We start from the raw sequence: 72,089 nt of genomic DNA on the forward strand, positions 1-72,089 counted from the left end.
CTTCCTAACAGTTCGTTCAGTGGGGCGCGTCTCCCCACATCCCAGGTTGTGCATTCTCTCATGCTTCCCACGCGCCTGACATGGCTTCCCACGTTTGCATTGTCCTGCGCCGGTTGTTCATCTTGAGGCCACACCCACGTTGTCAGTAATGCCTCAGTTTCCGTGTAGCTCTATATAAGGCCCCTTCCCCTCTCATTTTTGCCATTCCTGCCTCTCGCTTCTCGTTTTCCCCATTGTTGTCGCTCCCTTCTCCAAGTTCTTCTTCGCCGCAACCTTTTCCATTCCTCGAGCATTCCATTTCCTTTGTTTCCACAATTGTCTTCAGCCGTTCCAATGGCCCTGAAAGATTCTTCAAGTGCCAAAACCCTATACTTCACCGGGAAGAGTTGGGAATCATCGGTCTTCCCCAAAGTACAACATCCCTACTTCGGCAGTTCTGGAGGTCTCAGGGCATCAAGTGCCTATGGTGGATTTTGACAGGATGGCTGCCCGTGTGGTGCTCTACCCCTTTATGTTCGCAAACGGGCTTCGCCTCCCATTTTACCCCCTTGTTCACGACGTTCTCAACTTTTTGGGGTTGGCCCCCGCACAACTCCATCCGAATGCCTGGTAGCTCTTGGTGGCTAGTTGCATAATTTATCAAAGGGTGCTCAATGCTGATTTTGGAGAGTACCCTGCCTTGACGGCTCGGGAGTCCTTGTTGGTGTGATGTGTGCTATGCCTCAACTGGAGCTTGTGCAGCTTCAGAGCGCTCATGGCCTGGAGGCGCATCGCCAGCCTTGAGTCGTGCCATGTGGACAACCCCGCAGTGCGTCTAGGGACTCGCCTTTGCTGGACACGAGGCTCGGCAAATATAGGGACTTGTAAACGAGTGACCATGTGAGCAGAGCTCGGGATGCTTTGGGCTTGGCCTTAACCCTGTGGCGAGTCTACAGACTCGACGTTGCTGGACACGAGGATCGGCAAGTCTAGGGACTTGTATCTGAGTGGCCATGTGGGTAGAGCTAGGGATGCTCTAGCACGATTTGAACCCCGCGGTGAGTCTAAGGACTCGACTCTACTGGACATGAGGCTCGACAAGTCTAAGGATTTGTATCCAAGAGGCCATGTGGGCAACCTCGCGGTGAGTCTAGGGACTCGGCTTTGCTAAACACCAGGCTCAGCAAATCTAAGGACTTGTATCCGAGAGGCCATGTGGGCAGCCTTGAGGCCAGTCTAGGGACACGACTTTGCTGGACACAAGGGTTGGCAAGTCTAAAGACTTGTATCCGAGAGGCCATGTGGGCAGAATTCGGGATGCTCTGGGCCTAGCCTTAACCCCATAGCGAGTCTAGGGACTCGACTTTGCTGGACACTAGGCTAGCCAACTCTAGGAACTTGTATCAGAGTGGCCTCGTGGGCCATCCCACAGTGAGTCTAAGGACACAACATTGCTGGACATGAGGAATGAAAAGTCTAGGGACTCGTATCCGAATGGCCATGTGGGTAGAGCTCGAGATGCTCTGGCCCGGCCTCAACCCTGCGACGAGTCTAGGGACTCGACTTTACTGGACAAGAGGCTCGAGAATTCTAGGGAATTTCATATGAGAGGCCATGTGGGCAACCCTGCAACGAGTCTAGGGACTCGGCTTTGTTGGACACGAGACTTGGCAAGTCTAAAGACTTGTATCCAAAGGCCATGTGGGCAGAGTTCAGGAGGCCATGTGGGCAGAGCTCGGGATGCTCTGGGCCTGGCCTTAACCCCACGGCGATTCTATGGACTCAGCTTTGCTAGACACAAGGCTCGACAAGTCTAGGACTTGTATTCGAGTGGCCATGTGGGCACTCCGCGGCTAGTCTAGGGACTCGGTTTTGCTGGACACGAGACTCGGTAAGTCTAGGGACTTGTATCCGAGTGGCCCCGTGGGCAACCCCGCGACGAGTCTAGGGACTCGACTTTGTTGGATACGAGGCTCTGCAAGTCTAGGGACTTGTATTCGAGTGGTCATGTGGGCAGTGTTCGGGATGCTCTGTGCCTGGCCTTAACTCTGCGGCGAGTCTTGGGACTTTACTTTGTTGGATATGAGGCTCGGCAAGTCTAGGGACTTGTATTCGAGTGGTCATATGGGTAGTGCTCGGGATGCTCTGGGCCCGTTCTTAACCCCACGGCAAGTCTTGGGACTCAGCTTTACTGGACACGAGGCTCGGCAAGTCTAAGGACTCAACATTGCTGGACATGAGGATTGAAAAGTCTAGGGACTTGTATCCGAGTGGCCATGTAGGTACAGCTCAAGATGCTCTGGCCCGACCCCAACCCCGCGGCGAGTCTAGGAACTCGACTTTACTAGACACGAGGCTCGAAAAGTCTAGGGACTTGTATCCGAGAGGCCATGTAGGCAACCCTATTGTGAGTCTCGGGACTCAACTTTGTTGGACAAGAGGTTTGGCAAGTCTAAGGACTTGTATCCAAGGGGCCATGTGGGCAGAGTTCAGGAGGCCATGTGGGCAGTGCTCAGGATGCTCTGGGCCTGGCCTTAATCCCATGGCGAGTCTAAGGACTCGACTTTGCTGAACACGAGGCTCGGCAAGTCTAGGGATTTGTACTTGAGTGGCCATGTGGGCACCCCGCAACGAGTCTAAGGACTCGATTTTGCTAGATATGAGACTCAGTAAGTCTAGAGACTTGTATCCGAGTGGCCCCATAGGCAACCCCGCTGCGAGTTTAGGGACTCGACTTTGTAGGATATAAGGCTTGGCAAGTCTAGGGACTTGTATTCGAGTGGTCAAGTGGGCAGTGCTCGGGATGCTCTAAGCCTGACCTTAACCCCACAGTGAGTCTTGGGACTCGACTTTGTTGGATACGAGGCTCGGCAAGCCTAGGGCTTATATTCGAGTGGTCATGTGGGTAGTGCTCGGGTTGCTTTGGGCCCGGCCTTTACCTCGCGACAAGTCTAGGGACTCAGCTTTACTGGACACGAGGCTCGGCAAGTCTAGGGACTTGTATCCAAGTGGCCATGTGGGCACCCCGCGACGAGTCTAGGGACTCGGCTTTGTTGGGCACGAGGCTTGGCAAATTTAGGGACTTGTATCCTAGTGGCTCTCTGGGCAACCCCATGGTGAGTCTAGGGACTCAGCTTTGTTGGTTTTTTAGTTTTGACAAGTCGGTGAGTTTGAGGCAAACATCAACACATCTTTATTTCTAAGTTTATTGCATAGATTCGTAAGTACACAGGCTCCATTCATGGATAACATTCATGATCCCTAGGCGAAAAACCTCTTTAGGTGCTCGGCGTTCCATGAATGGGAGAGTTCATGGCCTTGACTGTGTTTGAGGAGGTAGGAACCGAGTCTTTTGCTCGATGTTACTACGTACGGGCCTTCCCATCGCGGCCCCAATTTCCCTTCATCCTAGGTCTATTTTAGCACCAGGTCTCCTATTTTGAAAGAGCACAACCTCACTCGCTTGTTGAAGTACTGCTTTGTTTTACTTTTATTGCTCGCCTTTTGCACCGCAACTTCTTCCCATGTTTCTTCTAGGAGAACTAGGTTTTCCTTCAGTCTTTCGTCATTGACTCTTGGGTCGAAGTGCTAGACTCGATATGTGGGCATCCCCACTTCCGTGGGAATCACCGCTTCACTCCTATCGGTGAAGGCGAATGGAGTTTCTCCATTGGGGGTCATATGGTCGTTCGATACACCAATAGTACCCCCGGGAGCTCTTTAGCCCATCCCCCTTTTTCGGGTCCCCAATTGTTTCTTCAAGGTGGACAATAGAGTCTTGTTGGTTGCTTCGGCTTGACCGTTGGCCTGTGGGTGTCCCAAAGGGAAGTACTTGACCTTAATCCCCAACTCTGCGCACCATTCCCGATAGTGAGAGCAATCAAACTATCTCTCGTTGTCCGATACGAAGCTTTGGGGAATACCGAATCGGCATACTATTGACCTCCACAAGAACTTTGTGATTGCTTGGGTAGTGATGGTTGTCAATGCCTTTACTTCGACCCATTTCGTGAAGTAGTCGATTGTCACGACTATAAAGTTTGCCCCTCCGCTAGCTGTTAGGATTGGGTCGATCAGGTCTAGTCCCCACTGCAGGAAAGGCCATGAGGAGGTGATCGAAGTTAACTCCTCTGGCGGGCAGGACAGCACGGGCGCATGTTCTTGGCATCTCAGGCATTTCCTTGTGAAGTTCTTCTCATCATAGAGGGAATGGGGCCAATAGTATGCAGCCCGGGTCACCCTTGTGGCCAATGCTCTTCCGCCTTAGTGGTTCCCGCAGATGTCTTCGTGTATCTCAGCCAACACGTATTGAGGTTCATCTAGCGAGATACATCTTAGGAGGGCTTTGGAGAAACCCCTCTTGTATAGGACCCTTCCCAACAACGTGAACCAAGCGACTCTGTTCTTGAATTTTCGTGCCTCCTTTGAGTCACCCGGAACATCGCCATTCTGCAAAAATTTCATAATGTTTGTCGCCCATTAGGGAGGTGCCGAGGAGGAGCTCTTCCTACCCTAGGTGGCCTTCGCCAAGCGATCCACCTTCTGGTTCTCTCCACTTGGGATCTGCTATATGCATAAGTAGTGGAAAAGATCGCACCCCTCGCACACCTGCTGGAGGTACTTCTTCAACTTCTCGCCTTTTAAGGCAAATTCTTTCGTCACCTAACTAACGACTACTTGGGAATCGGCCTTCATCTCGATTATTTGGCTCCTAGTAGCCTTGCTACTGACATCCCTGCAAAATAGTGCTTGGTATTCAGCCTCGTTGTTGGTTGTTTTAAACTCGAGCTTTATCACATAGTTGTGCTCTTCCCCATGTTCGGTGACTATGTGCACCCCTATACCTCCGCTAGCCCGACAGGACGGCCTGTCCATGTAGACCTGCAGGGCTTTCCTTGGGGTGTGATTTGTATCTCCTTCAGGAAGCTTGCGAACTCGACTACAAAGTCCGCTAGCACCTTCCCTTTAATCTATGTACGAGGTAGGTATCCTATGTTGAATTCACTTAGCTCGATTGCCCATTTGGCAAGCCGGCCAAACATGTCGAGCTTCTACATAATCTTCTTGAGGGGAATGTCAGTGTGCACTTTCACCAGATGGGCTTGGAAGTACGGCCTCAACCTCTTTGCGGCTACTACCAACACGAACACCAGCATCTCCATCCTTGGGGACCTAGCCTCGACCCCACAAAACACCCGGCTCATATAATAGACTGGCCGCTATCCCTTCTTTGTATCTCGAATTAATACTGTAGACATGGTATGTGATGACACTGCCTGGTTCTCGCCTGGTTTAGTCTGGCTGAGGAGTGGCGGGTGGGCCAGGTATTCCTTCAGTTCGGTGAACGTTTTATTGTAGGCAGTGTCCCACTCCTGGGCCTTCCTTAGGACCTTGAAGAATGGGAGGCACCGGTCGGTTGACCAGTTGATAGAGCAATTTAAGGCCGCCACTTGGCCGACGAGTCTTTAGACTTCATGAAAGTTGTCTTTCTTTGGGTATGCCTCAGTACCTCGCTCGGAGACCATGAAGCTCAGAAACTTACTTGACTCCACTCCGAAGGCACACTTTAATGGGTTGAACTTCATCTGGTAGCGTCGGAGCACCACGAAGGCTTCTTGTAGGTCAGATAGATGTTGTTCGGGTTTCTTGCTCTTCACCAGCAGGTCATCTACATACACCTCTATGTTTCGGCCGATATGCTGCTTGAACATCCTGTTGACTAGCCGTTGGCCGGCGTTCTTCAGACCGAACGACATGACCTTGTAGTAGTAACATCCTATGACCGTGATGAGATCCAGATTGTCTTCGTCATCGGGGCTCATCAGGATCTGATTATAACTTGAGTACGCGTCCATGAAGCAGAGAAGTGGGTGACCGGCCATTGAGTCCACTATCAAATCAATGCGGGGAGGGGAAAGTTATCTTTTGGGCAAGCCTTGTTTAGGTCCGTGAAGTCAAGGCAAATTCTTCACTTCCCACTTGCCTTCTTGACCAGCACCACATTGGAAAGTCATTCGGGATTAGTGGGCTTCTTGGATAAACCTTGCTGTAAGGAGACGATCTACTTCCTTAGCAATAGTCACATGCTTCTCTGCACTGAAACTTTGATGTTTTTGCTTGATCTTCCTGGCTATGGGGTCCACGCAGAGGCGGTGTTAGATGATTGAGTTGTCGATCCCAGGCATCCCGTCATGACTTTAGGAAAACACGTCCTGATGCTCGAAGAATCAGTGCAGATTCGTGTAGGTGTGGGAAGCCATGACGGGCGCTTATGGCTCACGGGCCAATGCCGGCCCAGGATGTGAGGAGATTCCCCCTCCAAATCTAACTATTGGGAAGTTGGAAAAACAACGGAAGCTGAGGTGCCCTCATGCATTAATGATGGGGAGGACAGCCAAGAGGAACGTGCCCAAGGAAGGCGCGACAAGGATGTTATGAATTCCCACCACACGTGTGTGCTCGAAATTCATGGGGTACTGTGAGGGGAGTAATTCCTAAGGCCAAGCCAGGGGGAGTAGGCCTGACCCACAAGGCCTGAACAAATCTAGGGCCCGAGGACAGGGGTTGTGCCGGACCAAGCCGGCCTAAGGGGCCTAGAAGGGGATGCAGTCGGGCTGCACGTGCCAGCCAAAGGATGGAAGGCAAAATTGTCTAACATCACTATTGGCCAACATTCAGGGATAGTCCCTGCCCCTGGACCTTGACGTCTGGACAAGCCAAAGGGATGGACACACCTGATCAGGGTTATGCCGCATTTAATGGGACGAAAACGGGCACGCCATGACAGGAAGCCACTCTGCATTTAATGAATCCTGAGGCTGCGCAGGCCATGGCGTGCCTCCTGGGGTGTCAGTAGCAGTCGTGACCAAGTTTGGCAAGTTTGCTGCGCAACAGGGAGATGACAGGGACACCTATCCCCAGTAAGGAGCGACACACCCACTAGCTCCTTCTCAAGGATCTTTCTGACCAGGTATATATACCCCCTCCCTCAGCCAGGGGAGGGGTTCTAACACTTTAACACTTCAATTCATAATTCTTCCAAGGAACTCACACTGACTTTAGCATCAGAGGTGTCTCCCACCATCCCGAAGCCCTCATTTCTCCCGAGTAGCAGGTAGACGAATTGGGCCTCATGGAGTTACTCAGGCTACGAAACACGACATCAACAAGACCTATATCTCACTGTAATAGTCTCACTTACATTGTCGGATATTCGAAGAATGGACAAACCTCATTGCGGAGATTGTGGACTCCAAAGTGTTGTACGAGGAGGATAGACCTCAAGGTCGGGAATTATGTTAGTTTCATTGTTTATAGTAGTAGTACCAGACATCATACATAATATGACACTACTCGTCAATTATTGAATAAAACTTTTGTCAAAACATTAGGATGAGAGTAATGAAATGATAGTCTTTGAAAGAATTTCCACGACATTAACATATTATCCCGACAAACATTGCAGCCCCCAATATTACAATATCCTCTGGCTTCGTTTCTGCTAACAAGCCCTCTATGTACAACAAATTCATAGCATGATTCCATTTTATATTTTCATTACGAATTTTGCTACACATAAGCCGATGTATTAATATATCATTTATAGTGAAACCCATTATAATTTTAAAAAAATATAAAATACCAATAACTTTTTAGCATATATGATATAGAAGGCTTCTACATCAGCAGTGTATTGGGTGTTTAAAAAATAAGATTTATAAATAAATTTTCGGCAGGTTATTTTGGATAGTCCAAGCAATATGATCATATTTGGGAAAAAAAATAAGTAAAAGGGTATATGATTACTGCTGCATTTCTTTGTGGAAAAAAGTTTGAATACTGCATTAGAATATGTTAAATTATTAGAAAGTCTGTAAAAATGAATAAGGTAGTAATCCCATGTATCAAGAAGAAATCGTATCATTGGAATTACTAATAACTACTAGTTATTAGTAATATAATATCTTATAAATAGTGGGATAAGATTGCTAACGTTTGTGCTCCCAAAAAATTCAAGGGCCATGAGAAGATCACTAGAAAAGGAAGAGAATAGCCGACGACAACAACTGAAGTCCTCATTCCTCCTCAAAGAGAAAACAAAAGAAGTCCATATTCCTTGGCTGTGATAAGATAGTGGGCTCTTGACACGTGGCAAAACCTATGGAGAGCATAGACGATAAGGGTTATGATCCAAAATTTTCTCATTCTGTGGCCATCAATATCTTAGAACCGACGGCCAATCCATGTCTCAGAAACGCTGAATCAAATTAAGACCACAAGATTGGAGAAAATGTCTCGAAGAGATGAGTGGTTTCTGTTCTATAAGAGTCGAAACAATCAGCAAGCAAAAGCCTTTCAAAAGTGTTCCCAAAGCCAAAGCTGTGTGTGGTCGGTAAACATAGAAAATGGCTTCCTCCATCATCTCATCCACGGCTATTGCCTCGGTTAACAGAGCCTCTCCGGCTAAAGCTGCCATGGTCGCACCTTTCACCGGTCTCAAGTCGGCCTCGGCCTTCCCTGTCACCCGCAAACACAACACTGATATTACCTCCATAGCCAGCAATGGCGGAAGAGTTCAGTGCATGCAGGTACGTACTTCCATATATGCTATGAAACACAGAAGAAAACACTTTTAGCTCAATTTTGCTTTTGCTTGTTTGAATGTAGGTATGGCCTCCACTTGGAAAGAAGAAGTTTGAGACTCTCTCTTACCTACCTCCTCTCACTGCTGAATCATTGGCCAAGGAAGTGGATTATCTGATTCGCAAGGGATGGATTCCTTGTTTGGAGTTCGAGTTGGAGGTGATGTTTCCAACTCTCTGTTTCACTTTTACTTACATATGCCTTGTTTATTTTGTTAATTAATTAGCACTTAAACTACAGTAATCACATCTAAAAGACACCAGCAAGATCTTACTCTTGCACATTTGAAAAATAAAACTATATTTTCTACAGTGTATTATCTACTAGTAGTAGTTTTTATTCTTTTCTTTTTTTAGTTCATAAAGCACCACAGATAAACGTTTTTACTTCAACAACAAACAGTATGGTCTAAGGGCTTCCACAGCCTTTTAACATGTTTTCTGTGAGAACTGATGTTGGTTTTGGCAGTTTCAAAGCTGATTACAAATCAAATTGTAACATGTCTCACCAATACAAAGAATGTGTCTCGATCGCATACCAACTTACAAGTAGAAAGACTCGGACAAAAAAACAAAAAGATAAAATCTGTATATTGATATAAAGATGAAACAGGTATGGAAAATCTCTGATAGATGAGCTGACGACTAACAGTGATGTATACATTTATGCAGCACGGCTTCGTTTACCGTGAGAACAATAGATCTCCAGGGTACTACGATGGTCGCTACTGGGTAATGTGGAAGCTCCCCATGTTTGGCTGCACCGACTCTTCTCAGGTCCTGAAAGAGCTTGAGGAGTGCAAGAAGGAATACCCCAATGCATTCGTTCGTATCATTGGATTTGACAACAAGCGCCAAGTGCAGTGCATCAGTTTCATTGCCTACAAGCCTCCAAGCCACGTCTAATTGAATCCCTTTTCTTTCCTGCATGTCTTGCTAGCTTTTAATTTGTTGCGATTGAAGTTCATGTTTTGTCTTTCAACGTACTCCAGACATTTGAATTCTTATTTTTGTCTGAATTCTGTTTAATTATTTTGTGAGATCTCCAACTGAACAAAGACTGTCGTACTATGGTAATAAAATTTGTGATGTTTTGTTGGTAACTTTTCATGCACATAAGTTTTTGTGTTTGATCAGAAGGGATAATTATGTTTGTTATTCCATTAATATTCACTGCCAACATATTAATGTTCACACGGGCAAACAACGATGATCAACAATACAATTGCAGTGCCTTGGTACGTAGGATCTTCGGGATAACGTTCTTGTATTTATTCCTACAATTTGCTGTAGACTAAATTACCTTTTGATGGAGAGGGGATAATTAGGCTGTATAGAATGGATTGAACTTGCTTAAACCAGTGATCGTGTCATGAGTTCTGCTAAAAGTTAATGCATTTTCTTGAATATTCAAGAAATAGTCATGTTCACTGTATGGTAGCCAAAGTCCGAGTAAAAAAGCATATTGCATTCATTAATAACAACAGATATTACAATCTTGACCTGATAATTAGAAGCCAACTACAACAATTGAAAACACCCCAGTTCACAACTGTGACTGACATGGTCTAGTCCGCAAACCTCTCCAGACCTAAAGTCTGAGAGACAGCACAACTCTGTCCAAGACAGAGTTGACCAAACCCCTCAGTCCGTCTATGACAGAGTAGAGGATACAACCCCACACTTCGTCTAAAATGGAGTTGGGGACACTCTACGAACGAAAGTCCTAGAGACCATGTGTTTTTAGATTTTTATTTTTCTAAAGCAAAAACCATTACAGAAATTAAAAATACATGGAAAAATAACGAATTACATCTTGAAAAGATATAAATCCGCATTTTGGTCTATTGAGCCTTGAACCATGAACCATGCATGTATCTAGTTTATTTGTTGTGCCTAGGAAGTTGTAAATTAGGCTGGTTCAAGAATGTATCTACTTCCCCTATATATACCCAACGTAGGGTGCTTTGTATGGGAAGCCAAAAAAATAAACAAAATAAATATTAGTCTTTTCCACAATCTTTGGAAGAACTCAACCAAAGAAGTCTTCCTAATTCCTGTAGCCTTTTCTCACAACCTGCCCATTTAACTAAATATCAACTTGTAATTCCCAACAGTGGTATCATAGCTCAAGTCCAATCAATTTTTGGCAAAGGGTACCATGGCTTCCAGTTCTTCTCAACCATCAATTCTTAATTTTGGTGGTGAAAATCACGACTATTGGTGCATCAAAATGATGACATTTTTTCAAAATCAAAATTGATGGGAGGTGATTGAAGGAGTTGCAAATCATTTACATGCTGAAAAGCAGTCCAAAGACAAGAAATCCAGCAACCATAACTCAGACATTATATTATAGAAACATCAAAACTATATGTACTCTTTTCACAAAATGATGGCACTTCTTTTTAACAAAAACCAGCAAGCATTAACAAACCATTTTACAAGCTAAAGTACAGCCCCAAAAATAATAAAACAACAAACAACTCAACAAGAACAAAGAGAAAACATAACATCCAAAAGGCATTTACATACTAAAAATCTATCCAAATGATAAGAAATTCTAGCAACCATTGACATTATAAAATTCAGTCCTAAAATAATATAAACAGCAACTCGACTAAGTAAGAACAGGGAGAAAACATACAAATTCCAACAAGCGTTCACAGACTGAAAACTATGTAAATGTGGGAAAGTCTAGTAAGCATTCACAAGCTGAAGACAGTGCAAATGTGGGAATCTCTAGCAAGCATTCAAAGGCTGAAAACAGTGCAAATGTGGGAGTTTCATTTTAACCATGTACAATAAATATTACAAAAAAAGTATGGACATCTTATCCTCACAATCATGGTCTCGATTGACATGAAATTTATGCTGAAGAAAAGAGGCAATAGTGATCAAATCCAAAACAGTACACTTTCATTTCCAACACAACATTGTTCTTCCAACTTCAAATCTTCAAACACAAACAAATATAAAACTTTCCACAGAATCACATCCAACCAACATCCACAAATTCAAGCTCCTACTAAACAATAGTCCAAGCAAACCCTCAACCCATACGCTCATGGTTTTGACCCCAGGGATGATTTTAACAACCAGGTTCACAACAGATTCTCACAATATAGAGGCAAAACATGATCTAAAATCATTTAAGCAAAATGTTAAAAGTATGTGATGTCAAAATGTTACAAGTGTGAAACAAAGATGATTATGTACATCAACAATACCAATTGGATTCCAACGTCACAGAGGCAAGCACAGGAACAACAAGCATTATCATCAAACCCATTGCACCCATCCTCAATCTTGGTTCGGAGAACCACTTACCTTGTGCGGTGGGGAAGTTTCTAGAGCATGCTGGTGCTTCGATCTTATTCTCCAAAGCAGAGTGAAAGCGGCAATCAACGATGGCACAGGACTGCTATAATGCAGCCAATGGAGCAAGGCCTTGGTAGTAATGGTGCATGATGGCTGTGAACAAACGGGGAGGAGAGAGAGAGAGAGAGAGAGACAGGGAGTGAAAGTGAGGAATCGAGAAAGGATAGCATGGCTTACTAGTGCGGTGGAGCACAGTGGCGGTGTGCATAGTGGCGATGCAAGACAAAATTTTGCAGCACACAGCAATGGCGGCACAGCTAGACTTAGTGTAGCGGCCTCTTTTCGTCACAGTGGCAGTACCGGAGAGACAAAGAGGTTTAGAGAAAGAGTACGCTAGAGAGAGAGAGAGAGAGAAAGAGAGAGGCCGGGGGGGTGTTCGGTGCGATGGAGTAGCTACCGTCTAGAGTAGCTACGGAGAGATGTAGCAGAGAGAGAAATAGAGAGGGAGAGGCAGAGAGGAGAGAAGCGGACAAAGTGAGCGAGAGAGAGACGGAGATAAAGGAGAGGAAGACAGAGAGTGGAAGGGAGCTGTCGGGGGTGTCTACGCAACAGAGGGGAAGATGAGAGAGAGAGATCGGGCAGAGGGAAGAGGAAAACAGAAGAAGACATAACCTAGGGCTTAATGAGCTGGGCTATTGGGAGTCTGGGACTAGGCTTTGGGCTAGATCCTCCATTATAAAAGAAAAAAAAAATCCATTCTCAAAATTTGTTCCACGTGGCTATAACTAAACCCAGTCATCAATCTCTATTTCTAATTCCAAAGGTTATTTCTTAGAGTAATGATACACGTATAAATTTTTTTACAACTTTTTATATAATCATATTTTAAAATGAGGGTATATTTATAAATTGATATTATTTTGTTAAGTTATTTTATAAAAAATATCCCTCATCTAAAATATAATTGTACAAAAGTTATAAAAAAAGTTGTATGTCTATCATTTTCTCACTCCTTTATGATCATAACTAGTTCCTTAAAGAGCACATTATGTCTAAAGTCTCAAGGTAGGCCATGCAGCCCAAAATTTCCAATTCCACAAAGACATATCCTACAATATCCATAGATCCTAATGATTATTACCTCATAATTTAGATTGTGTTGTGCACTGTTGATGCCTAAGCTTACAACTTTCAAACCTCTATTGTTTTCAACACTTTGGTGACCTATCACTTTATTCTCAAGTTAACTAACAATGACCATAATTTTCACAACCAAATGATCAATCTCCAATGGAAAGTATAGTCCCAAATTTTAAATTTCAATGTGATCTCATGTCACAACTAATACCTTAAGATCATCATGAAAATTGACTCTCAACCATCATATTACAAAGTACCATGCTTTTGTTGTATACTCTGATAATTTCACCAAAATGCATAAAGCTTAGGCTATTTAAAATATCGCCCTCGAGTATAACCCAGGTCAGCATCTACTAAGAAAATTCTTACCACACTTATATACTCGTCTCTCAAAACCATTGACTCTCACACATACTTCCTAAATTGTCTTGCATTGTTAATCATAATCAATACTCCTTGGAAATATATTAGTGATCGATAACAACACACTTGTACTAACCAACCTAAGCACTCCAAATTACAAAAACAAATATCTCCATATCAATTGGTAAACCTTGATGCTAGAAGGGATGGTCCAAAAGAGCTTACTCAGGACATCCTTTCCATTGATTTCCCTTGGAGTGTCCTAAAAACTCAAAAACCTATACACATAGTCAATCAAGCCCATTGTGAAGGCCAGAACGTAGTTGGGTTCATGAATTGTCATTCCATTGAAAACTTTTTTTTTTTTGGATAAAAACACAAGGAAAATACAATTCTAAAAATTTGTTAAAGATAGTTTCAAAACTCTTATCTTTTCATGTTTCCATAAGCCACATCACAATGACTGAAGTCTTCCTCAAGTGCCAATACCCACTTCACTATTTCAGTATAAGTGTCGACCCTTGTAACTAATATGAGATGACCAATCTTGTTATTGAAGCCCTCCTGAAAATTGTGAACTCTCTTTCCTTCATCTGGAATCAAGTGAGGTGCAAAATGGGGAATCTCTGCAAATTTTGCAGCATATTGCTCTACCATAATTAACCCTTGGACCAACTCTACAAATTCCTGTCTTTTCAATCTTTTTCTACTTCTGGGTAGTAAATCTCATTGAAGATTTCCTTGATCTTCTACCATGAAATAGGAGTATTGGCCCCAAATTCCTCCCTTAGTAGTATTTTTGTTACATCCCACCACCTTTCAACAGCGTCTTCCAAACTGAAGGTGACAAACTTGACTTTCTGAGAGTTAGTGCAAATATATCCTAGACCCTCAGTAACTTCTCAATACTTTTTAACCACTTCTACACTACAATTGGGTCAAGTTCCCTTGTAAAGGTAGGGGAATTATTTATCTTGAATTCTCCAAAAGTACAACCTTCTTGATTCTACATTCTACTAGAAGCCTGAGTAATCTATGAATATAACCTATCTACCACTTGTTCTAGAAATGTAAAATTTCTCCTCAAGATTACGTTCTGGAGCATAAATTTTAAAGACAACCTTCTTCTTTTGGTTTAATAGTCTCTTGAACCTATTTTAATTACAACACAAGATAAGTGGAGCACCATTAAAAATCTCAACAAATAATAAATTATTATACCTATTATTTTGTAAGCATGCTCGTGTCAAACTTAAATAAGAAAATATTATTTATTAGAATCTAGCGACCTGATCCAAATTTATGATTGTATCTCTAAAAAATTCCCCACTAAACAATCTTTAGTAATTATTATAATTAAATCTCTAAGCCTTAACACTACAAAATCAGGTCCTAGAGTCTTGTAGTATTATAACCAATGCTCCAATATTAATCAAAATTCCTCATAGATGTCTATAGAATCATTACTATTATTATGATTTTCCGTGCTGATTGATGAGTGTAGGTAGTGTAATAACTTTCACATTATTTGAAAAGAAGAAGTTCTTACTCTTTATAATAATTTCAATAGAATTTCAATTGTACCATTGGCAATCCGTTTTAAATAAAGATCCAAGGACCCAAAAAGGAAAAAATACCTAAAGGGAAAATGAGTATAATTTGCTATATTCTGCATTAGTTTGATTGATCAAGAAATTGAATACAATGTTAGAATGTAAAGTTTGGAATCATCATAATCTGTGTAGGTTAATTATTACAGTCTCTATGTACACAAAAGTTGGTACTCTTATCTATAAAAAAAAAAAAAGAAAAAAAAAAGACTATTTAAATAAGTTTACTCCCACCAAATCAAACTCTCTGTCATTCTCCTCATGTTCTCACAAATCATCCCCCAGAAGCCGCTGATTGACTTCGGGTCGAGCAATCTCTAACATATGATTGTGGTTGGGTTGTTGAGAGCATCTAGAATTTTGAGCAGTTATCTACAAATAAGGTTCAACATGTTCAGAAAAATCTGGAGAAATGCCAAGCACAATTGAGAATATGGATGGTTGATACTAGTACTATTGTAAAGACCAAAGAGGGAAATTCAAGAAAAAATAGAACTCCTATCTCGATTTCAAAATCTTAGAGATGTGATGAGTGTACGAAAGTGCACTCTAAATATCCTATTATTGAACTAAAATGCTAAAATGTTAATAGAAATCATTGAAATTAATGTGTATTCTTAAATTGAATTTCTATTTACTTTGGGATACTCTTGAGCATATTTTTATGTTAAATTTCAGAGTCTATAAAAGAGCAAGTCCAAACCCATTCAAATTCAAAATACTTTCAAGTGAGCAAGACGTTGGAACAACCTAAGAACTTTTAACGAATGTAGGACTCTTAAAATAAGGATAATGATGGAGTTTGAGACTAATTCGGATCACAGTCCAAAATGCGATAGGAGACAAAATGGATATACTTTAGTATTTTAATCATAAATTTTCACTCAAATATCATATTGATGTGATTCTTAATGCGTTGGAAAGTTATCTTAAAGGACTACAAAGTTATCTCTAATAAGGATTTCCAAATTCTAACTCTTGAAGTACATAAATGGCTGTCAAGTTGAGTCTTAAAATTTAGGCGATTTTGTGTGCGGGAATATAAAGATATTAGGATTTCTTTGATTATGTTTAGATCAATAATTTATCTATATTGATTTAATTCTTTGCTGCAATATCGCTTCATAAGTATATTGTCGTCGTTGGATTTTCTCAATAGTGATAATAATTTATGTATTTTAAAAGTGGTGAATGATTTTTCAAAGGGTTACATTTGGTCTAATTTTGGTTAATAAATCTATACCTTCCGATTGGGAATATTATAAATTGAGTTCCCAATTAAGTTATTCAATAAATTAAGAATAATTAAAATATCATATTTGTGCAAGGAATTTCCAACGCTTTACTGTTTGTCAAAATTGAGTACTTTTTCCGTTAGTCACTTTGCTTCACTTTAATTTACATTTAAAATTAATTTTTATTCTCTATTAATCATATAATCTCTTTCTTTAGTTTCTTTGTTCTTTCTACAATTCTTTTAATTTGTCTCTCTGTGGAATCGACACCCCAAAGTTGTGTTACAACTACCGCATCACTCTTTGGGCGTAATCAAATTTTGACGTCGTTGTCGGGGAGACGGTAGAAGAATTGCTAGATAGTTTTTCTTTTCAGTAGTTTGTAAAGACGGTAACTTCGTTCCCTCTTTTAGCTTGCTGCATTATTTTTTTTCCTTTATTTTCATAGTATTTTTAGTTTTTAGTATTTTGTTACCTTGCATGCAAAGATATAGAAACGCCTTGGGTAGATTTGCTTATAGGCAGGTGAAAGAGTCAGAATCAAATTTTTTAAATCCTTTATTTGACAATCCCTCTAAGAATCAAAAAATGAGTGAACATGAAGATCAACCCATTAAAACTCTTCATGATTACCTCCACCCTATACGCACAGCCACACCATCATACATCATGTTTCCAGTTAATACTCGCCAATTGGATTTTAAAACAAGGATGATATAGTTACTCCCTACTGTTCATGGCTTGAAAAATGAAAATCCATATGTGCACATTAGAGAGTTTGAGGAAGTAGTTGTAACTTTTCATAGTCAAAATACAACTGATGATATTGTGAGACTTAAGTTCTTTTCTTTCTCTTTGAATGATAGAGCTAAGAGTTGGCTATACTCATTGAGACCCCGATCTATTGGGTCATGGAGTGAGATGACTCAGGTCTTCTTTAATAAATAATTTCTCCAACATAAGACTAATGCTTTAAAAAGGCAAATATCCTCCGTTGCACAAAAGGACAGTGAAACTTTGTATCAGTCTTGGGAGAGATTTAATGAGTTGTTGAGTATGTGTCCTCACAGTGGGTATGAGAATTGGCACTTAGTGAGCTATTTTTACGAGGGACTTACACCTAGAGAACTCCAATTTGTGGAGATGATGTGTAATGGTGAGTTTTTACATAAAAATCCTGATGACGTCATAGAATACCTCAATGAGCTTGCTAAAAAAGCTTACACTTGGACTGAACCTAGTGCTACTGAAAGCACAAATAGGTCACGACCTGTAAAAAACCTAAATGCAGTAAATTGTGATAAGCGTTTATTGATCTGTTGAATTGGGCACTTCTTGTGAGAATATCATTATATGGTTTGTGATAAGAGGGTGTATATGCTTGGAATATGACGAACTTCAATTTAGGATCAACGTTTGAGCCTTTCAAGTTAACTATTTCCATCATAGACCCCTAGTAGTCAACTTTGAGCCAATAAACACATGTAGCTTTTTCTTTTCATATGCCCACATTATCCTTACCTCTCCATATTGGAGTATTATTACTTCCAAGTGTGTATTAGATGTGGAATTCTTATTTTTTTGCACGGAATAAATAAAAAAAAAAAAAAAAGAACATGAGTTACAAGGTGTTCAAGTGAGTGAACTTCAAAGGCAAAAATATCAAGACTAGGTAGAAATAACAAAATACCATGGTGACATAATTGTTTACCAAATTAAAAAAAAGAAAAGAAAAAAAAAAGGCATTATTCGATGATTTGAAAAGTTGGAGAGTACATCAAGTGATAAGTGTGGTCTACTGAGATATTTAATAGGATTCTCTTTGTATGTACTTGGAAGTTTTTGAATCCCTTTTCATTTTTTTCATATAGCCCTGAACATAAGCCACGTTACAACCTTTTTTGTTGACCGTTCTGATCCTAAGTAAGCTTTTGGAAAGAATTGTTGAATTCTCATTTGTTAGTGTTCCTATCATAAGGTCAATGCTTGCTTGTTGCTTGTTCATAATTTTCTAAATCTCTATGTGATTGTGTGTATACCACTTGTCAACTCCATAGAGAGAGCCCTTATACGAAACACTATTATAACCGTGAGTCATGGAGTTGAACCTTTTGCTTGAGACGTTCTTGATGTTGCATGTGTCAATGTTAGTGGTAAGATGGTTATAGCTTGGAGAACACACACACACTCTTTGAATTGCTATAAGTGGATTGATCTTGATGGGATATTGGATTTCTTAGTTTTTTTTTTATATATGAATCTGGAAAATGTGAATTGGTGGCCTACTTTAGTGATTCTCATCTCTTGATAATGATGGCGTTCGAGAGTAATTCAGATCAGAGTCTAAAATGCGATAAGAGACAGAATGAACATACTTTAATATTTTCATCATAACTTTGCACTCAAATATCATATTGATGTAATTCTTGATGCGTTGAAAAGCTATCTTAAAGGGATAAAAAGTTATCTCTAATAAAAATTTCTAAATTTGAACTCCTGAAATGCGTACATGGCTGCCAAGTTGAGTCCTAAAATTTATGCGATTTTGTGTGCGGGAATATGAAGACATTAGGGTTTCTTTCCTACCCTATTTAAGTATATCATTAACACGAAATTGGAGAGTTCATAAGAGGGGAGATGGCTCAGTTTGAAGGAGGAAGATCTGAAATTAATTTACATGGCCGTCGTTTGCTCTATTTTTCTCTTGAGATTTTTGTTGTCCATTATATTTATGGATAACTAAATTTTCAAGTAGGCTAGGGATGAGCTTGCACATTAGATGTTATTTTTAATTTATTTTTTATTTATTTATTTGATTTTCAATTACTAAAACTCTTTTGTTTTATCATTCTCAAATCATTGTTGATATTTTCTTCTCTGAATAATCATAGAATTTATTATGTTTATATATTCAGTCATGCTTCTTCTATTGAATGGATTAGCTCTTTGATTATGTTTAGATCAATTATTTATCTATATTGATTTAATTTTTTGTTGCAATATCACTTCCTGAGTATATTGTTGTCGTTGGATTTTCTCAATAGTGATAATAATTTACGTATTTTAAAAGTGGTGAATGATTTTTCAAAGGGTTACATTTGGTTTAATATTGGTTTATAAATATATACCTTTCGATTGAGAATATTAGGAATTGAGTTCCCAATTGAATTATTCAATTAATTAAGAATAATTTAAATACCATATTTTGTTCTCCATTAATCATTTAATCTCTTTCTTTAATTTCTTTGTTCCTTCTATAATTCTTTTAATTTGTCTCTCTGTGGAATTGATCCCAAAACTGTGCTACAACTACCGCATTATTCTTTGGGCGTAATCAAGATGCTATGGTTGTAAATGATATAAAACAACTTAAAGATATATCAGATTTGTTGGAAAGAGAGGACTTAGCATGGAAGTAAAGTGCTAAATAGCAACAGTTACAACATGGGGATTGGCATTCAAAGTATTTCCACTAATGTGAAAATCAAAGAAGGAAGATGAATTATATTGATGTGTGGAGGATGAAAGGGGCAAGTTCTATCACAGTCAGAGTGATATAGGTATGGCTTTTATCAATTACTTCATTTCCAACAGGTATTAAGGACATCCTGGAAGAATTCCATAAACTGATACCTATGGAACTCAATGCTTTGCTGGAAAAGCCATACACTAGTGAAGAAGTTAGTGATGTCTTATTTCAAATGGATCCTTTGAAATCTCCTAGTCCCGATGACTTTTCCGCATGTTTTTACCTGGAATATTGGCATGCTAAGAGAGAGTAGATCAATAAGGTTGTTATTGACCTCCTCAATTTGAAAGGTTCATGGGAGGCCATTAATGACACTTATATATGTCTGATTCCAAAGAAGAAAAATCCTTTGAAGGTGATTGAGTACGGACCTATTAGCTTGTGTAATGTTTTGTATAAACTATGTTTCAAAGTTCTTGCTAATAGATTTAAACCAATACTACCTTATGTTATCAGTCAGTATCAAAGTGCCTTTACTTCTGGTAGGCTCATTTTTTATTATATCTTGGTTTCTTATGAGAAATTTCATTCCATGGCTAATAAGATAAAAGGAAGAGAGGGTTATATGGCCTTGATTTTGTATATGAGTAAAGCGTACTATAGAATGGATTAGCCTTTTATTGAATTTGTTCTAAGGAAGATTGGATTTAATTCTAAATGGATCACCTATGTTATGAAATGCCTCCAATCAGTTTCATATTCTGTTTTAGTAAATGAGACTCCTAGTCACAGATTCTTTCCTTCATGAGGGTTTAGATAAGGGGATCCTCTTTTACCATATCTTTTTATAATCTGTGCTGAAGTATTAAGTTATTCCATGTTGAGGGTTGAACAACAAGGAAGTATAAGTGGTGTTCCAATTGCAAGAAGAGGTTTTAGAATTAATCATCTTTTCCTTGTTGATGATAGTCTGCTCTTCTGTAAAGCATCTATGCAGGAATGGTGGTGTATGCAATAGATATTGAAAACTTATGAGGCAAACTCTGGTCAGAGGTTGAAGAAAGATAAAACAACTATCATTTTTAGTAAAAATACTAGAAAAGACAAGAATAAGCAATATCATATCAGTGCTATTGGTGTGAAGGTTGTTCATAATATGAGATTGGGTCTTGTTGTCATGGTTGGTAAAGAGAAGATCAGAACTTTTAAATATATTCATGATAAAGTGTGGCAAAGAATCAGTAATTGGAAACTAATTTTCACAAGCAAGCAAGGAAGTGCTTATTAAAGATGTGGTACAAGCAATTCCTACCTACAATATGAGTGTTTTTTAGCTTTCAAGACATCTGTTGCATCATATTACTAAAATGGTCTAGAGATTTTGATGGGGTCATCAACAGAATGATAATAACATATAGTTGATAAGTTGGTTGAAAATGAGCAAATCTAAAGGGTTAGGTTGTCTAGGTTTTAGAGATTTTTTAGTGTTTTAATAAGGCTCTGCTTGCTAAGCAAGGTTGAAGGATTATTCAGAGTTCTAATTCACTAGTGTCAAGGGCTATGCAAGCTAAGTACTATAGGCATAGTGATTTTTTGAATTCACAATTGGGTTGTAAACCTTCTTATGCTTGGAGAAGTATTCAGGGTGCTAAATGTTGTTAAAAGAAGGTTTGATAGGGAGAATAGGTAATGGAAGCAAGCTCTCTATCTCAAAGGATAATGGATCTACAAACCTATGACATATGTCGTTCAAACTCGCCCTTCTGTACAACCCAATACAACAAAGGTACAAGCTTTGATTGATTTTGAGACTTGGAGATGGAACTCTAATCTTGTAAAGGCCATTTTTATTGTTGCAAATGATGTTGCTATATTGCAAATTCTACTTAATATGTTGAATAGTGATGACAAACAAATATGGCAGTATACCAACTCTGGCACTTTTTCTATGAAAAGTGCTTATCATCTACAAAAGATGTTGACGGATCAAGGTTATGAAGAATCTTCTAAGTGTAATGCTGGAGATATTTGTTGGAAGGAACCATGAAATATGAATACTTCTATGGTAGTTAAAGTATTTCTTGGGAAAGCTTGTCACAATGGTCTACCTACAAGAGCCAATTTATTATTGAAGAAAATGTTTGATTCAGATCTCTGTCCTATTTGTGGTTTGGCTAGGGAAGATATTGTGCAATCTCTTTGGATTATGTTATTGCTGGTGATTTCTGGAGTCTCTGTTGTCAAAAAGTTTGAAAATTTTTGGATCTGATTGAGTCCCTTAGTAATCTACTTGATCATAATGAATTTGCTAAGGTGGCAATTATTATGTGGAATATATGGTTGAGGAGAAATGTTGTTATATTTGATGGTTTGTTTCTGCATCCAAATGTTTGGTTAGTCAGGCAAAGGAACAATTGCAAGAATATCAAACTGCCAGAAGTAAGCTAGTGATCAGCAACTATACGAGACAAACATAACAACATACATGGTTACCACATTAAACTAATTGGATCTAGGTAAATTGGGGTGTAGTAGTTGATAAAGAACAAACTTGGATTGGTATTGGAATTGTTGTTAGAAATTCTCAGGGTGCTGTTTTAGCACTTACTGCATGCCTTTTTTTATTATGAGGACTGCTATAGCCACAAAGAGATTACACAAAAGCAATCACACAAACTGACGCGGTTTCATGTAATCCATTAGATCTACTTTATAATAAAAGTAACTTTACAATCTGACGAACCACGTGAAGCCACATCAGTTTGTAGAATTACTTTTGTGTAATTCATTTGTGGCTAAAGTATTTCTCTTTTATTATAGGGATTTGGGTTTGTCAAATGTGATATTTGAAGGGGATGCTAAAGTTGTTGTTAATGTTATTAATAAATCTAAAGAAAATTTTAGTATGTGTGGGCATCTAGTGGAGGAGATCAAACTGTTTATACATGGTAATGATGCCTGGAAGATTCAACATGTGAGGAGGGACTCCATTCAAGTTGCTCACTATTTAGCAAACAATGCTTTGTTATGTAATCGTGTAATTATAGATCTAGAAGATGTTCTTGTATGTATTAGTTTTGTTGTATTGTTTGAACTAGTTTCTAATTAATGATTGATGTTTCTTATTTTTTTTTTTAAAAAAAAAGTATATCATTTGCTCCTATTGTGTCACATCAACAATTTTTAATTAATTTTCTCATAATTATTTGAATAATTTTAATTTCTTACAAGAATTTTTATTTTGAATTGAATTGACCATTTAGGTCACAAAAGACCCTTTGATGCTTATTCCCAAAAGACTCTTCAATTTCTACTTTCCAAAATAATTGGTCATAAATTTTAATAGTTTTAAAGGAGATGGAATTTAAAAGTTTGGAAAATTCTTGCCTTCTTTTCATTCATAATATTTTTGTTCGGTTGAACCACGTCATTCAAACGACCTTAAATTTAAAGTAATTGAAAAGGTCATGAAATTTAATGTCAAAAATACTTATTCTTCTTTAATTTGTAACTTCTTTTATCTTCTTTTGTTTATATATTTAATAATATTTTATTAAAACTAGTAATAAAAAAATATGTGAAATCATGTTTAAATGATTTCACACAATCAAAGTATAAAAAATTAAAATATGATTGAACTAAAAATCTAATAGTTCCCCCCCCCCCCAAATAGTTTTAATAAAAACTCAAGGGCCAAAAAGGATTAAAGAGACAATAGAACAATCAACAATGACTAAGTCCTCATTCCTCCTAGGAAAAAGGAACCCAACTCTCTCTCCTAGGATGAGTGATATCTACCTCTCGTATGAGTTATTTCCCTCCTAGTAGTTCACCTTGCCTAACACCTTTCCTCTGTCGCCCCACTCTTCCCACTCCTCAACCTCCACCAAAAGCCACGAACCACAATCAAGAACCCAAGACCATAACCTAGTCAGATGTCTTCAAACCCATATGATATCGGTAAGCACATTACACAAACTGAAGCTCTCTCATGAAATGATCTTCACATGGAATCGGATGTAGGCCCAGGAAATCGTTTCTCAAGTCTCACCCTGGTCGGCAAACTGATATCCATGAAACCCTTCAACAAAAATACATTCCATGCCACAATCAAAGCCGTTTGGTGTTTTGTAATTGGCCTCATGATTGAGGACATTGACACTAACATGTTTCTGTTCACGTTTCCAAGGCAACAAGACAAAGACAGGATCCTAGCTAATCGCCCATGGAATTTTAAATGTTTTCATACTATCCTTAGGCATTGGCCCCCTGAACAGAGCATTAATGAAATCGAGCTGAACTTCTCCACCTTCTGGATCCAAATCCATGGACTACCGGTGCACATGCTTACAAACAAAAATGCTGAGAGAATAGGCAAAGTACTGAGGAACCTCATTGAAGTGGATAGAGCATCCATCTTCAGAGTGACACTAAGAAGGTTCTTGAGAATCAAAGTGGAAATGAATATCGAGCAACCTTTGCCAGAAGGTTTCGACCAAGCTAGACCAAGTGGAGAAGTGAAAAAGATTCTGATTAAATATGAGAGATTATTAGAATTTTTCTACGGTTGTGGAAGGCTTGGTCACATAGTGCAAGCATTCTCAACCTATACCATTATTCCAGAAATCTCAAAACATGGGCCATGGATGAGGGTGGAAAACCCATTAGCAAGGAGGAATGACATGTGTGGACCACCCCAACAACAACAAGTGGAGCTTTCATTGATACAAAATAGACAACAATCGATTCCAAGAACTACACTTCCTCCAGTCAGTATTCGAGAGCCAAGTGACAACCGAAAAACAAAGTCCCAACCTCCAGAAGGAATCTCTACAAGTAAGGGGAAAGGAAAAATGTTCACAGAAGAAAAGTACTACTCCAATCCAATCTATCGGGTGAATTCACTTCAAAATCCTGAATGAAGCCTCATGCACAGGCAAGTGGAAGACACCATATATCGGGAATAGCTAACTAGCAACAACAAGGGAGATAGAATTCTCCAGGGAACGAACTATAATGATCAACGATGAACAATGGGCCATAAATGAGCCCGTAACCCTAATAAATGAAAGTAGCACACTTTCTCTCCCATCAGCAGCCAACCCAACTCTGAGCCCACCAAGGATCACCCCCTTCCCTCACAACAGTCGCAATCCCAGCACCCAAAACCATCACACCAAGACCATATTTCATTAATGCCCAACCAAACCCAATCACATATTGTCTCACTCAGCACCCCAGAATTTGGCAAACTTGAATGTAATCCCTTCATCAATGGTCCATCAGTCTTCCAACAGATCTTAACACACTTTGAAAATCTGTCCAGGCCCATCTTCTATAATGAGCAAAGATAAAATGTGATAAGCATGGGCCTTACCCACTCCTTTGACTTAAGCCCAACGTTTGCTCTAGAAGCAAAAAATAACCATCCTGTCCCACAGTCCACCTTTAGCATAGAGCCCAAAACCAATACCCAACCTATCTCACAAGTGCAAGAAAAGCCTCCCTCATCACTGATGGTCCCTAAGCCATCGGAACCAACAAGCATCAGCCACCCATTTGTCAGTTTCACAGAAAGCCAAATCAAACACACAAAAAGGGGACTAACTCATACTGAGGAGGAGATGCCACCCAAGAAAAGAGCACTGAATACCCAGAGCTACCTGCAGGAGATCCCCTCAGAGGAAAAAAAATATAAATATATAGAGGAATCTCAAACACTGGCAACAATGCTCCAAGCCAAAGGCATAAAAGAAAAAAAAAAACATAATGGCGAAAGCAAAGAATGCGTGGAATCATCCAAGTCATGCAAATCCTGCCCTGAAAGATGGTAAAAATTCTCAATTCACCTCTCAGCCTCTGCTTGATCTTACTAAAAAGGCCGAGGTGGTAGGGCCCATCCTACCACCAAATCAGAAATGAAACTCATTTGCTGGAATTGCAGAGGAATTGCTCGTTCCTCTACAATGCGTGAACTTAGGGCACAAATCAGGATACACCAATCTAATATGCTTTTCCTAGATGAAACAATTTTGTTCAATGTAAATACTATTGGTATTGTTAATAGACTACATTTTTCTTTATATCTACATGTGCCCCCTGAGAAAATGAGGAGGTCTTTTATTTATGTGGCGTCCTGGTATAGATGTTGAACCTATTTATATCTCTAGTAATTCTATGGTGTTTATGGTGTATTCGGACCTTGCCCACATGCCTTGGTAGCTCATTCTAGCGTATTGCCCAGCACAGTATAGTAAAAAACCTTCATATTGGAATATGCTCAATACTATTACAGATTCATATCCAAGGCCCATATTGGGAATAAGGGACTTTAATTCAATCCTGAGTCAACATGAAAAATTAAGAGGCAAGCCTTTTGCTTCACCCTTACAACCTAAACCATAATGGATTAGCTGATCTTGGATACTATGGACCAAAGTTCACATGGTCTAATAAGAGACATGCAAACATGCATATTCATGAGAGACTAGATAGAGGTATTGCCAACTCAATGTGGACACTACTCTTCCCTGATGCAACAATCCTGCACCTACCCATTAACTCATCATATTATGCCCCCCTCTTCTCCTAAACACCTCCAGTCCTAGGAAATCATCCAAATCTTTCAAATTTGAGGAATTTTGGGCCAAGGATACCTCTAGCCTAGAAGTGATAAAACAAGCTTGGGACATTAGCATCTCAGGCACCCCTTCCTATGTCTTAACACAAAAGCTCCAAAATGTTAAGAAAAATCTTAAGATTTGGAACAGGGAATGCTTTGGTCATATCCAAACAATGATCAAACAACTTAGCAACCAATTATCCATAGTTCAGCCCCAAGACCCTCTGAACAATCCATTAGCTTAGAGGAAAGCATAGTTTTTTGTCTCAATGAACATCTAAAGAGAGAGGAAATTATGTGGAGACAAAACTTTAGATTGCAATGGCTCACCACCACTGATTTAAATAAAAAAATTTCTCATATGTCATCGACCATAAAAAGAATAAGAAATAACATCCAATGCCTGAAGAATCAAAACAACCAGTGGATAAGCGATCCTCCCAACATCCACGACATGTTCTTAGATTACTTCCATAAGATATACTTTTCCTCTAAGCCTACCTTCCCTGAGGACCTGGAAAACCTATTCACTGAGAGGATCCCTAACCTGGACAATGAAGCCCTTTGTAGAATACCAACTGATGAAGAAATTATTACAACTATAAAGCAAACTCCATCTTCTAAGTCCCCTGGCCCTGTTGTGTTCACTGGTTTTTTCTACAAACACTACTGGACATCATTAAGAATGATCTTTTAAAGGCTATTAAGAATTTCTTCACTATGGTCATCTTCTAAAGGAAATGAATCACATTCACATTGTTCTAATATCTAAGACTAAATCCCCAAACACAGTCCACCAATACAGACCTATAAGCCTTTCAAATGTCTGCTACAAAATCATTGCCAAGATCCTAGCAAATAGGCTGAAATAGATCCTCCATAAATTTATCTCTCTGGAACAATCAACGGTTATCAATGGAGAGCCATGTAGATTCTTTAATCCAACTAGAAGACTAAGACAAGCGGATCTCTTATACCTCTTTCTCTTCATAAGTGGCAGTGAAGTGCTCTCTAGACTCATCACTAAAGAAGAACAAAAGGGGAATATTAAAGGTATAAAAATAGCAGAAATGGACCCCATCTTACCCACCTCTTGTTTGCAAATGATCTTATTTTCTTTGGATCTGCTACTGTCCAAAATACTAAGTGTTTTTTAGGATTGTCTAGAGGTCTACTCATCCTAGTCTGGCCAAGTCATCAACAAAAGCAAATATTCCATTCAGTTTAGCAAAAAATCCTCTGGCCCCACAATCAAAGATGTTAAAGACACATTAAACTTCAAGGTCTGCTCTTCAAGAATAAAATACCTAGGGCTCCCTCTAAGCTATGACAGGCCTAACAAGATCTTTTCAATGAAATGTTGGACAAGATTCAAGGGAAACTAGCAAGGTGGAAAGCCAAGTTACTATCCCAAGCAGGTAGGACAACCCTGATCGAATATGTGGTCAACTCTATATTGCTTACATGATGTCTAGTACCCTGATCCCAAAAACAATCTCTACAAAAATTGACAGAATGTGCATGAGGTTTTGGTGGGGCTTTGACACACAAAAACCCCATAATTTCACACCTAAGTTATAGAAATCAATTTGTCAACCAAAATCCATGGGAGGACTAGGGCTAAGACTCACATCAACTTTCAACAATTCCCTATTGAGTAAACTTGGGTTACACTCCTTAGCAACAACAAAAGTGTGTGGAAACCCTTGCTTTTTGATAAATATGTAAAAGGCTCATCTTGGCTATCCATCTTTGCTAAGCCTATTGACTCAAGATTTGGAAAGGACTATTGAAACAAAGAGACTTTATTGCCTCCAGTTTCTACTTTCAAATCAATAATGGAACCAATACCAAAGCTTGAAGTGACCCTTGGATACCCATTATTTCTCTTCCTATCCCAAAGCCTTCATCAGACATCATAAGGATAGATCCCCAGATGAGAGTGTTGGAATTAGTGCTAGAAGAACCCAAGAGATGGAACACTATTCTCCTCCAGACTTTCTTCTCCCAAACCACCGTCAATGAGATAGAAAAAATCCCTCTAGCACAACATCAATTCCACAACATCATAGATAATCTCAAGTGGCTCCATCACTCCATATGGAAATTCTCTGTCAAGTCTGCATATGTGGCATTGACAATTCAATCTAATACCACAACTTCATTGCATACCCCCACAATCTGGAAGAAGCTTTGGTCCCTGAAAATCTAAGATAGGCTGAAACTATTCCTGTGGAGAGTGCTAAACAACATCTTGCCCTCTAGATCATTGCTGAAGACTTGCATCACACTGCATGAAGATCAAACCATGTGTTCCCTTTGCAATACAGCTGAAGAAACCACTTCTCATCTCTTCCTAAAGTGTCCTTATTCTAGAATCCTTTAGAGACAATCACCATGGCCATTAGACATCTCCACATGGATAATGTTAATCCTAGACCCCACAAACAGATTGCACATCACACTGCAAGACACCCATAAATTCTAATTGTTTGCAGTCATTACAATGGATAATTTGTGGTTTTGTAGGAATCAGATCATCCATGAATCTCAAAACACGTCCATTGACCATTTTGCGACACAAGTCCTAACACCTACAAAGATCACTACAAGGCTTGGGATTGGAAAACCTTGAACAACATCCCTGAAAGGTCCCTCCCACACTTAGAACACTTCTCAATCTCTTTTGATGTAGCAGTAAGATCAAGTGGCAGCATCTCAGCAGTAGTATGTAGGGCACACAATGGTTCAATCCAATTTGTAATAATAGAATTTTCAACTAATTGTAATCCAAATCAAGGGGAAGCCATGACGACATTTATAGGCGTGCAAGAAGTGCACTCGAGGTAGCTCAAAAAGATCATCATTGAGGGTGATTCACAAAAAGTCATAACAGCTTTGCAACAACCACAACAAAACTCTGATTAGATAATCGAGGGCATTATTCGAGATATAAAGTTTCTTCTTCAAAGTTTTGAGGTGTGGAAAGTAGGAAAATTACATGGTTCTCAAAATGGATATGTTGGGAGCATACTCTTGAATAGAATCTCACAATGTCTATTGGAATTTCAAAGTGGAAAGGACCCCCTACCTAGTTTATCTATTTCTGTTAAACTGTATTTTTATTTTCCTGTAATAAGAACAGTTTGATCTAATGAAATCTACTTGTTGAGGAAAAAAAACAGTCCTCGTTCCTCCTTAAAAAAAAAAAAAAAAAGAAAGAAAAACAAGAAAACAAATGTCTTTATTTTGTGGCTGTGATAAGATAATGGGCTCTTGACACGTGGCAAAACCTATGGAGAGCATAGATGATAAGGGTTATGATCCAAAATGTCTTCATTATGTGGCCATCAAGGTGTAATGTCACCCCCTACATGATCCAAGGGCCAATCCATGTCTAAGAACCACAATCAAATTAAGACCACAGGATTGGAGAAAATGTCACAAAGAGATCAGTGGTTTCAGTTCTATAAGAGTATAAACGAGCAGCAGAGCAAAAGCCTTTCAAAAGTGTTCACAAAGCTGTGTGTGGTCGGTAAACACAGAGCAAGATTCAAGCATTTAAGGTCAGGAAATGGCTTCCTCCATCGTCTCCTCCGCGGCTGTTACCTCCGTTAGCAGAGCCTCTCCGGCTAAAGCTGCCATGGTCGCACCTTTCACCGGTCTCAAGTCAGCCTCGGCCTTCCCTGTTACCCGCAAACTCAACACTGATATTACCTCCATAGCCAGCAATGGTGGAAGAGTCCAGTGCATGCAGGTACTTCCATAGAAAACCCAAGAATACCATATACGCTATGCACCACAAAGATGAAAACACTTTTAACTGAAATTTGTTGGGAATTTTTTGCTTTTGTTTGTTTTGAATGTAGGTATGGCCTCCACATGGAAAGAAGAAGTTTGAGACTCTCTCTTACCTACCTCCTCTCTCCGCTGAATCATTGGCCAAGGAAGTGGATTATCTGATTCGCAAAGGATGGATTCCTTGTTTGGAGTTCGAGTTGGAGGTGATGTTTCAAATCTCTGTTTCACTTTTTCTTACCTATGGTTTGTATGCCGAATATTACACATTTAAATTTACCTCTTTTAATTGGCTTCAGTTTTTGGAACAAGTGATATATCACAGCATAGATCTTGAGTTCAAACCCTCACTCTTTTAAAACAAGTATATTTTATTAATTAATTAGTACTTAAACCACAGGAAACGCATCCAAAAAGACAAAACAACATTTTTTGAAATGTATTATCCAAATGAATGCTGGAAGGAATTGATGTACACTATCTACTAGTAGTAGTTTTTATTCATTTTCCTTTTTGGTTCATAAAATCCCCACAGATAAACGTTTTTACTTCAACAACGAACAGTATATATGGTCTAATTAAGGGCTTCCACAGCCTTTTAAGATGTTGTTTTCTGTTAGAACTAGTGTTGGTTTTGGCACGGCGTGCTATCGGACACGGGACAAGAAGTGGAACATAGTGTTGAGGATGCACTTGATCTTTGCGGTCCTCTCAAATAGTAATTGTCTGTGTCTTTTACACTTTGAACAGTTTCTTTTTCCTATATATACCTTCTAAACTCGAGACATTACGCCATCTAATTTCTAAAAAACTATAATGTTAATGCGTCACGTATCATATTAATGGCCAGAATTAGAGAATGGTGTTATTTGACAAATTGGCAATCGATTGTGTCTCGCATACTAACTTACAAGTAGAAAGACTCGGACAAAAACAAAAAGATAAATGATCTGTATATTGATATAAAGATGAAACAGGTATGGAAAATCTCTGATAGATGAGCTGATCACTAACAGTTATGATATTGTGGATGTATTATTTATGCAGCACGGCTTCGTTTACCGTGAGAACAACAGATCTCCAGGGTACTACGATGGTCGCTACTGGGTAATGTGGAAGCTCCCCATGTTTGGCTGCACCGACTCTTCTCAGGTCCTGAAAGAGCTTGAGGAGTGCAAGAAGGAATACCCCAATGCATTCGTTCGTATCATTGGATTTGACAACAAGCGCCAAGTGCAGTGCATCAGTTTCATTGCCTACAAGCCTCCAAGCCACGTCTAATTGAATCCCTTTTCTTTCCTGCATGTCTTGCTAGCTTTTAATTTGTTGCGATTGAAGTTCATGTTTTGTCTTTCAACGTACTCCAGACATTTGAATTCTTATTTTTGTCTGAATTTTGTTTAATTATTTTGTGGGATCTCCAACTGAACGAAGACTGTCGTACTATGATAATAAAATTTGTGATGTTTTGTTGGTCTGACCTCAAAGATCCTCTCATACATATATATATATATATATATATATATAGCTTTTAGAGTTTGATCATAACAATACACAATCACTAGAATTAAGGCCGGGACAATTATGTTTGTTGTTCCATTATTGCATTCACTGCCAAAGCGATTGTTTTACACAAGTAATGTTAACACATAAATATAAATAATAAAAAATCTATTTTTTCTCATCGTTTAATCTTTTGAGACAAACGATGATTTCACATTAAACAAGATGAGTAAGGATAAGGTTGTAGTTTCCTGGTAGTTATAGAGTTAGAATTGCAGATAGTTTGTTTCGATCTCCCACATTAATCTCTTAGATATTGCTGTAATATTAGTTACACCTAATTCAGATAGAAATGATTGCCAAAGCCCAACCTACTTTGGCATGAGTTTTAGTACCTTTATTAAGCAAACCAATGCAGTCAACCACAAAGCTCAAATCTTTGGTGGGCTACTACTTCAAACAGCAGGAAAATTGCTGTTTTCTTTTCTTTTTTCACTCACTTTGGTTCTTTTGGCCCTTTGGAGTTTGTCGGGGTGGAGGGTCATGTTCAATCCAAAAATTGGAAATCGTAAATTGTAACAACCATAGACTAAAAATTTATTGTATAAAGACATAAACCAAAGTGGAAAATTAAACCAAAAAGAGAGAGAGAGAGAGAGAGGGAGAGAGAGAGAGAGAGAAGGAGAAGAAGCTCGAACTCTCTGTCTCATGGTTTTGGCACCTCCTTGATACCCATCACATTCCAAATATCATCATCCCAAACTACATCACCGAAGAATGTAGTATAAGCTTCGCATATAAACTCAACATCCCAAAACGGTAGCCAAAAGGAACCCCACGACATTTGCTCATCCACAGCACCACCCAACCACGGACAGTACTCCTCCCAACCCATCACATTCTCCGGCGCCGCCGCCACGAACCGTGATGCCGAGTCATCGCTCCCTTTCCTCCTCTGCTCCCCCACATCTTCCTCCTTGATCTCAACCTCCCTCTTGGCCTTCTTCTTCGACATTGACATTGTTGTCGGCTTCGCGCCCATTAATCTTGTAGTGGCGCCTTTCCTGTTGCTACCCTCTACTACGTTTCTTTGCCTCTTCATTTTCTTGCTGCCAAGAAAATCAAAGTTTCCTTTGCCTATTTATAAGCTGAAAAGAAAGTTGGCTTCGTGGATGACGCCGCAAGAAAACAATTGATGGCATTTATAGCATAGGAAGTAAGTAGCTAGCTAGCTAGGAATGCAGACTTTTATTTTGGAACTCGGACTCTGGAGTGTTTTGTGAGCCAAATTCACGTGCGACTGCATTGTTTTTTTGCTCTTTGGATTCAACAAAACCTACCCTTGAGCCAACCTAAAGGCCAGGAGCACTTGCCACGACCCCAAATTCTTCCTCGATCTGGACCAGTACTTGGGATGCAGCCCCGTTTCAATGAACAATTAAAAATTTGGAAATGTTTTTGTCTCGAAGTTGAGACTTTCTGTCACTGTGGAGATGTAGTAGCTTGGGCTTCGGATGATAATTTTTTGTGCGGTTTCTACGGCCATTTACAGCTTTCCTTGTATTATTCAACAAAGTTATGTCATCATGACAGAACTTATGCTCCACTTGTTTACAAAAACTGAGTATATAAAACTAATTTAATTAGAAGCTCGTGAGCATTTATATGGAAAGAAGCGTCAATATAGGTGTCGCGTTGATTTTTTCTTATCATTTTATTTAATTATTATAATTTTTTTTAAATATTTATATAAAATATATTAAATAATTTATTTTTTTAAATCTTAAAATATTAAATATTAAAATATAATATTCTAATAATATTTTATTTCATTTTTAACTTTCATCTAAATTTATATTTTCTCAACTCACTATCTAAACTTCCTCTTATAATCTATGATACTTAGGAGAATTTCATGACAGAATTTAGTCACAACTAATACGTAGTTTTTCAAAAGAAATAAATAGTGACTATATTTTTGTTTAATTTCTTGTACAAAATATGTTAATATAAAAATGAGTATGTTGGCATATTCTTATGAAGATTTTTATAAAATTTTATTCTAACAAATGTGAAGTGTGTCAAAGTGAAGGGGTGCAACTAAAATCAGAGAGTTCGCTCAACATGGCTCGACATTTCGCTTGAGCGAACTTTAAGTTATAGAGTTCGGTCGACATGGTTCGACACTTCGCTCAAGCTACATTCGAGTCAGAGAGTTCGCTTGACTCAACTCAACAATTCACTCGAGCGAACTTCAAGTCAGAAAGTTTGGTCGACATGGTTCGAAACTTCGCTCGAGCTACATTTAAGTCAGAGAGTTTGCTTGACTCGGCTCGACACTTCACTTGAGCGAAATTCAAGACAAAGAGTTTGCTCGACTATGCTTGACACTTCGCTCGAGCCAATATTCTAAAACCTAATTTTTCCTTAGGTTGAGCGCCTCTTTCTTAGTAAGTATAAAAGGGAACTTGTTATACTTCCATTTGTGTGGAAAATCATAACAAAAACACAGCCCCTTTCCAAGAGCATTTGAGAGAAACTTTTCTCGCATTCAAAGTGGAATCTCTTGGAAAATATAACTCCACCAAATCACACTCAAGATAAAAAAAAAACCGTTGAGTCCATTGGAGTGGATGTGTTCATTGGCCGGAAGGTTTCCGGAACTGCTATTGCTGCAGAAATTGAGAGGTTCTCGTGGGAAGCTATAGAAAGGTCGGAGTTCCGGCACTACATGCGTGTAGAGATCGAGTGGGTCACTCGTAGAGTTGCAAACAAGGTTTTAGCTACTACAAAGGTTTTGTGAGTGTTTCTAAATTGGTTGTAACGAACTCATGTTTCTATAGTGGATTTGTGGTGGTGATTTGATTTTATATTTTGAAGAAGTTTTTCAAATGAGTTTTCACTTTGTGAACAAATCTCTGCTTTGATTATTTGTGTGATGTGTATATTTGATTAATTGTATGGTTGTCAATATTTTTATCAGACTAGAGAAAAATTGAACTACATCAATTCACCCCCCTCTAAGTGTTGTGTTGGGTAGAACCACTGCTTTTTCAATTAGTATCAGAGCGGGTTCACTCCGCTAGGATTTAGTTCCTGAGTGTGATGCTGTTGTAATGGTTTAAATAGAAATGTCTCAATCTCTCACTGTAACGCCCCGTTCCCAGAGGTCCGGAGAGTTAGCTCTTAATACTTAAAATTAACTTAAATAACACAACTATAAACTCCAGAAAAAAATCCCATAAAATATTAATACACTTAATCAAACCAAAAATCTAAGTTCCTCCATGGCGACAATAAAGAAATCCCCAATAACTTAAATTAGAAATTCTCCAAAAACTCGAACACATCCTCAACTCATCAAATCAAATACCCGAAAAATAAATCAGCTTACTAACTACGACTCTCAAATAAGCATTTGTACCCTTAGGCACTTATTCCACTACAATCATCACACGTTGCTAAACTTTCTACTCTTGCTCCCCAGCTGAACCATCAAAATTATCTGAAAAATATATGGAGATAAGGGGTGAGTTATCAACAACTTAGTAAGCAGAGAACATATACCAGTGTATAAACATGAGCATTTACAGAAATCAGAATGCAGAATAAAACATTTTCATTTTCAGAGTGCGGAAGCAGAACATGTTATCAAAATATCAGAGCGAAGATTTAGAAATAATTTCATTTAAAATATTCTTTGGCATAGCATAAATGATCATCGTCATCATCAGAACATCATATCAGAACAGAGGCCATGTATAACCCCCGTGGTAGGGTTGTGCATCTGCGGATAGCCAAGCAGAACATAAAACACTCTGTCACCAAGGTGTGCACTCAAACAGATACCACTACTCTAACCCGTGGCAGGACCGTATCCACTATTATTACCCGTGGTTGGGCCGTATCCACTATTATAACCCGTGGTTGGGCCGTATCCACTACTATTACCCGTGGTTGGGCCGTATCCACTATTATTACCCGTGGCTGGGCCGTAACTGAACAGAATGGAAACAGAATCAAATTCAGAATCAGAGATTCATGCCAAAGGTTTTCAGAAATCACGTCTTATCCAAACAGAGTATTGAACAAAAATCTTCGGAACAGAACAAAATCATATCACAACATAATTAATGCACAAATTTCATATTCGCTCTCATTTTCAAAGTTCAGAAACAAAATGTCAAAAATAAGCTCATGTCTACACTAGTCATGACAGAAAATACTTTCTTCTTAAACAGAATCTCATGAGTAATGCAAAACAATTATCTGAGGTTGTTTCCAGATTTCTTTTCATAACCAAAACATGCACATTTTTCAAAAAGGACCTCAGTTAATTTTATTTTAATGCAAAGTCTAGTATAGGAACCCCGCTTACCTGGACTTCTTAGCTTTTCAGAATTTTTCCTCAAAATGTCGAACAATTAACAATCGTCACCTATCAAATAATCAAGTTATTTCCTTAAATTTCCAATCAACCACTTATTTCGATATTTAATCCTAAATTTCTAAAATAACCTACTTAATTCCTCAAAACCTAAAATTTCATAACCTTAAAATTTATCATCTTTTTCTAAAATCGCCACTGTCCAATTGATAACTTTGACTAAAAACATTTAAAAAAAATCTAACTTATTTATTAATGAAAACACTTATAAAGTTCAAAACTAGATAATATAATTATCCCACAATATTTTAAAATAAATCATAACTATTTTTAAATAGACTAAAACATATCTAAAATGTAAAAGTAACATCACACCAATAATATTTACTCTTAAAATAAATCTTTATTAATATCATTATGAAAATCATGTATTTTCTTAAATAAAAATAAACCGAGACCATTTACTAAAAAAAATAACCCATTTAAACATAACCCCAAAAATAAACCTCTCACCCGAAAACAAAACTCTAGGAATTTTCCATATAAATATATATATATATAAGGTTAAAACTGTTCATAAATATCATATATACTTAGTACGTATAATAACTAGGCAAACACATACGGGATTAACACCCAGTATGCGGCGGCAGCAACTTACCCAAGGCAAACCGAGGCACACGCGGAACGTGAGGAGCGACGGGGCTGGCTGGAGGGATTGAGGTGGCGCGACAGAAGAATGGGAGTGCGGCGGAGACTCTGTCTAGCTGGGCTGCGCACGAGTGAACGAGAGGGAGAGGTGAGCGAGAGAGAGAGACGGAGAGAGATGAGGGAGTAACTGAGGGAGGTACTCACCGCAAGGGACAGGGCGGGACTGAGGCGGCTCGAGGCTGACGGAAAAGTGACAACCGGCAGATTCTTCGGCTGGTCCGATAGTTTCCCCGACGTACGGTGGTGACTAACCGTATAAATGGTGCTGCTCTGTTTTTGAGAGGAGAAAAAGAGGATTTTAATTCGGTAAAAGCATGGGTTGCTGTTTCCCGTGGCTGTCGAAAGTGTTTTCTGAGGGTTGTTCTGGCGTCGGTTCTACGTGGAGATGGAGGTTCGGGGAGGACGAACCGGGCAGCAGTGGTGACGAACGCGTTTGGGCTTCCGTGAGGGTGTTGGACGGCAACGGGGATGGCTGTAGAGATCGGGTTGCCGTTTGCGTGGGGAGGAGTTTCTAGCGGCAGCAGTGTTGGGTAAAATCTCAGTGCTTGGGAAAAACATAATCATCTATATATATGTGAGGTGAAACCCTAGAGAGTCGAGAGAGACGTGTGTGTGCATGCATGCCATGAACAAATGCATGTGTGTATGCATGCTGTGCGACGGAAAAATAAAATATAAGCCGTGCGAAAAATAATATAAACGGAAAGAGAAGGAAACGAAAAAAAAAAACAAGTGGGGAGAATTAAAAAAAATAATAAAATAAATAAATAAACGGCATAGATCTCCAAATAAATTAAAAAAAAAATCACTGTCCAACTATACAAATTTTGGGTCCGGGTGTTACACTCACATCACCACCATATTTTGATGGTAGCAACTATACTTATTGGAAAGTTCGAAAGAGAGCTTTCATGAAGTCTATAGATGAACGAGTATGGTTTTTCCTGACAAGAGGATGGAAACAACCAGTTACAATCATTGATGGAGTTGAAATTCCCAGAGATGTAGAAGAATACTCTAAAGATGAAGTCAACGAGTGTATTTGGAATAGTAAATGTCTGAATGCGATTTTCATGGTCGTGTCCTAGGAGGAGTTCAAGCGAATCTCCATGTGTGAAATTTGCAATGGGACATTCTTGAAATTGCACATGAAGGTACCAAGGCTGTTAAGAATTCTAAGGTTTAAATGTTGACCACTAACTTTGAAGAACTTAGAATGAAAGACGATGAAACATTTGATTCCTTCTATGCCAAACTAAATGATGTTGTCAATTCTCGATTTAATTTAGGGGACAAACTCCCAGAAAACAGGTGAGAAAAGTCATCAGATCTCTTCCTGAGAGATTTCGCCCCAAAGTTACTGCTATTGAAGAAAGTAAAGATTTGGACACTATAAGGATTGAAAAACTGGTGGGTTCTCTACAAACCTATGAACATACTCTTCTTGTGGATAAGAAAAATAAGTCCATAGCCCTCATACCATTAGAAAGGAGTTAGATGAGTCATCAAATGAGTTAGCTATGAGTGACAAAGAAATAGCATTCTATGCTAAGAAATTCAAGAAAATGTTTGTTACTAGAAATAAGAAGAATCAGAGACAAGAGAAGAAAAAGTTTGAAAGATACAATAGAGACTCGAGTTCAAGGAACAAGGAGATAAGCTCTAAGAAATACACTAGTGCTAACAAAAACAAGATGCAATCAAAGGTATAATATCATGAATGTCATGGATTTGGACACATTCGCTTGGAATGTGCGAATTAGAAAATGGCCAAAGAAAGAGCTAAGATTGCGTCCCTGAGTGAGAGTGAGTCAGAGTCAAGTGACTCATCAAAGAACTCTTCTCCGAAAAGAAACATCAACTACATGACATTCACTTCTACTATTGGTGACAAAATTCAATGCAGTGAACAAATGTCTAATGATGGGAGTATATCTAGAAATGAATCCGGGTATGAAGATTAGTTGCAAGAAATTTATGAGAAGTTGTACAATGAGTGTGTTAAATTAAGTAAACTAAACAAAGCACACATTGAAAAGATAGATTTTTCCAAATGTGAAAATGAAGGGCTTCAAGACAAATTAAATGAAGCCATCAGTCTATCAGATCAGTTACAAATGAAGAATGCAACTTTGGAAGATAAGTTGAGAACTCAGGAAAGTGAGATGATTTTGTTAAATGATAGATTGAAAACATTTTCTACTGGAAAACATAAACTTGACAAAATCCTAATCTTAGGAAAGTCCTCGGGTGACAAGAGTGGTCTAGGATATGTCAAAGGAGAATCCAATGTGGCTACAACCTCCTATAAAGATGTGGGAAGGACTGTGTTTGTTCGTGAGTCAACTGCCAATAGGAATGCAGACATATCTGAAAAGGGTAAGAAATCATTACATGTGCAACAGTTTACTCCATCTCCTGAAAGACAAAGAGCTCACAATACAAGCCCTATATGTCACTACTGTGAAAAGACGGGTCATGTTAGAACAGATTATTCTAAATTGAAAAGATATACTATAGATGATCCTATATCCTCTAAGAGTAGAAATGTGGATTTTTTAAAAAGGGGTAAGAATCTCATGAATGCCCCTAAGTATGCCTCACCCTTCATGGGACAGAGAGATCACAAAGAAAACTATGTGTGCCATAATTGTGGTAAGGTTGGTCACATCCGACCAAACTGTTATCAACTTAGGAGGCATCCCATGAGAGATGAGAAGAACCATTCAAGAAGAGGGCATCTAAATCTGTGGAGTCAAGTCTTGGCCTTAAATAGACAAAATGATATACTCAATGTCAAGTTAGACCAACTGACTACTAGCCAAAAGGTTAGGAAGGCTAGCTCTCCAAAAATCAGAAACGTGTGTGTCAAAAAGGGAGAAAGAAACATGTGTCATGTTGCACACATTGCTCTAAAGACCAAGGATACTTCTTTGTGGTACCTTGATAGCATGTGTTCTCATCATATGTCTGGTGATAAAACCCTATTTAAAACTGTTGAAGAGTACAAATGTGAAACAATTACATTTGGAGATGGGGGAAAAGCCAATATAATTGGAAAGGGTGAAATTGAAATACTTGAACTACCTGTCTTGAGGGAAGTCTTGTTTGTTGATCGATTAAGAGCAAATCTTCTCAGTATAAGTCAGATGTGTGATAACAATGCTGAAGTCCGTTTTTGAAAAGAAGTGTGCACTGTTTCAGATAATGATGGAAATTGTGTGTTGCAGGGAATCAGGACATATGAAAATTGTTATGGCATCGCTTCTAGATTATAGTACAGTTGCAATAGCGCTAAGAGTGAGACTACTGATCTTTGGCATCAAAGACTTGGACATGTGAATCACATAAATCTATCTAAGATTGCCAAGAAAGAGATGGTGATAGGATTGCCTGAGCTGGGTAAAGTGGAGACTCCTGTTTGTGGGTCATGCCAATTGGGAAAACAAGTCAGAACATCTCACAAGAATACTATGGCTATCCTGACCAAACGACCATTAGAGTTGTTGCACATTGATCTCATGGGACCCTCTAGAACTGAGAGCTTGGGGAGAAAGAAATACATATTGGTGATGGTAGATAATTTCACTAGATACTCTTGGGGTAGAGTTTTTAAGAGAAAATGGTGAAACTTCTGACGTGATTAGAATATTGTGTAAAAAAATTCAAAATGAACAAGGGAAATCAATAGTTAGAATTAGGAGCGACCATGGAAGAGAGTTTGAAAATTCCAGTCTTGAGAGATTTTGGGATGAAAAGGGTATCAGTCAAGAATTTTCAGCTCCTATCACTCCACAGTAAAATGGAGTGGTTGAAAGAAATAATAGAGTCATTCAAGAAATGGCTTGAATTATGATGCACAATAAAAGTGTACCTACCCATTTTTGGGGGGAAGCTGTGAACACAGCTTGTCACATTATGAATAGAGTCTATCCAAGACCGAGTACTTCTAAAACACCTTATGAATTGTGAAAAGGGAAGAAACTAAATGTGAAGTACTTCAGGGTGTTTGGAAGCAAATGTTGTATTTTGAGAGATGGGGAAAACTTGGCTAAGTTTGACCCTAAGAGTGATGAGGAAATCTTTCTCAGTTAATCCAAAAACAGTCGTGCTTATAGGAGTTACAATCTACGCACCCAAACTATCATGGAATCAATAAATGTGATGGTGAATGATACTCCTAGAAAGGAATTGAACAGCGAAGAGCAAGTTCACACGCCAAGTGAAACTGAAAAGATGGGTGTTGGCGAGCACAATGAAAACTTAGAGACCTTTCCTAGTGAAAAGGTAATTGTCCACAAGGAGCCCTTGTCAAGAGTGAAGTTCAGGATAATATTATAAGGAAGATAGATGAAGAAATGAGAGTGAGGAGGAAAGTGATAAATCAACTGGCTCACTCAAGCTACATCTCACAGATTGAACCAAAAAGAGTTGAAGAATCCTTAAATGATGAGAGTTGGTTAAATGTTATGCATGAAGAAATAAAGCAGTTTGTGAGGAATGATGTATGGCACTTGGTACCAAGTGGATTTTCAAGAATAAGTCATATGAGAATGGTACGATTGTGCGAAATAAAGCAAGACTAGGTACTCAAGTGTATGCCCAGATGGAATGAATAGATTTTGATGAGACATTTGCACTAGTTGCCAGACTTGAATCAATTCGGATATTGTTGAGCATTACTTGCCATATGTGTTTTAAACAGTATCAAATGGATGTTAAGAGTGCCTTCCTAAACGGGATTCTTCAAGAAGAAGTGTACGTCGAGCAACCAAATGGCTTCAAGGATCCACAACATCCGAATCATGTCTACAAGTTGAAGAAAGCACTATATGGTCTAAAACAAGCTCCAAAACTTGGTATGAAATGCTAACTTTATATTTATTAGATCATAAGTTTTTTAGAGGAAGTGTTGATAGGAAAATTTTCATAAAAAAAGTTGGGGAAGACATAAAAGTGGCTCAGATCTACGTGGATGCCATTGTGTTTGGATCATCTATTGACGCTCTTGCTCTTGAGTTTGCAGAAGAAATGAAAAATGAATTTGAAATTAGCATTGTAGGTGAACTGACATTCTTTTTAGGACTCCAAGTGAAACAGTTGGACGATAGGCTGTTCATATCCCAATCAAAATATGCGAGGGATTTAATAAAGAAATTTGGGTTAGATGGCAATAGCCATGCCAGAACCCCCACGAGCACGAGTGTCAAGCTTAGCACTGATGTGTTTGGAAAAAATGTTGAATAATCCTTGTATAGGAGTATGATTGGGAGTTTATTGTATCTCATTGCGAGTAGACCAGACATTACGTTTAGTGTTGAGGTTTGTGCTAGCTTTCAAGCCAATCCCAAATAATCACATTTTGTAGCTGTCAAACATATACTTCACTATGTGAATGAGACAGTTAATTATGAGATTTGGTATTCTAGAGACTCTAATAATGAGCTTGCAGACTATTCTGTTGGGCTGGTAATGCGGATGATAGAAAAAGTACTGATGGTGGGTGCTTTTATGTAGGCACTAATCTTGTAGCTTGGATGAGCAAAAAGCAAAACTTCATTTCCTTGTCCACAGCTGATGCTGAGTACATTGCCGCTGGGAGCTACTGCACACAATTATTGTGGATAAAACAAATGCTATGTGACTATGGCATTACTGAAGGTGTAATGAGCATTTATTGTGATAATACTAATGCCATAAACATTTCAAAAAATCCTATCCAACACTCTAGGACCAAGCAAATTGACATTAGGCATCATCTCATTCGAGAACTTGTGGAAACACATTGTGACCCTTGAGTACATTCCCACCAAACATCAACTATCCGATCTCTTTACCAAACTCTTGGATGGGCTTTGGTTTGAATGTCTTAGAAAGGTTATTGGTATTCGTGCATTGACTTGAGGGTTGGAACATACATCACATGCATTACATACATTTTCTTTTTGTTTGTTTTGTATATTTTCCCTTTCCTCTTGTTATTCTCTTCTCTTAAAGTTTTTCTTTGTTGTTGTATATAGATAGCGTGCACATGTGTGTGGTAAAGATTGTTAGTGATGTTAATTCTGAAAATTTTAGGTATATATGTCTTTTGAGAATTATATCATTACCTATATAAGTTACAAAGGTTTAAAACATGTGTATTATTTGTAATTTGTGACCTCCATCACACACTACACTTCCAGCTCAATCAATTGTTGTTTTGCCACCTGTGAGTTCTTGGGGAGGCAATCAAAGGTGTAAGGGAACACTACGTGTATATAGAATTGACTACAGGCTAAATGACCTCTTGATTATATACCAAAATTCCTCCTATGCAAAATTCCTTATATGAAATTAAAAAAATAATAAATTAAAAAAAAAGGGGTGGGTGGGGGGGGGGGAAGAAGAAGAAGAAGAAAAATGGGTCATATTACTCGATAGGTCAATACTGATACATGAATTCAAACAGAAGTATTTAGGTCCTAACAGCATTAGGTTTTACTTTCTATATCGTGGAAAAGCTTCCCAAGCACTTATGGTTTCATGTTTTAGCCCAACCCCACTCACATCTTTTGGTTGAAACTGCTTAATTTAGTAAGGATTTACTAAACACGCATGTTCATCTTACCTGTGATACTTTGTTTTCACTATCTGCGTAAATTTTGAATTGTGATGCTTTTCTATATTTGATGTGATTTTTAGGCTTCAAAATTGACTTCATTAAGATTTGAATCACTAAATGAAAAATTATGCATGTTTTTGCAAATTCTGGGCTTTCGCTCGAGCGAATTTAAGTATCTCTCGAGCGAAATTGGTTTAAAAAAAAAACCTGCGATGGTTCTTTTCCCTCAGACCCGTTCTTTTCTTCCTGCACCGTTTCCTCTCCCCTCTTCTAGGGCTGAGCAAAAATCCGACAATCCGACTCCGAATCCGGCTCCGCTCCAGCTCCGCTCCGACTCCGCTCCGGCTCCGACTTGTCGGAGTCGGAGTCGGAGGTTTTTTCTTCTTGACAGTCGGAGTCGGAGTCGGAGTCGGATCCATTGATGATCCGACTCCGACTCCGCTCTGATCCGACTCCGATCCTCCGCCTCCGAATCCGCCTCCGACGTCTCCCTCCGACTCCGCCTCAGCCTCCCGTCTCCGATTTTATACATATTTTATAAAATATGTGTTTTTCTATATATTAATTATTTAAATTTTATACAACTATATCTTATATAGTTAGTTAAACTCAATAATATACTAGTTAAATAATATATTTATACTATAATATATAGACTAAATTGACTAAATTGACTAATAATAGTTTAGTATATGTAAATATCATACTATTACAAATTTACAATATTACTACCATGTAACACTAAATTACTAATGTATAAATATAATAGCATATAATACTAATAACTAATGTATATATAATATACTATAAACACTAAGATGAATAATACCATCGACATGTAATATTGTAATACTAATGTATAAACACTAATCTATAAATTTATAATAACATATAATACTAATGTATAATAACTAAAGTATTATTCATATAAATTACTAATAGTCTAATAGTATGAATTACTATATATAAATTAGTAAACCACTTTAAGCCTATATATAAATGACTATATAAATTACTATAGTATCAATTACTAATACTATATTACTATATAATACTATTAAGTTATTAACTATAGTGATATACTAGTATTAGACATTAAGTATACTAATACAATCAGTAATATAGTCAGTATAATACTGACTATATTAAAAAATATATATATAGTCAATATAATACTAATATACTAATACTATTATATAGTTATACTAAATTAAAATCATTATAGCAAATACTAATATATAGTTATTCTAATCACTACAACTAATTCTAATACTAATCTAGACTATAGTTATAACTTGTAGTATCATAACTATACTAAATCACTATAACTTATACTAATATAGTTATACTAAATGACTATATCTATAACTATATATATCATATAGTATTAATATCACTATTAGTATAATATATAGTATTAATAATAACTAATAGTCTAATACTAATATAACTATTAATATAACTAATATCACTACTAGTATAAATAATATTAATACTAATACTAATATACTAATACTATTATATAGTTATACTAAATTAAAATCATTATAGCAAATACTAATATATAGTTATTCTAATCACTACAACTAATTCTAATACTAATATAGACTATAGTTATAACTTGTAGTATCATAATTATACTAAATCACTATAACTTATACTAATATAGTTATACTAAATGATTATAAGTTATAACTATAACTATATATATTATATAGTATTAATATCACTATTAGTATAATATATAGTATTAATAATAACTAATAGTCTAATACGAATATAACTATTAGTATAACTAATATCACTACTAGTATAACTAATATTAATACTAATACTAATATACTAATACTATTATATAGTTATACTAAATTAAAATCATTATAGCAAATACTAATATATAGTTATTCTAATCACTACAACTAATTCTAATACTAATATAAACTATAGTTATAACTTGTAGTATCATAATTATACTAAATCACTATAACTTATACTAATATAGTTATACTAAATGACTTTAACTATAACTATATATATTATATAGTATTAATATCACTATTAGTATAATATATAGTATTAATAATAACTAATAGTCTAATACTAATATAACTATTAGTATAACTAATATCACTACTAGTATAACTAATATTAATACTAATACTAATATATTAATACTATTAGTGTATTACATATATTTATATATATTAATATATATATAAAGTATATTAGTGTATTAATAATATTTCGTATACAATGTCGATGTCTTTTTTTTAATATTCATATATAATAATATATATCATATATTTTTTTATGAATCTTCATATATATATATATATATATATAATATAAAATAGATTCATATTAATTAGTATATAATGTATATTAGTATATTACTATAGTAACTATTCCTTATAGCAAAAACGGCGCCGTTGCCGTTGGATTACTCATTTAGGTCTGCAGTGCAGCCCAGCTTATCCTTCTTCAAGTTCAAACCCGTGCCTTCTCTCTCACGCAGCGCCGCATCCCTCTCTCGCCCGACGCCAGTCGCCCTCTCTCTCGGGCAGCGCCGCAGCCGGCGTAGCTCTCTTAGTCTTTCACAACCCTCTGGTCCCTCTCTCGCACAACTCCTCCCTCTCGCGAAGCCCAGCCCTCGCGCCCTCTCTCTCGCGCAGCGCCGCAGCCCTCTCTCGCCAATCGCCCTCTCTCTCGCGCAGCGCCGCAGCCGGCACAGTTCTCTCGCACAACTCCTCCCTCTTGCGAAGCCCGTCCCTCGCGCAACCCTCTCGCAGCGGCAGAGCCCCTCTCTCGTGCAAACCCTCTCTCGCGAAACCCCTCTCTCGCGCGACGCGCAGGCGGCGAGGCGCAGCCCTCCTCTCACGTAGCTTCTCCCTCGCGCGGCGTTCTCGCAGAGCCCCTCCTCTCACGCAGGCCGCAGCTCCTCTTGGTAATCCGACTCCGCTTCGACTCCGCTCCGACAAGTCGGAGTCTGATCCGGATCGGATAATGTACATCGCGGAGTCGGAGTCGGAGGTCGGATTCGACCTCCAAAAAAGTCGGAGTCGGAGTCGGAGTCTGGGCCCTCCGACTCCGAATCGGTCGGTGCTCAGCCCTACCCTCTTCGTGCGACTTCTTCTCCCTTTTGTTCTCCATGTGCTTTTCACTCTATTTCTCTCAAGAAATCCTCTTTTAATCACAGTAAGTCTCTCATCTTCTCTTATTCTCAAATCATTTTTGTTTTGATTTTCATTTCTATCATGCATTTCCATAAGCATGCATTTCGGTTTTGGGTTTTGAGAATGAAGGTTGTCTTAAAATGGAGTTTAGAGAATAGAGTTTGGGTTAATTGATCTTTGGAAGTAGAGAATGATTCTCTCACTCCTGTATTTAGGAATTTCGGGATTTATGCATGCACCACACCTTTGTGTAACAACACATGCACACCAAGTGTTTGATAAAAGGCTTAAGTGACTCCCTATGTTGCATTTGATAGAGAAAGTATTGGGTTTGTTTGTAATTGTAAACACCCATTGTTTGGCATAGCATGCATTGATTGTAAACACCCATTGTTGCATTGGGTGTACTTTTAAGCACACATTATGGTTGTTGTCCATTGTGCATTCATTATGCTTGAAATGGGTCAATCAAGGTCGGTTGGTGAGTCACCCATGGTAGTGCATTGAGCATTTTGGGCTTGCGTGGGGCGTGTTGTTCATGCATTTTAGGCATACACATTAGCATGAACATGCATTGGACATGCATACATTGGTCATTTGAATTTCTTTTAGCCTTGTCTAACGGTCATTGTTCTGTCTACACCCTAAAACCATGTCTCGTCGTGTGCGTCCTCTAAGGATACTCCCACCACAGCCTAGGATCCCCCTACCCCAGTCCAAGCACACTTCCACAATACGAGGGCTCGGGATCTTTATGATCAAAATTTCAATACCCGAAACCTTATTGTTAAGCTTGAAGTCTCCTTACACGAGCTCAATGAGACAATTGTGCCTTGCATTTTTCAGACTCACCAGTGGGTTGCCTTAACTACTGGTCTTCACACTCCTTCTTTGGAGTTGTTCAGGGAGTTTTACTCAAATATCCATGCCTTTTCTGAAGATAGCTCCTTCGAGATGAGTCTTCGGACTATCCATTTTCGGGTGACCCCTGATATATTGGCTGACTTGTTAAATGCCCATCAAGTACCCGTCCCGGTCTATCCGTATCTGACCACTCCTCCTCGCATGCTAGTCATCGCTAAATGCTTGACTGGGAGGTACAGTACTTTGAATGGTAGGATACCCTTGCTTACGGTTAAGTTTACACCTAACCACTTTCTTCTTAGTCGGATCGTCCTGACTAATCTCTACCCGACGACACATCATAGTGATCTCGGGTATGATCGGGCACTTCTTCTTGATGCCTTGATTAATGACGTCTCCATTGATTTGGAGAGTCATCTATGTCGGATCATAATTGAGACATTCCGGTCCAACAAAGTTAGGACCGGACAACCATTTCCTTGTCTCATCACCCGGATTGCCTTGGCTCACTCTGTCTCCTTTCTTTCTTATCAGTCTAAGATTTCACTCAAGACTCCCATTGGTCATAAAAACATACAGCTAAGTCGTGCTCACCTTATCCATCAACCTTTAGACATTGAGCATCCTCCGGCACGGGCTCCAGCATCTCAACCTTCGAGCTCCGCACCATCCACCTCGGCATCTCCAGGCACGACCCCATCGACCGAGCCCAGTCTACATATGGTTTTAGACTATTTGGTCCATCTTGATGCTCATCTTGATGCTCGTCTAGATGGCTTCCAACAAAATGTCACCCAACGCTTCAACGACATTGAGGAGCTCCTCCGTAATGAGGATGATGGTAGCCAGATGGTGGTGATTGAGTCCCTTGCATTTAGTGACAAAAATGGGGAGTGTTATGTAAGGAAAACATGTGTTAGGAGGAGCACATATGTATGGGGAGCACATATGTAGGGGAGCCCAAGTGTTAGAAAATTTGCTTTGTGAAACACAATTTTTTTCTACTATTGTATTGCATGCTTTATTGAAACTCAATATCATATTTTCTTAATGAAAAATTTTTTATGAAAATTTTGATTGTCATGTGTATACTTGAATTTTTGTTTTTAACTATATTGATTACATATGTGAGAATATTTTGTGCACTTTTATTTTGGTACGCTTACCTGTTTGTCAAGTGTGCAGAAATATCTCAACATGTTAGTAACTTTACCTGTATTTGAGAATTCTGAGTCAAGTATACCAGGATTAGGTCCAAATGTCTAGGTTAGAGGTTTTGTCACAGAAATGCCAAGGGAAAGATTGTTAATGTAAAAATGAGTGTGTTGGCATATTCTTGTAAAAACATTTGTATAATTATGTTATAACAAGTGTGAAGTATGTCAAACTGAAAAGGGGCAACTAAAATCAAAGAGTTCGCCTGGAGTTGGCTTGGCATTTCGCTCGAGCGAACTTCAAGTCAGAGAGTTCGCTCGACATGGTTCGACACTTCGCTCGATCTACATTCAAGTCAAAGAGTTCGCTTGACTCGGCTCGACACTTTGCTCGAGCAAACTTCAAGTCAAAAAGTTTGCTCGACATGGTTCAACAGTTCACTCGAGCTACATTCAAGTCAGAGAGTTCGCTTGACTTGGCTCAACACTTCGTTTGAGCAAAATTCAAGACAAAGAGTTCGCTCGAGCTAAGATTTTGAAAACCTAATTTTTCCTTAGGTTTGAGCACCTCTTTCTTGATAAATATAAAAGGGAACTTGTTATACTTCCCTTTGTGTGGAAAATCATAGCAAAAATCACAGCCCTTTTCGAGAGCCTTTGAGAAAAACTTTTCCCGCATTCAAAGCTGAATCTCTTGGAAAATATACCTCCACCAAATCACACTCAAGATAAAAACACCGTTGAATCCATTGGAGTGGACGTGTTCATTGGCCAGAATGTTTCCTCAGTTGTTGTTGCTGCAGAGATCGAGAGATTCACGTGGGATGCTATAGAAAGGTCGGAATTCCAGCACTACATGCGTGTAGAGATCGAGTGGGTCATTCGTGGAGTTGCAAACCAAGTTTTAGCTACTATAAAGGTTTTATGAGTGTTTCTAAATTGATTGTAACGAACTCATATTTCTATAGTAGATTTGTGGTGGTGACCTACACCTGGAGTGGTTTTATATTTTGAAGAAGTTCTTCAAATGAGTTTCCACTTCTTGAACAAATCTTTGCTTTGATTATTTGTGTGATGTGTATATTTGATTAATTGTATGGTTGTCAATATTTTTATTAGACCAGAGAAAATTTGAACTACACCTATTCACCCCCTCTAGGTGTTGTGTTGGGTAGAACCACTGCTTTTTCAAAATATGATAGAACTAAACATATATTAATTTTTTATTATTATTGTATTTAATAAGAATCGTAGAAAAATTGAAAGATAAAGATGTAGTTTTTATGTTCTTTAGTTGAACAAAAAAATTAGGAGATGAATGAGTATTTTATATTAAATTTTTTATTTTGCATAAAATATTTGATTTACTCTGTGCTTATAACTTAATGGTTTTTATCTTCTTCATATATGAGGCAAAAAAAATGTAGGCAATTGAATTTAAATATATAAATATTTTTTAAACTATTTAGATTCCTATCATATTTTTATTGAAACTAGTCAATAAATTTATATTTTATAATCTTTTGTATATGATATAAAATAGTTAAATTTCATTATATATAATTTTTAATATTATTATCAACATTGAAATAATCGATTCAAAATTATTATAAATCGTCGGATTCATTTTATCGTTACTTACCCAATTCCAAACTTGATTCCATTTTTTTAGCCTTGTTTTATTGTTTCAATCCTGATCTTTGCCATTTCTTACCTTCTTGCTTAAAAAAAGAAAGAAGTCATGACAGCTTCATGTCAAATTAAGAGTCAACAAACCACTTAGGGTGGTGGCTCAGTGGTCCTTGAGTTTGACAGTGGGCATTAGGTTTTTGTGGTTGAATCTGCAACTGGAAGCACTCAAGATTATTGGTAACTCATTAGCTCATGGACCATTGATGTCCTCATGGGGCTGGGGTCAGGCTATGGCTCAAGTTTGACTTATAGGGAGCACCTGCGGTTCTCGCAGCCTAGGCCCCTCCTGTCTGGCTCCCCAATGGTTTGGGTGCTACTTGTTGTGCTGAGAATGTCTGCAAGTGCACAGAATCATAATAAGTAGTAAATTGTTTTAAAGAAAACGAATGTCGAACCCAGAAAGATTAATTATGCTATTGAGTACTGAAATTTACTAAATTAATTACTATTTGGAAAATTGAAATTTTGAAGAATAGATTATCTAAATTAAACTAAAAAAAAAAGAACATTAAAATTAAAATTTTAAAGATGATAAGGTTAGATTTAGAGCTTTTGATTTCACCTAACAAATCTCACACAATTTATTCTTCATTGTCATAGAATTCCAATTATCCCAAGTTGATGATAAAAATCTCTTAATTATTCAATATTTTCTCTTGAACAATACGAACAATATCTCCAACTAATAACTTTATATCTCTATATGAATTTAACTAATTGAAGACTCATTAAGTTATTTAGGTTTTTCTTGAAAGTCACATTAATCGTGGTAAAGTATCTCTACTTTCGCTCAACTAATGGTGCTTAATCCTAGAGTTTTAATCACAAATTACCTCTCAGTCTCATTGCGATTCAATAAATCAAACAACAATTAGTTAGAAAATTGCAAGCATTAAAAACAAGAAATAAATATTCAATCATGAAAATATTGGAAATACGATAACTAAGAATATAAATTGTGCGTTCAATGCTATGCTACATCGAAGCTCTAGACAATAAAATTAATTCATAATAAAATTGAAAAAAAAATAATAAAACTATTATTTTTCGTTGGAGTCGATTGATGAAACATGCAGCTCTCGTCTCTGCCCTCCAGATCCACCTCCTTGAAAGAAACTTAAAGAATAAACTCTAGAATATTTTTACTCTAAACTCATACTCTCCTCTACTCATCCCACAAGACGAGATTAAATAAATGTCAAGACTCAAATCTGGAAACAGGATAAATGTGGCTACAATCTAGCCTAAAGATCTGAAAAATAGTTTCTAAAGATAAATATTAACATAAAAGAAGTTATTCCAAGAATATAAGAATTATCTAAAATGGAAAATTCAGTAATAGGCGGCTTGATTTACATAGTTTAGGAGGATTTGGTGGTCAGTAGATTGATTGTAGAACTCAAAAGGGTCCCACTGGGTAGATGTCGTGTGCTCTGAATATAACTGGTCTCTCCGCCTACCGAGAGGAAAGACTCCTGACCGGGATGAAAGACTCCCCTTGGCAACCTACCGAGCGGTAAGGCTACTCACCTTTGCTAGTTGTTGCTCACGATGTCGTTTAGGTAGGTTGTTTAAGCTGGTCGTTTAAATTGGTCGTCAAATCTAGTCACCTGGAACCTTGCGCCAAGTCTTCTCGCCTAGAAGGTAAAATATATCGCTTATCGCCTAACTCTTGTCACCAATTCTGGTCACGAATTTTGGTTGTGCCTTCTGGTCGCGAGTCTCTTCTCCTAAATCTCATTGGCTTTTTTCAAATCTCGTTGTCTCTCATCGGTCTGGATCCGTAATCTCTTCTTTTGAACTAAAATACTCTCCTTTCACACTAAATCTTCTCAGTCCTTTAAATCCAAGAAAATAAAGAAAAACATATAGAAATAAAATAAAATCAATAGTATTGAAAGAAAAATGACATTTTTCATAAATAAAATAGTAATAAAAATCACATAAAAATCACATTTATCACTACTATTGTCATGTCCCGTAGGGAAGCCATCTTTGGTCGCCTCTACAATTTTTTTTTCCAAGAAAGAAAAGAGTCAACAAGGCAGGACTTTGTGAATCTAGTTTAATTCAATTGTTCAATAATAATCCCTTCTTCATAGAAGGGTGGCTCTATAGCCACCGCTGGGAGCTCCCACTCCCACTAATTCATTTTGTGTGTGTGTGTGTTTTTTTTCCCATATATATTTAACACTTTTAAAGATTAAAAAAAATGTCAACATTATTAAAAAATACTTACTTAATTATTAAGTGAAAAAGAAAAAAAAAAAACCAACAGTAGCCCCCAACGAGAACTAGTAGCGAGAAGAGTAGCATTTTCCTTCATAAAAACAAAAGATACCCTTCATGAGCAATTTAAATGACAAGTATTTACCCCTTATACAGGGGCGGAACTACCTTAAGGCTTGGCCCCCCCAGAATTTTTAAAAATTGATGAAAATTAAGTTTTAAAATGTATTTTTATAAAATAGACTACTTAGTGCCCCCCAAACAAAAAAAAAAACTAGATTTTCTTGTTCCCCCGCCCTTATACAAAGCGAATTAAAACTCTTCATCTCAACAAATACTTGGGATGTAGCCCTATTTAATAAAATTTTAACAACAATACTACTAATAAGCCAGTGGTGTAAAAGATACACTTTCTATGTCGTTAATTTGTCTTGATTTGATTTGTTAGAAAATTTAATTTTAAACTTTTCTTACCAATCAAATCATTTCATACTTGCGGTGTAAGAGTCTGTCATTTATATCAACTTGTAAATATAATTTTTTTATTTTTTATTATTGATCTATTTTTTATTGAATTCGTTCATATTGGTATGCAGATCGTGACAAAAATTGAAAGTCCTAATCCTCCTTTTTTGTTGAATGAAAAAAAAAAAAAGTTTTGGCTGTCTTCAAGTCAAAGAATAACGCATGGAGTTTTTGTTGTTTTTTTTTTTTTTTGCTGTTTTTTGGCCATTAAATCGTTTTCACTTTTCATGGTTAGCATCTCTAATATAATATTTACCCGTTTGTTTTTTCCTTCTTATTCTTTCATGTTTGAACCATTATTTAATTATAAACTAAGAATTTTAAATTTATCAGATTAATATTTATCACATTCAAAAAATCAATATTTAATATATTTTAAGTCTTTTAACTTATGATTCATAAAATATAAAACTTATATTATACAATAATCTTCTAAACTTAAATGTCTCAAAAATTCTTTCTCTTAACTTAGACAAATCCCCTTATGCCACCTAGCATGCACTGATCTCATATTTCTCTTATAATCATGTCATGTGTCATCTATTCTAACTGTCACAATCATCAAAGTCATTTGAAAAAAAATAGTAGAGATAAAGGGGGTGAGTTCACCGACTCAATAAGCAGTAAACCTATACTAGTATGTAATCATAAGTTAATTACATAATACATAAGTAAACAATTCTAAAAAATAGTAATGATATTTTTAGAAATATTACATTTTCAATAATAAAATATACAAAAGACCTTGAGCACAAACATAATTTAAACATCAGAAACAGAAGTATATACCATGTTTATTCATGTGGGAGGTTTGTGCATATTTGCACTTAACCAAGTAAAACATAAATCATTATTTTGTCACCAAAGTGATGCACACAGAATAGATGTAATGTTTACCCTCGTTGCAAGATTGTGCATTTTGCAAAAAGTCATGTAGAACATAAATCACCTTCTCACCAAAGTGATTGTAAGGGCTTGTTTGGAAAAAGTTTACATCCCAAAATTTTTATCTCAATTCTCATCTCATATCATCTCATCTCTTTCTCAAACATCACTAAAAAACAAATACTTTCAAACTAATCATTACAAATTTTCTAAACTTTCAAACAAAAAATAAAAAACAATTCAACTTTTTCAAATTCTTAAATAAAAATAATATTAAAAAACTATATTCTAACAATATTTTAACTTTATAATATTTTTTGTTCAACTTTTTCTCTCTCATTTCCCAAAAGTCAAACTATCTCACTACTATTCACAAACTATCTTACTACTATTCACAAAATTATTATTCCATCTCACTCTTCTAGCTTGTCCTAAGAATTGAGATTATTATTATATCATGTGGCGGGGCCGAAGGCCACTATTATATCATATGATAAGGCCAGAGACCATTATTATAATTCTTGGGAAGGTCAGAGGTCACTATTATATCACGTGGCAAGGTCGGATGCCACTATTATAACTCTTGGCAAGGCTCATAACCAAAGCAGAACATAATCTTATACCTCAAGATTTTCATATGCAATATCATATCATAACAGAGTATTGAGCAGATGAATATCATATAATCAGATAAAAAAATTTGAACTTCATATTCACATTATTATGGAAAGAGTTGTCCTTTGCATACAAGGTACGTAGTTGTCCTTGTTGTGTTTTAAAGTGATGAACTGTCTGCGACTGACAGATTTGAGGGAGATTGAGAGATGGCATTCATGTTGGTAAAGGAGATGTTGGAAGAAAGTCTAAAACTTGAGAGGAACTTTAGGTTTGGGAAACCAAAATGGGTGTCGTGTGTCACAACGTAATGGTCGGATACCATATTTGAGCAAATGAAGGTTTATGAAAATACTTCATATTAACATTTAGTGAGAGTTGAGCTTTGTATTTATATTCAACCATTATCATAATTACAATTAATACAAGTTTTTATGAAAAATAAAAAAGAGTAGGAGACAACAACATGAGGTGGCTTCCCTAGCTAGGCATGACCATAGTAGCACATATCCACTAGAACTGGATAGGAAAGGCCTAGACGAGAAGAGGCTATAAGCACTCCCCCAAGTCGAGTTTGAGCCATATCGTATGCCTTAGCCCGACTAGAGAGTTCGATGAATTTTTAAACAATCAGTATATGCCAATATATTTAGAACTTTTGTACATGCTAAACCACATGGGAGTAACCCATTAACCATTGAGCCACCACCATTGGTGTAAATTACCATAAATATAAACTACTACTTCATCATTACCAATATCGCGCCACTATTATCTAACCTTAATTGATGTTTAATGTCCATCATCTAATTCATATACATGTTTATCATCTAGGTTGTTGTCTTCATCATGGGTCTATTGTTGTGGACTTGGGCCTTATATGGTGGTTTGGATGGGGATGGTTCAATACAACCCCTCAATCTTAAGGGAAAGTTATGAACACGGAGGTGAACCAGGACATTGATAAATGGTTTTGTGAAGGTGTTGACTAGTTGGTCCTTGGGGGAAATGAGTCGAACGGTAAGTGAAATGAAGAAAATATGATTATAAAGAAGGCGATAATCAATTTTGATATGTTTTATTTGTGTATAAAGTATTAGGTTTGACATCTTAAGGCAATGTTGTCACATCTAAGAAAAGGCAGGCGAGGTTGTGGAACGCCGAGTTTACATAGTAAATACTTCATCCATCTTAGTTCGGCAAATGTATCGGCAGATGTATAAGAATGGCATAGTTTTCGGCTTCAATGTTAAACTGTGACGTCGTTCTTTGTTTGCAAGAGCACCAAAAGATGAGATTTCTAGGTAAAAAGGATCCAATAGTTATAGGTTCTATAACATATCATATGAGATATCACAATCTCCCCCTCTTATATCATCGACGTCTTCGTCGAGCAAGTCCGTTGTAGGTGACATAGCTCAAGTCTAATATTTTTTGTTGGAATAGGCTCTGATACCATTTGTAACGTCTCAATAGAAAGCTCAAACTATATGACCTATATTCTAAATGTACTAATTAATGATACAATTGGAGCTTCATTAACACATTATAAAAAGTAAGAACTTCTCCTTAACCTTACACATCATACAAGGTATCACAATTTGACAAAACGGTACGTCTAGTTCCCATTTTTTAGGGACTAGGATCTGGGCTTCTCAACATGGGTTGTGCCTAAAAATCTGGGTTATGACATTTCAACTTTAACTCCCCATATCCGGAGGGTTGGGGAGTTACTTCCTGTCACTTAAAATCACATCTTACAACTCCAAAGTCTCAATGACACATAAAACTCATTGGTTCAAACTAACTACTCCAACATAATTAACTAGGAATACCACAAAGCCTCAATAAAATGTCAACATCCCAATAAACCAAATCAGCAGAATAAGATCATATCTACTAAATAAATTTCTCCAATAATCATAGTACCCATAGGTACTAAATTCACTATCATCATCTAATCATGTCCATGCTTCCTATTCTTGATTCTTAGTTAAACCATCAAAATCATCTAAAAATATAGTGGAGATAATTGGGTGAGTTATTAATAACTCAGTAAGTAGTGAACATATACTAGTATGTAAATATGAGCCAGTTACAGAATGCAAAACAAAACAAATTATCAAAATACCAATGCGACAGTTCAAAAATACTAATATACAAAAGTCATTTGACATAGCATAACCGAACATCACCATATCAAAACATATTTCATGTTTAACTCTCATGGTAGGGTTGTGCAAACCCTGGTGGCCAACCGAGCTGATATATAATGTGAAATCTTTCACTTATTATTCTCGGAGTCCCGAGTGTGCACATAGGAAAAACCATGCAAAAAACACATTTGTTTCTAAAGTGAGTGCACCAGAAACGAAGACGTTGGTACCAACATAAATAAAAGCCATAGTTTTACACTCATGGTAAAGTCAGGACGAAACGAAACAAAAACAGAATGTCATGTTTGAGGTTTTCAAGTGCAACATTTCATATCATAACAAAGTACTGAACAGATACAGATCACATTCATATCATCACGTATAAAAATTTTAGATTTCATATTCGCTCTTATTATACAATTGAGAAACAAAGATGACAAATGTTCATGTCTACACTAGTCATGACAGAATAATATATTTATTTTCTAATTCAGATACAGCAAGTTATGCAAAAAAATCACCGAGATTGTTTTCAAATGTTTCATAACAAAATATACACATTTTTATAAAACCAACCTCACTCTGTTTAGACAAAATCTAGTATAGGAGCACCGTTTACCTGAACTTCTCAACTTCTATGAATTTCCTCACAACAATACCATCAATTATCAACCATCACTTAAACATAATTAATACAAACTACAAATTAATAGAATTAAACTAGTACAACTAAAATAAGATGACACAACTAAATAACTCCACGACGATAATCCCATGGTTCCGATTATTCTAACCCAGTTACTACTCAACTCCAACCCCAAAAATAACTTTCCAAACCTCGCCCATTTGAGGCATTCACACTTAATTTTTCCTTTCAGCTCAACAAACCCATGACAAATATCTAACCATAAGTCATTCTCCCTACCTGAAATTCACTCAATACTACCTCCAAAAAGACAGATCACAACCACTCATACAACCCATATACCATTTTGAACCTTATCAAACAACGACTAGAATCCCCAACACTTGCTCAACCAAAACATCAACTTAACAATGGTCCAATTGCCACTGCACATTCAACTTGAAATCCCTACCAACAATGCCAATTCAACATGCTCAGATCTTTTTTTCCAAATATCAACAATCCAAACAATTCATTTTCCTTCTTGTCAGGATAAACCTAAAACCGACCTACCACCAACCAACCAACCAACCAACCAGACTAACCAACCCGACAGTACGTTCAACTCACACACTCCAAGAACAATCTAATTAATTGATAGCTCCAAACTAACCACAGATGAAATGACATGTACACAGGCAAAGCGGATACCTCACTAAGGTTGAAGCAATGTTAGACTGAACTCGATGACGGAATTATGCTGGATGGAATGTTGTCGTGCGGTTGGGCTTGGCACGACAAAGTTGTGGTACCGACAGAGAGGCAAACAGAGGGTTAGACAGACAGACATACAAAGTCACGAAGAGGTGGACAAGGACTTACCGACACTTGGGTATGCATTGATTGGCAGCGACGTGTTGGCCGGACTAAGTATAAAGCGTGAACGGAGGCAACGGTGGGGCAGAGACTACTCGGGGCAAGTGGCTAGATGAATGACATGACAAAGTGGGAGGGACAAAGCTAGACATCGATGGCACAACAAGAGGAGCAACAGTTTTCGATTTGGAATAGAGAGACAGACAGACAGACAGACAGACAGACAGAAAGATAGAGAAATGGATGAGTGAGACTTATCGACCGGCGAGGCAGGGACGGACCGTGTGGGGAGGGGCATCTGAATTACAGAGAAGGTCAAGGGACAGGCAGAGAGAGAACGAGATTAGAGAGAGAGAGAGCAGTTGTGACTTGTGAGTGAATAATAAAAAGGAAAATTATAGCTACACCGACAAAGTGTATCTATCGTTTGTATCGATTTGGTTTTTTTAGCATTTGTGTTTGTTTACTTTTTAGTATTGTGTTTTTTTTTTTAAATTACACAAAAAAATGCTTTAAAAAATAAAAATAAATGATTTAACACTACGTGTACAAAGTGTAGGTATACTTTGCAAAAAAATGGCGTGAATGGGGTGAACGGGGGAGAAGAGAAAAACAAAAAAAAGGGAACGTGGGTGGCGAATGAAAGGTGAAAGAGAAGGAGAAAAGAAAGAAATCCACGTTGCGCCTAGCACCTTTTTTTTCTTTCTTTCTTTTTTTTTTTTTGAGGGACTGGTGATCGGGCTTCTCAACACGGGTTGGGCCTAAAAACCTGGGTTATGACAGGTAGAGAAGAAGGCTCATATGGAGTTCTTCTCAGACAACGCTTCAATGGTTGGTAGTGGAATTATTCAAGGTATTGACGAGCATTTCTAACTGCATAGGCCAAAGTCTAATGGTGTGTGTTACGTTCTTGAATTAAAAGTGTGAATGAAACATATTGAAGTGAGCCAACTATAGCCTAATATGGCAGTCCCATATGAGAATAATTCACTGTCAAAATGAGACACAGGTCGTTGCCAACGATGGAGAGGAATCGTGTTTGGCGTGGACCATATTTGTTTTATGGAGAATAGTATCTCTGTAAAGGGCTTCGTGGCCCAATATGAAATTAAACGAGCCCATGTCCTAGTCTGCTTCAAAAAGCCCGTGGAACGTGCGTGAGTGTGAATTTTATTTATTTCTTTTGTTTTGTTTTTTTTAAGCATTTTAAATATATATATATAAAAATAAATTTATAAATTGATGTGACTTGATGAAATTATTTTTATTAAAAAATAGATCGAATATATTCTATAAAATTACATTAATTTATAAATTTTTTTTGTATAAATTTTTTTTTTTTTTTTTTTTGGTGTATTTAACAATTATTTGAATATTTGTAGAAGTAGAACGCCAAACTAATTCAAACCAGCTCTGCTCATTTATGCAATCTGACATAAAGGGGATCAAATGTTTGGCAAACTCATTCGTTCATTTATGCAAATCTGACAAAAGGACTCTAATGTTTGGCACGGTCCCTTATTCGCGTGATAAACAGGCAACATCACTGCACCTGTCATCAAATGAAATCACTTTTACAGATTCGAATTCCAAAGCAAACGTAAAAAAGAGAAACAATCAATCGACAAGAAAAAAAAAAAAAAAAACTGCAGAACATTATTCAAAGACTAAAAAGAAAGCTGTTTCAAAATTTACAGTACGAACTCACTGTATCATGACTTTTATAATGCGTCGTTCATCACTTATTTATTTATTTTTATATTATTTAAATATTATGTTTTTTAATTTTTTTTAAATATTATATTCTCTACACAATATATATTTTAAATATTTATCTATAAATCATATATTTTGATATTTATAATATTTATTTTTATATAATGTAATATTTTAAATTACTTAAAAATTATTAAAACAATAAAAAAATATATATTTTTATTATTAATAATATCAAAACTTTGTATATATAAAAGTGATAGGAAAATACTCTAATCATATATTTTGATTTTTATAATATTTATTTTTATATAATGTAATATTTTAAATTACTTAAAAAAATTAAAACAGCAAAAAAAATATATTTTTATTATTAATAATATCAAAACTTTTGTATGCATAAAAGTGATAGAAAAATACTCTAATCATAAATAGATTACACCAAAATGATTTCATAAATTGATGTGGTATGATGTGGTTGTTGGATTGTAAATATATTTTTATTGCAAAGTAGATCTAACGGCCTACATAAAGCCATGCCAATTTATCTATTTTTATTATTAATAATATTAAAACTTATGTATGCATAAAAGTGATACAAAAATACTCTAGTCATAAATAGATTACATAAAAATAATTCTATAAATTGATATAGTATGATGTAATTCATCATATTATAAATATATTTTTATTGTAAAATAAATCTAACTGAAATCATATCAATTTATTAAATTACTTTTATATAATTTATTTATGATTATAACAACTCAAAGTGATAATAGAGTGGGGCCTGTGCAGAACTAATAAAATGATTAAAATGAAAATAAGATAAAAATAAAAAAGGAAGAAATGAGAAAAAAAATAATTTAAAGAAATGAATAGTTACCTCTATATATATATATATATAAGATTTACTGTAACTAAATATAAAATAAAAATAGAATAGATAGAATGGACTTTTACCAAAAAAAAATATATTTTACAACAGCATTGGGAGTGATCTTAACTTCTAAGACCCAAACGGAACAAAAAGAGAAATAAAGATGGAAAAGTAGGAAACAGCTCCATCCTTTCTTACAAACTTCTGCTTTTACTTACAAGAGAGGGCGGAGGAAAGAGGTTGTTTGCCCAACACAAAACAACGCCCTCGAATAACCTAAGAACATCTGTTCCTTTATTTGGTTTAACATTATCTGCCTACAATGTACATAGGATTGTTTCATCAACAAACATATTTACATCCAAAGAAAAGTGGGATTTCCCTCTTTCCCTCTATGAGAATCTCAAAACTAATCTCACGCAATTAACCTTTGTGTTAAAACTCTGTTTTTACTGCTGCTGCTGCTATGTACTGTGGATTTTAAGCTGTGGGGTTCTAAGCAAGAGCAGGGATGCTGCAATTTCGCCGATCCCTGTCGAGGCAATCGAACCCCTCAATCCTAACCGCCGGCTTGTCACCAAAATTGGACCGAACAAAACCTCCTCCTTTCCTTGTGGCCGTGGCTGATGAAGGAGACGGGGAGGATGATAAACCAGATGGGATCGCAACCGGAGACAGCGGCGACGGTGGGATGAACTTGTCATCCCCGAATCGGGCGTCCTGAATCAATGGGTTAGCTACTCTGCTCGGCGGTGACCCGCTAAAAAATGGGGGCGACGAGGCTACCTGTGGCGGAGCTTGTTCCATACCACAACCACCACCCTGAAACAAAATTCACTTTAATTTTCTTTTTGAGAAAGAAAAAGACAAAGAAAAGAAAGAAAGAAGCATATATTTAGAATCTTACCTTTGTTAGGATGATGTCCAAAAGATCAATCCCTGCTTTCGAGTCACAGAGCTCCGCCTGGTGGCTGCAAAATCAAAACAAATAGTTGGTATCGTAATGAAAATGATTTTCAGAAATCACTAAAATCTCTCAACGCAGGGTGATAGTGTTGTTGGCAAAAGTTACCTGAGTTGCCATCGGAGGGATCTGGTGGGGTGGTGGTCGTTAATGGCGGTGGCACTAAAGAGACCAAAACGGCGAGGTTTGGGACAGATTACGCTTTCTCTCCGCTCTGCGATTGGAACCGAAATGGAGGAGTTCCGGAATTCTTCACCGGCCGAGAAAGCGCTCTGTTGGATCGCACAGTGGTTCATCTTTTCCGTCAATTTCTGGTGCAAATTGCTCCAAGCAGATCTAGGAAAGTGGAGGATAACAAACATATATGAATATGAACAGCTCTACAGACAGGAAGATCAGGTCAAATATATATGTGAATAAACAAATCAAATCAGAATAGATTATTTAAAGCAAATTGACAGCTGAATCGCCGGCACCGTCAACGAGAAAAACAAATTTGAGAAAAAAAAATCGAAGATCTCCATTTGTTTAAAATTTCACTTGAAGCTCGGAAATGAAGAGAAAAATATCAAGCATCAGAAACGATAAACAAGGATTTGCATATCATGTGACTGGATCTGCCAAAATCTCCCCAAATAAACACAAGAAAATTCAAAACACAAATCGATTTATACGCAAAAATTTGAAAAAATATAAAACACAAAAGAGGACAATAGATCTGGAAGACTCAAACCATTTACAGAAAGAGCTCAAGAACATTAAAGAATATTTAGACGGAAAAGTCAAAAAATTCAACAGATCAAAGCACCAGAGAGAGAGAGAGCGCGAAATACCTTAATTAGAACTGTACAGCTCCTCGAGAGGAGAGGAGGATTCTCCCAAAAGCATTCAGAAATCAGTTATTTAACTTACCGAAAAGCAAGAAGAAAACAACAAAAAAGAGAAGAAGAAAACAGGGAGAGAAGAGGAAGAATGAGGCAAAGGTTGTGGGACGAGATGCAAGGAAGGGCCAAGGGGAGACATTGAAGAAAGGGTTGGGTGGGCGTGATGATTTATATAATACACAAAACATTGCTCTAAATATTTATTTTGTCAGCTAATTATTAGGTACTCTACAGCTGAAAGAGGTGATATTCCCAATGCTCCACCCTCCAATTAAATTCATCTAACTTCTTTATATTAGGCCTCTGCCTATTTCAAAAGACTTTTTTTTTTTTTTAACTATTTCAAAACACCTTTTTAATAACAATAATTCCATTTTATCATCTTTTATAATTATTTATTCTCAATAAAAAAACAAATTTTTATTGAGACTTCAAGTATTAAAATATACTATAAATTTTAAAAATTTACCATTTTTTATCAGAATATTAATTTCATATGATATTAAGAGTAATGCTAAACTGCTGTCTAATAATAAGCGTTGGGCGTGTTGTCTAGATAAAAGTCATGTATTTTATTTTTTTAATATTTTTAAATATTTTTAAAAGTAAAAAAATAATTTTTTTATTAAGACTCCAAGTATTAAAATATATTATAAAATTTAAAATTTATCATTTTTTATTAAAATAATAATTTCATATGATATTATAATAAAGATTCTGAATTCGAATATTGAGTCTATGCTTCACCTACTTAAGTAAAATTTTTTGTATTGCAAACTTATTTATTAAGAGAAAGTTTGATCCACACATAAAATGATGGATTAAGATAAAATATAAATATTAAAATTTAATTTACATAAAAAGTATTAAAACTTTGAATTGATGTATAATAATATAATGAATATATTATAAATGGCACTTATAAATAACATAAATTTATGAATAAGAAATCCAAAATTAAGAAAAAAAAAATAAAGGTAGTCTTTGTAGGGGGGATCTGATTGGGATTCTGATATTTATTTTTATGTGGGAAATATTATATGCTGGTAAAGTTGATAAGGACCACTGACCACTCCACACATGCGTATTTAACTTGAGTTGGTTCGAGGTTGGCTACGAACAGATCCACCGTCCACGCTCTTTGTTATTTATGGAATATTCGCATTTTTTTAAATGCTTTTTTTTTTTTCCTTTTGTTTTGTTCATTTAAATGCTCTTTTTACACATTTTTTATTTTCCTTTTCTTGGTACACTTTTCCCGTTCAGCCAGCGCCACAATCGTCGATCTTGCGAGTTGTCAAAGGGGATCGTGTGTGATCAGATGCCTCCAACACTCAAATTATTTAAAACAGAACTGATACCGTAATAAAAAAAAATATTTTTTAAGTATAAATTTATAAATTATCGTAATTTAATATGATACGTTAAATTTATTTTATAATATAATATATAACATTAAATTAGATTAATTTATAAATTTATTTTTATAATAAAATTAATTTGTAACTAAAAATTTCACTCAAATTAGATTGTTTAGTATTAATGTTACGTTTGAATATTGAATTAAATTGAGTTGAATTGAGTTTTTTATTAATAATAATAATTTGAAATGATGGAATAAATTATGTAAGATCAATCTAATATGAATTTATATGTATTTATATATTAAAATGTATTTATAAAAAATTAAAAAATATTATGAATTTTATATATAAAAAAATGTTGAATTAAAAAATATTATGAGTTTTATTTATAAAAAATTTTAAATTAAAATGTGTTTAATAATTTAAAATTTAATATTTAAACGTGAGAAGAGATCTTAAATATCAACCTAAATCGGCTGAATTGAGTCTTACGTTTGGGTAGTGAGAAGTGTTGAAAAGTGTTGAGAATATTTATAAATAGTAGTGAAAAAATAATAATAAAATATTTAAATAATAGTAAAAAGTAAGTGAAAAGTAATGAATAGTAAAAAAATAAATAAAAAATAATAATAAAATAAAAAATAATAGTGAGAATATTTGAGGTACTCTCACTTGTCAAACACACATCGGAACGTTTACTTGCTGGTGGGTCCTCATCCCGTCACGCTTCACGTGACAGGTTCCATCTATCGAGACTACTTTTCTTCAGTGAGAAAACCAACCCCACCCCCCCCCCGGGCCCCAGCCTTCCTTCTCCTTCTGTCTCAATGCCATTTTTTAATGAAAAATACATTGGGTTTTGAATTTGTGTTTTTTTATTTATTTAATAATTAAGAAAATATTTTTTAATAATATTATAAATTTTTATTTTTTAAAAAAATATTTATGATGATTAAAAAAAATATACTGTTTAGGATCTTTATTTGAGACCTATTTTCGATGAACGTAATAATGTTTTTTTTTTTTTTAAATTTTGTTTCTCTGTTTTGGACTTCTATTTTTAGTAATCCTTGTCCAATTTAAATTTTTGTTTGTTCCCGTCAGCACGACTTTTCAATGAATATGTTATTTTATTTAAGATATACTGCATTTTCTATTTTTAGAAGGTGAGGACATGAAGATTAAATTATTAGATATTCCTTTTTGTAATGAGATAAATAAATATACTAATGTTAGTGAAGTTTTAGCGTATTTTATTTAAAAAAATAGAAATTATTATTAAAAAAATAATTCTTTTATATAAATTTCAAAATTATTAATTTTTTTTTAAAAATAAATACACGGAGATAACATACTCTACAAATATTATTTCTATGTGAATTAGGAAGATATTAGAATCTACGTGGACACGTAGAGCCTTACGTTATCGTTCTTCGAGATTTTTTTGTTTTTGTATTTTTTTCTTAAACACCTACGTGGACACGTGGTGCCTTCCGCTATCGTTCTTTGAGATTTTTTTTTTCTTAAACACCTACGTGGACACGTAGTGCCTTCCACTATCGTTCTTTTTTTTGGTTTAGACACCTCATGATTGATGCGCTTTATAATAATCGGACCATATATTGTGGAGGTGATTATTATAATTAGTAACGTTAGAGTGATTATTACAAATAAAACTTATCTCACATTCATCTAACTGTATAAAATATAATATTTTTATCACCATTGAATCTTCTTTTATATCTAAAAATAAAAAATTAACGATATTATATGAGGATGTCAAATCGTATTAAAGAGTCATGTTCATGTCTTGTTAAGACGTGTATATTATATTATATGGGTCAACTCTAATCTGACTCGTTAACCTTATTATGTCAAAATTTCAAACTCAAATATGACTTATTAACATAACGGGTCGTGTTGTGCCCGTTTATGTAAATGGGTTGAACAGAACCGAAAATTAACCCATTTGATCTAGTTAAGTTTAACATAATTTTATATAAATGTTAAAATCACAATATTTATAAAAAATATAAAACTAACTACAAGTTTAAAATTACAATCCAAATAATAAAAATATCAAAATTAAAATCCTAACAATTTTATTTTAGGTATAAAGGTATAATTTTAATTTTAATTTTCTTAACGGGTCATAACGGGTTGACTCATTAAGCAATCGTGTCTTAACAGATCAACTCGTTTTGACCCGAATCTGTTAAGGCTAAAGCCTAATTCGCTTTTATCGTATCGTGTTCGTATTGGATTAACGGGTCGTGTTACATATTGCCACCCCACTATTATGTTTGAATTATTGATCTTGTAATTTGATAATATGTTTTTGAGAAATAATATTCTAAGCCTAAAATGTACCAGCTCTGCTTATTCTTTTGAAAAATGTGGTTAAATATGAGATTCGTAAGAAAAAATAATCATTTTTTAATAATAAATCTTATTTTTTTTTAAAAAAAGTATGCAGAACTTGCACATCTTAAAATTATATCTAATATTTTTATAATATAAAGATGCAATGAGGAATGAATAGCAATTTTGCCTACAAATCAATTTACATTTTTCACGTGTATTCGTAATGGGCGGTTTTATTGTTAATTGTTGCCTCTTGGTGTAGCTCTCTCTTTTTGTAGCTGAAATCGCCTTTTTTCCTCCTAATTAGGTCATGGATGTAATTATTATATAAACTAATTTTTTTTGTGGTAATGACATTTGTCTCATGGAGATCCCTGCAATCTCCTACTTAATTTATAGACAATTGAGGTAGGGAATTGCCGGAATCTAGATTCCATGTCGTTTATCCTTGTAATCCCCTATCCAAATTGTAAACAATTCAAGTAGGGAATTGCAGTTTGTTCTTGCAATCCACTGTGCAAACTGCAGACAATTCAGATACTTTACTTCATTCGTCAATTTGGAGTGATGCTTGTACGATGCTCTGACATTAATGGGTTAGAAGAGCTGAACAATTTTTGCGCCTTGTCGAATAGATCTATTACAAAAAATTTGTTTATTTAATATCAATTATTTCTTATAAAAATGATTATTTTTTATTAAAATGAGTATATTCTCTTCATAAATAATTATTTTTATTGTAAATAACACGTCATAAATGCTATTTTTATTGTAGTTATATATGGCGACGATGCAACAAGATAGAAAAATGGGGGCAATTTCTTTGTGAAAATTTTTTGCATTTAGTGTTGACGCCTTTGGTTATGATTCTACTTTTTTTTCTTCAAATATTTTTAATGAGTCTAGATTTGGACTCCTAGTTTGTCCGCCCCCCGTCCAGCCCAAGGGGACCATGCCTCACTGGGCCCAAATCTTGTTTCTGGTCCCAAAGATGGCCCATAACCTCTTTCTAGGCCATTTTGACTAGGGCTATACATAGGGGTGAATTCGGTCCGGTCTGGTCGGTCCAAATGAGGTTTTATGGACCGGACAAGACCAATTCGGTCTAAGGTTTTTTCATCCTGGACCGGACCGAATAGGCAGAAGGACTGGTCCGGTCCGGTCGGTCCTATTTGGTCCAATCCTAACCTGATGGGCCAAAAGCCCAATCTTATTCCTCTATTTTTTTCAGCCCAATGGTGAAAGCCCACTAACATTTTATCCAATTTGAAGCTAAAAAATACAAAAGAAGAACTTAAAGGTAAAATAAAAATAATCATAAAAAAAATTGTCAATATAATAAATTAATAATACTTGTGTTGCCAAGCAATATGCTAACTAAATTACAGTGAATAAATTTGAACAAAATGTTTTAGTACAAAATATAAATTTTGTCTATATCCATCAAAAACTTTAAAAAAGGAATAACTACTTATTTTTTTACTACTAATCCATCCAAACAATTTAAACATGGTTAAACTAAAAATTATACTAGATAATGAAAGAAAAATGAAATAACATTCCAAGCAAATTTGGCTTCTAAAAGTAAGAAAGAAAAAAAAAATCATTCCCAAGCATAGATAAATTATAATGAAAACTAAAAATTATACAATTATCAAATAACTGAAAAATTAAAAGCTCTAAATACAAATTACAATAAAGATAATTATTCTCCTGACAGCTCCAAAGTCCTAGCTTCCTACATCTTTTGGCTTGGCATACTTTTCAGTTTTCACAGTATGCTGTAAAATGTAAACAAATAAATTATTAGGAAATAGCAAAAGTGAAAAATGAAAACTAACAAGCTAAAATAGATTCACCTCATTAACTTGCATTGGTTGTAGATATTGTATTTGAAGCCTCCATAGAATTGTCATCGTCCCGAACAAGTTCTATACAATAAAGAAATAAAACAAATTATATAAATTTACATAACATATAGTATTATAGATCATAAAAGTTATAAAATGATGTACTTATAAAAAAAAAGTTATAAAATGAAGTAAGTAAGAAACTTACCCAACTGCCTTTCAAAATCATCCACCTCATTCATTAAAGTCCTAAGGTTGATTGGAGTAGAAGAAGAATGAAGCCAATTCTATGTACAAATGAGAGCCTCAACCATTATCGGAGATAAACTACTTCGAAAAGGATCAAGGACACGACCCGCCGTGCTAAATGTAAGTTCAGAGGCTATTGTAGATACCAGTATTGCGAATACATCTCGTGCAACTTTTGAAAGAACACGATATCTAACTGAATTAACCCTCCACCAAATAAGAATGTCAAAACTTGGGAATGCCTCCTCACAACTTTCAGCTAGGTATCTATCAACCTCATTCTTGCTCCTTAAAGTGTTTTCCGACTGTAACCGTTGCTTGAATATGGTCATTCTTTCTGCTGTCCTATCAACTCTACCACTACCACTACCATCTGTAGAATTTACTTCTTCATGTGGGGGACTTGTGCGCTGCTATTGTAGATCAAAATTGTTGCCTCCATCATTATCAGTGTATGCCTCATACATGTGGATTAAAGCATTTTTTACCTTCCAACTCAAATCAACCGCTTTTGTGGGATAATTGGCATACATGCATTCCAATGCAAAGTCAAAATATCGCATCTTATACCGAGGATCAAGAATAATCCCAACAAACAGCAACATATTCATATTATCTAAGTCGCCCAAATATTTGTCAAATTTTTTTCTTCATATTTGTGGCCATTAATCCCCCCACAGGGCTTCATATTTTACACTCTACTTCAATTGCATTAGATATTTTAACTAACTCCAAAAAAAAGGAGTTGCATGTGACACCCCATATGATATGGATAAAGTAGGTGGTGTATGAGATCCTACATTGCTTGGGAATGAGAAGTTCTTGCTCTTTATAAGGTTCCAATGGGGCTCTAATTGTATCATTGACTGGTCCTTTTGGAGCATAGGCCATGTGGTTGGAACTACCAAATGAGATTTGATTACAAAGCTCAGCAAGTTAACAAATAACTTAACATACAGGTTAAAGATGCATACATGACAAGAAAAACACGAATGCATACATGATCATAAATAAGCTTGACGTGACTTGACATTTAATAGACGTGTACTGACATGAGTTGAGCTGACATGAGAAAAACTACGTGAAACTGAACATGAATTGAACTGAGACTGAACATGAGCTGAACTGAACTAAGCGTGGAATGAACTGAACTGGAAATGCTAGCTTGTGTAACTGAAATTATGCATTCTAATTAAGAAAATGAGAAGACTCAGGTAGCTCCTACAGCTTCACCATAAGTATCCTTTTTATATTTTCAGTAGATTATATTCCTTCATCATAGTACTGGGCAGTGCATATGCCTTGACCGTAGTACTAAGCAGATCATTTATTCCTTGGCCATAGTATAAATTAACTGATAATAAGAATCCGAATTGAACATGAATTAATAATGCATGAAACTGAACATGAAACTAAAAGTTGAAATTGACTTGACTAAGATGAAAATATTGTTTTTGCTACACTCTTTGAACTCGAGACATAACATGACATAAAGCGAAAGGACAAATGACTTGATGTTCGATAATGTCACATGTACGTGAGATGAATAACATGACATAACATGAAATATATAAATATTTCGTGACATGGCATAATATATAACAGATAAACGTTTCGTGACATGACATAACATGTAACAGATAAAAATTTCATGACATGACATAATATGTAACAAACAAACATCTCGTGACATGGCATAGCATGTAACAAATAAATATTTCGTGACATTGCATAACATATAACAAACAAATATTTCGTGACATTGCATAACATGTAACATACAAATATTTCGTGACATAGCATAACATGTAACAAATAATATAACATGACATAACATAACGTGTAACATATAATATTACGTGACATGAAATAAAGCATAACAAATAACATTATGTGACAAGTATATTGTATAACAGATAAATATTGTATGATAGAATATATTATGTGACAGATATATATGTCGTGACAGAATATAACGTGCGTAACAGACAGACATAATATATAGCATGGCATATAGGATAACATAAGTATATAAATAGTGGTTCCCTTACCAACATATATTCACAATAATTTGATAATTAAGTAGAAAAGTGATCATCTCGTTTTATTAGGCAAAACACGAAAGACGAGAAACTATAAGTATGAGTTCTAAATGTTAGAAACTTAATTACTAATAATTAGAAACATAAAAAAATGCTAACTTAGAGTAAAATCTACATGTGGAAATATGATCATTTTACCTCTAACTTAATAATTTCATATCTTAACAGCAAAAATCCCCAAAATTTATATACCTCATGTAAATTTTGTCCTAAACTCAAATATTAACTTAGAAAAATTTAAAACTAAACACAACTATGCAAAACATGATAGGGCCAAAACTTCCAAAGGCCATTTCTCTTTAATTTTTGTTGCAATTTTATTCAACTTCAAACATATGCTCAAATTGAAATATTGCAACAAATATCCTCCTATCTTAAGCTTAAAAATATGCTTAAAACATCCAACAAAATATAGTTCACATAATCATAAAGCTCTTCAGTAAAAAGATCCAAACTTTTTTACTAAAACATAGCTCTTGAATTCCATGGTTTGGCTTATTTCAAAATATCTCCAAGAACTTTCAAAAATTCAAAACTTTCTTCTAACATACTTATAACACATTCCTAAGAACTAAAATTCTTTGAATCAACATATAAAAGTCACCAAAAATCACAAAATATCACTTGAAGTATTTAGCTCCAACACTTAGGCACAAACAAAATTTATTTTCTCAACTTGCTTTGATCAAACACTGGATCCAAGGCATACCATGATGAGATCTTTAAACCAAAACATGAAGTGGTTTAAAAATGTGTCATAAAGTATATCCAAACATTAAACTTAAATCACATGGTTAAAAATAAACCAAAATATGGATTTAGCCAAAAACATCAAATGTTTTACCCAACCAATCATTCTCTTGCATAAAAATCATATCTTCACAAATAAACATCTAAAATCTTAAAAAAAAAAAAAAATCCTAACATGTAGATAAAATGCTTAGGGTCATCAAAGAAAATTATCAAAGCCACTGGAGTATGAATAGACCACAAAAGATCTAAACTTTCTTAAAACAAAAACTATTTTTTCTTTTCTAGTTTCTAAGTTTCTAAATCTAAGAATATATTTCATCAAAAGGTTTAATCATGCAACTAATTTCCAACAAAAACTTATATAAGTATGTTGAAAATATTCTATAAAAATTTCAGACCAAGAATTGTCCATTAGCTTGGTCAAAAACTCCAAAATACAACACACTATCTAGATTATCACTCAGAATCACCTTCCCAAGATTAAAATAATTTTAACTAATCAAATGAGATACCCACAAAAACTAAACTCAAAGGTGAACAATTTTCATGATGAAATTATTGTGAGAAGATACTTAAAAATGTTCCAAAAATGGCATGTAAAAAGCTTCTAGAATCTACCAGAGAGAGCTTCTAAGGGTTTCTTTTCAAGAATTGGGGTGAAAAGTGGTGAAGTGAGAGAAGTGGTGACCTGCATGCCTCAAATACTTCTGAAAAGGAAGATATGGCCTTCTATGACATTTTGAGATATGGTGATTAGGTGACTAAAATGTGAAAATAGTAAATGA

The 72,089-nt window shown here is 36.3% G+C and overlaps 5 protein-coding genes across 5 annotated transcripts; 3 read left to right on the top strand and 2 right to left on the bottom strand.

Moving 5' to 3' along the window:
• The first annotated feature begins 8,283 nt into the window (after window positions 1-8,283).
• LOC109017539 (ribulose bisphosphate carboxylase small chain, chloroplastic-like) lies at window positions 8,284-9,724 on the top strand. The gene is made up of 3 exons (XM_018999779.2): window positions 8,284-8,567; window positions 8,647-8,781; window positions 9,294-9,724. Exons 1-3 carry the CDS (start codon window positions 8,385-8,387, stop codon window positions 9,525-9,527), a joined length of 552 nt encoding a protein of 183 aa, XP_018855324.1. The 5' UTR covers window positions 8,284-8,384; the 3' UTR covers window positions 9,528-9,724.
• A 20,156-nt stretch (window positions 9,725-29,880) lies between these two features.
• LOC108981411 (ribulose bisphosphate carboxylase small chain, chloroplastic-like) lies at window positions 29,881-31,659 on the top strand. Its single transcript, XM_035690531.1, has 3 exons — window positions 29,881-30,138; window positions 30,251-30,385; window positions 31,227-31,659. Exons 1-3 carry the CDS (start codon window positions 29,956-29,958, stop codon window positions 31,458-31,460), a joined length of 552 nt encoding a protein of 183 aa, XP_035546424.1. The 5' UTR covers window positions 29,881-29,955; the 3' UTR covers window positions 31,461-31,659.
• Window positions 31,660-32,226: 567 nt separating this feature from the next.
• On the bottom strand, window positions 32,227-32,864 carry LOC108994551. The gene has a single exon (XM_018969797.2). It carries the CDS (start codon window positions 32,782-32,784, stop codon window positions 32,389-32,391), a length of 396 nt encoding a protein of 131 aa, XP_018825342.1. The 5' UTR covers window positions 32,785-32,864; the 3' UTR covers window positions 32,227-32,388.
• Window positions 32,865-38,300: 5,436 nt separating this feature from the next.
• LOC108994526 lies at window positions 38,301-38,744 on the top strand. Its single transcript, XM_018969775.1, has 2 exons — window positions 38,301-38,486; window positions 38,544-38,744. Exons 1-2 carry the CDS (start codon window positions 38,301-38,303, stop codon window positions 38,742-38,744), a joined length of 387 nt encoding a protein of 128 aa, XP_018825320.1.
• Window positions 38,745-60,837: 22,093 nt separating this feature from the next.
• Window positions 60,838-62,806, bottom strand: LOC108994553. Its single transcript, XM_018969800.2, has 4 exons — window positions 62,572-62,806; window positions 61,847-62,074; window positions 61,682-61,745; window positions 60,838-61,596 (listed from the first exon to the last, which is right to left on the bottom strand). Exons 2-4 carry the CDS (start codon window positions 62,032-62,034, stop codon window positions 61,270-61,272), a joined length of 579 nt encoding a protein of 192 aa, XP_018825345.1. The 5' UTR covers window positions 62,035-62,074; window positions 62,572-62,806; the 3' UTR covers window positions 60,838-61,269.
• Between the last annotated feature and the right edge of the window lie 9,283 nt (window positions 62,807-72,089).

This window comes from Juglans regia, chromosome 6, assembly GCF_001411555.2.
Source record: "Juglans regia cultivar Chandler chromosome 6, Walnut 2.0, whole genome shotgun sequence".
NCBI lineage: Eukaryota > Viridiplantae > Streptophyta > Magnoliopsida > Fagales > Juglandaceae > Juglans > Juglans regia.

Excerpts from the sequence above, each read along its gene's own strand:
- LOC109017539 (XM_018999779.2), top strand. The coding sequence starts at position 8,385 with ATGGCTTCCTCCATCATCTCATCCACGGCTATTGCCTCGGTTAACAGA. Across the intron at positions 8,568-8,646 it reads GAAGAGTTCAGTGCATGCAG|GTATGGCCTCCACTTGGAAA; the intron begins GTACGTACTTCC and ends GTTTGAATGTAG. Across the intron at positions 8,782-9,293 it reads GTTTGGAGTTCGAGTTGGAG|CACGGCTTCGTTTACCGTGA; the intron begins GTGATGTTTCCA and ends ACATTTATGCAG.
- LOC108981411 (XM_035690531.1), top strand. The coding sequence starts at position 29,956 with ATGGCTTCCTCCATCGTCTCCTCCGCGGCTGTTACCTCCGTTAGCAGA. Across the intron at positions 30,139-30,250 it reads GAAGAGTCCAGTGCATGCAG|GTATGGCCTCCACATGGAAA; the intron begins GTACTTCCATAG and ends TTTTGAATGTAG. Across the intron at positions 30,386-31,226 it reads GTTTGGAGTTCGAGTTGGAG|CACGGCTTCGTTTACCGTGA; the intron begins GTGATGTTTCAA and ends TTATTTATGCAG.
- LOC108994551 (XM_018969797.2), bottom strand. The coding sequence starts at position 32,784 with ATGAAGAGGCAAAGAAACGTAGTAGAGGGTAGCAACAGGAAAGGCGCC.
- LOC108994526 (XM_018969775.1), top strand. The coding sequence starts at position 38,301 with ATGAGTGACAAAGAAATAGCATTCTATGCTAAGAAATTCAAGAAAATG. Across the intron at positions 38,487-38,543 it reads AAAACAAGATGCAATCAAAG|AAAATGGCCAAAGAAAGAGC; the intron begins GTATAATATCAT and ends TGTGCGAATTAG.
- LOC108994553 (XM_018969800.2), bottom strand. The coding sequence starts at position 62,034 with ATGAACCACTGTGCGATCCAACAGAGCGCTTTCTCGGCCGGTGAAGAA. Across the intron at positions 61,746-61,846 it reads TCCCTCCGATGGCAACTCAG|CCACCAGGCGGAGCTCTGTG; the intron begins GTAACTTTTGCC and ends TTGATTTTGCAG. Across the intron at positions 61,597-61,681 it reads TGGACATCATCCTAACAAAG|GGTGGTGGTTGTGGTATGGA; the intron begins GTAAGATTCTAA and ends ATTTTGTTTCAG.